The sequence below is a fragment of the Macrotis lagotis genome, chromosome 4, assembly GCF_037893015.1.
Source record: "Macrotis lagotis isolate mMagLag1 chromosome 4, bilby.v1.9.chrom.fasta, whole genome shotgun sequence".
NCBI lineage: Eukaryota > Metazoa > Chordata > Mammalia > Peramelemorphia > Peramelidae > Macrotis > Macrotis lagotis.
This window is the reverse complement of record NC_133661.1, coordinates 33,202,015-33,262,962: the sequence shown is the minus strand read 5'-3', so window position 1 is coordinate 33,262,962 and position 60,948 is coordinate 33,202,015. Positions and strand designations below refer to the sequence as shown.

The following is a 60,948-nucleotide window of genomic DNA, read 5'->3' as shown; positions in this document are numbered from 1 at the left end:
AAGGATGGGGATATAGAGGCATGTAAATGCTGCCCCCTGCTGGGTGGACGACAAGATTGTCTCAGTAGTCCCTGGTGCTCTGTTGCCCTCTTGTGGTCGGAGGTACATGGGTAACAATAGCTAACCTGGAGAATGGTTACTATGCAACAGACTCTGCTTTCCAATGAAGATCTCATTTGATACTTGGGGAATCTTAGCTCTTGTCACTCAGGAGAGCAGTCGATCCCTTCCCTATCTCCTAGCCTTCTGTGCTGTAGTTGAGGGTATCCTGGGCTCTCCCCTGGGTTAATAGCAGAGACCATCAATGCTTCAGTCACTTGCTTTCAGTCTATAGGAGCAGGTCGTGACAATCCCATTGTTCTCTGCCCAGGTTAGATTGTGTCTTGAAGGAAAACTGAGCTTGGAGCCACCATTTTGGAAGGATGTTGACAAATTGGAGAGCATCCAGAAGGGGCAAGCAGGATGGTGAAGATGGCTCATGCCATGAAGATGGGTATGAGAACCATCTTGAAATATTTTAATTTGTTCTTCTCTCTCTTCCTCCGAGAAATTAAAACTAGGAACAAATGGTGGTGGTTGCAAAGAAGCCACTTTCGGCTACTACTACCTTAGCTATTCCAAAATAGTATGGGATGCCTTTGTAGTAATGAATTTCTAATCACTAGAGATGTTCACATGATGATGACTTGTCAAAGAAATTGTGGTCAAGGGGATTCCCACTTGGTAAGGATTAGACTAGAGGTGCCCTTGGAGGGACTTCCAGCTCTGAGACTCTCAGATCTCCTTGCCAGTGCCCTCACCCCTCAGGACCAGGCTGTGAAGGTTTTAGGCCCCTATCTTTGCTCCTATCCTCATTGATTAATCAAATACTTCAAATAATTGCTACTGTGATGATTGATGGCCAAGACCCAGTTAATTACCCCAGGGATTAAAATGACTGTTTCTGTTGAAAAAGGCTGCAAATGAGTTAATTATTTCCTTTGCCCACCTCTCTAACCTTGTTACACTTCCAAATGAATAGAAATATTGATCTTGAACCTGACTGGGGTTCGCTGCAACCCTGGCCCAGCTGCCTTAATTAGGATCTGAAGCCATTTGGTGGCCTGCTCCTTGTGACCAAGGAAATTAGCTGGCATTATATTTGACTTCCTTGACTGCTAGTCCTAGTATGCATTGTAGACACTCTCTCTCCCTTGTCGCTGTATAGATGAGGACTCCGGCTCTCCAGAAGGGACAATAGAGGCAATCTAGTCTAACCCTCTAATTTTATTTTTCTTTTCATTTTAAAATAAGTCAGATGAAGCTCTTTTGTCTTTATATTGTAGGTTTTCCAAGAGAACATCTTCCTACCCCCACCCCGACACGGAACTGATGTTTGAAACAGTTTAACGGAAACAAGAACTGTAGTAATCATGTATCCGTTAGCGTCTGTAACATTCTATCGCCAACAGCGGCTTGAAGGAGGAAGGCAGCAGTCATTATCTATTCTCCGGAAAGCCAGAAACAGAGCCTCTGAAAAGGGAGGGAGACTGGCTCAAGGTCGCATGGCTAGGGAAGGACAGATACGGGACAGGGATATCGGTCTGCCCCTGGCAAGGTCAGCTTGTAGTTCATTGCACAATCCTGTCTCCATCCTGGGAGGGGTCAGGGTTCAAGAATTGAGAAAGAAATGAAGAAGATTGAGAAGCTGGACAGTGGAAAGAGCCCGAGATTGGGTCAGAAGACATGAGTTTGTATCCTGGTTCTGATATTTGCTTCCCATGTGACCCTGAGCAAGTCAAATTTCCCCAGTTCTTGACTTCTTTGTAAAATGAAGGACTGGTTAGACGATCTCAATTCTGTGATTGCTCAGTTGTCTCTTTGGTCCTCCCTTCTGATGTGCCCAACTCTTGTTTGGGACTAAGCTAAGAACTCATACCGGAGCCATAACTAGAGTGAGGTGACTGAAGTTTTGTCCCAGAGTGCTACCCTGGTGGGAATCAAACTTCTTCTTGGAGGCAGTGATCTACCCAGTGGTAGGGAAGGCTGAAGACCCCAGAGTGCTGGTGGGTCAGTTCTAGGGCAAGGACAAATTAGGGATGGGTTCAGCTGAAGAGAATATAGACTTGCAGATGAGGCCCAGTAGAGGCCAAAACAACTCCTAGCCAGAGGAGATTAACAGCAGATATGGGTATGGCTCTTTGGCTCACTTTTCATTCAAAGTATGATCAAAGTATTAATGCTCATACATAATTTGGGGTGTGACCAGGATGAGTACTTTGCTCTGGTAGTGAAGATGTCATATGGTGAGTTGCAAAGGATGCCTTTAATCGCGGTACTTAACCATGAATGACTAGGTGAACGAAAACTCATTTAAGCACTGACTATGTCACATATCTGTGTTGAACATTAAATATAAAGACAAAAGTAAAGACAAGTCCCCGGAACTTGAATACTAAGAGAGGGCAAAGGACATATTGGGCAGGGGTGGATACTGAGTTTACCCTTTGCAGCAGCAATGGCAGTATTCATTTGGGTTCGTGGAGAGAAAGATCCAGGACCAGGGACAAGGCAGCAGATGTGTGTGAATTGTTGGTAGAGCTAACCTAGATGAGGAGTTGACTTTTAAGAAGGGGAGTAGGCAGGAGTATGGAGAGAACCACAGCTAAGAGACCCAGAGAGGATAAGGGATTGAGACCTGAACCAATTTCCCTGGAGGGGAAACTGTGCTAGGGAGGCAGGCCCCTCTAAGAAAACAGAACCTTTGGTTGGCAACATTTCAAAGGCTATTGGAATGGTTGAGAGGAATTCCTTGACAAGTTGAAACTTGAAGGCCAAGCCTTCTGGAGAGAATTGGAAGAGGAACCAAGGAAGAACATGGGAGGAAGACTCTGACAATTGTTGCCAAAGAAGGCCTGAATGGGCCAAGAAAAGAGTGATTTGTGAGGCATCCTTAAGCCTTAAGGTCTAGACCAAGGGTTGCAAAGAAATAGGAAGGGGCCTGAGAAGGTAAGTGACTTCCCTATGGTCAGATCTCCTGCTTCCCAACTGAAGACTCCTCCTACTTTACTATGCTCTTTTGGGGATCTTCTTGATTGAGCTGATGCTGCCATTTGGGACAAGGGTTGTCGATCCTTCCAGACTGGGAGGCTGGGCAGTGCATTGCCTGCTTGGAAATCGATCTATTTCCTTTTGATTAACAAAGCTTGCCGCATTCCCTGGCTGCCAGGCCAAATGGCTTTGGAAAATAATGACGCCGTTTGAGCTCAATTGGTGTCAACTCCATTTCAAGCCATTTGAAGCCAATCCATTTAAGTCCTCTCTCAGCCAATGAAATCCTTGCCAGCCCTGGCTCCATTCTCCTGCTCCAATATTACTATTTTCCCACCTGACAGGAGTCCAGTCCCCTGGGGCCCCCCTGTTCTTTTTGCCAAGAGGCCTGAACTCTGCCAATCTAAAAATGGCAAGGGCAATGGAAAGGAAAGACCAAAGATGTTAAACAACTCACCTAGCAGCAACAGAAGACAGGAAGCCATTTGAGCATCCTTGTCTGTCTTCAGCTCAACAGACTGGATAAATTTCTTTACTCACTTTTCCTGGGAGGCTAGACATGTTATTTCTCTTTTTTTAGTTTCTTTCTTTGAAAAATGAATAGATTGGACTGGGAGCAAGGATTCTTAGATGGGCTTATGAACTTGTTTTAAGTAGTTTTTTTTTTGCAAGGCAATGGGGTTAAGTAGCTTGTTAAGGCAACACAGCTAGGCAATTATTAAATGATTGAGGCTGGATTTGAACTCAGATCCTCCTGACTCTGGGGCTCATTCTCTATCCACTGTACCACCTAGCTGTCCTCCAACCAATATTTTGATAATTTTTTTATATCATTGCTTTCATTTGTAATCTTATGTATTTTATTTCATGCCTTTGAAAACATTCATCTGAGAAGTGATCTCGAGACATCTTTAGGCTGCTTACAAAGGGACTCAGGACACATTAAAGCTCCAGAATTCCAGGATTAGATGATTTCCAAAGTCCTTAAAACTCTAAATCTTCAGCTTCCTAAAACTGATAACAAGATTACTAGAAAAGACTCAGCTCATAGAACATGGAGTACTTGGGGCCAACCCCATTTCATAGAAGTGAAAACTGGGGCAGAGAAAAGGAAGAATGTTTTTCAGACTCGCTAAAGTTGGCAAGTGATAAAGTTGGAAATAGAATCCTTTGATGATGCCACTTGTGTAAAATGAGGGAGTTGAGTGGAAATATTCTCTAAGGTCTCTTTTAGTTTTTGTTCTTTTTTCCTTTATCTTACCACATACTGAAAAGGGTGGGGGGGGGCACATGATAAAGGGTGGAGAAAGGCTGGTTTATTAATTATGCTGGTCAAGTGGATCAGTGGTTAGCTTATGCTGCTCAGGAGGCTGAGACCTCACCCCATACTAAGCCCTGTACTAGACCTGCTATTTCCTTAAGATCAAAATGATGAAGGGATAAGAGTATGGATAGTTCTTTGCAGTTCATTCCCACCACTGGAGAAATAACTCATCCCACTCAAGTGATCAGAGGCAGCATCTTCCTATAAGAAAGGAATACTTTTTTTTAATGGAGGGCAGGGTTGGGGCTATTGTAGTAAGGGACAGAAATGGAGTCTGTTGATTCATACGATATATGGGATAAAATTTAGCTGGATAGAAATCATTGTCTTCATTTTTATAAAGAAGGAAACTGAGGCCCAAGGAGAAGAAGAAGAAGTAACATAGCGAGGAGTGGATTGTATAAATTATTTTCCCTCAGTAGAATTGATAACGACTAGTTTGGGTTTGTTTTTGTATTTCTTAGGATCCAATATGGCAAGTAGTAGGTGTTGGTTGGATTGAATTGCTTTGAATTCAATCCACAATTCACCACAGGCTCTCCAAAAACCCATCCTTACATGACTTGAGGATGAGGAAGTCCTATTTCTTTACATTGTGAGGTTAGGCTTTGGAGTATAATCAATCAATCAATAAACATGTATTAAATTTCTACTATATGCTAAGAACTAGGAATTCAAAGAAAGGCAAAAGACAATTTATGCCCACTAGGAACTCGAATGGAGAAGAGAACATGCCAACAACTTAAGTATATATGAGCTAAATACAGAATAATCTGAAAATACTCAACAGAGGGAAGACAATAGAATTAAAGGGGAGGAGTTGGGAAAGGCTTCTTGGTAAATGTTGGGAGTTTTTTCCTTTTTTTGCAGGACAATGAGGTTAAGTGACTTGCCCAAGGTTACACAGCTAGGAAATTATTAAGTGTCTGAGTTCAAATTTGAATTTGAGTCCTCCTGAGTCCCAGACCAGCACTCCATCCACTATGCCACCTAGCTGCCCTGATGGTGAGAGTTTTAACTGGGACTTCAAGGAAGTTGGGGAACAGATGAAGTAGGGTTGAAGAGGGAGATCATTTGGAGCATGGGAGACAACCAGTGAAAAGCCTAGAGTTGGGAAATGGAACATTCTGTTTGAAAAATAGAAAGATGAGGAAACCTGACACTACCCATTTTGACCCTGATAGGCAGAGCCTAGATAAACAAAATCTTAGTCCTGGGTCATTGTCACTGTCCCACTTGGTCTGTTCTATTGTGATATCTTCTCAAATGTGTTCCTTTTCTTGAGCCTCTTCCTTCCCTAATTCATATTCCACACACAGATACAAAATGGCATCTTAAAATACAGATCTGATCATGTCACATGGAGAAAGGCTGGTTTATTAATTATGTTGGTCAAGTGGATCAGTGGTTAGCTTGTGCTGCTCAGGAGGCAACTATTCCACCCAACTATTCCAAATTTCTATTGCTTCTGTAGAATACTTAAAATTCTTTAAGACCTGGTCCCCAACTACCTTGGTTTTTTTTTTCTTTCTTGTATTTTCTTTTTTTTTTTTATTATACATTTTGTTTTCTGATTACATACAATGGTAGTTTCTTCTAGTTTTTTTGTGAGGTTTTATGTTTTTCTCCCTCCCTCCCTTTCCTTCCCCCTCCAACAGAAGACAATCTGATACAGTCTTTACATTTGCATCCATGATAAGCATAGATCAAAATTGAACTTGTGAAAGGAGCTCAGATCCAAAAGGAAGAAAGAAAACATTAGAGATAACAAAATTACATATTACTTAAGACAGCTTTTAAAAATTGAATAAGGTTTGGTCTTTGTTTAAACTCCACAGTTCCTTCTCTGGATACAGATGGTATTCTCCCTTACAAATCCCATAAAGTTGTCCCTGATTATTGCACTGATTTAGTGAGCAAGTCCAATGCGGTTGATCATTACCCCCCTTTTAATGTGTATAATGAATGTTCTTCTGGTTCTGCTCATCTCACTCAGCATCAATTCAGGCAAATCTTCCCAGGCTTTTCTGAAATCCCATACCTCATGATTTCTTGTAGAGCAACAATGCTCTATCACATACATATGTCACAATTTGTTCATACATTCCCCACTTGATGGACATCCTCTCAATTTCTAATTCTTTGCCACTACAAACAGAGCTGCTATGAATATTTTTGTACATGTGGGATATTTACACTTTTTCATGATCGCTTCAGGATTTAGCCTCAGTTGTGGTATGGCTGGAATCAAAGGGGATGCACATTTTTATTGCCCTTTGGACATAAATTCCAAATTTATTTCCAGAAAGGTTGGACCAGTTCACAACTCCACCAACAATGCACGAGTATCCCAGATTTCCCACATTCTTCCAGCATTGATTATTATCCTTTCTGGTGAAATTGGTCAATCTGAGAGATGTGAGGTAGTTCCTCAGAGGTGTTTTAATTTGTATTTCTCTAATGATTTAGAGCAAGTTTTCATATGACTAGATATGACTTTGATTTCTTCAAATGAGAATTGCTTTTGCATATCCTTTGACCATTTGTCAATTGGGGAATGACTTTTTAAAAAAATAAATTTAACTATCAGAAACACTAATTGTGAAAATGGTTTCCCAATTTATTATATCCCTTTTGATTTTGGTTACAGTGGTTTTGTTTGTGCAGAAACCTTTTTAATTTAATGTAATCAAAATTATCCAGTTTTTATAATGTTTTCTATCTCTTCTTTGGTCATAACTTGCTCCCCTTTCCATAGATCTGACAGGTAAACTATTCCTTGTTTTCCTAATTTATAGTACTGTCTTTTATGTCTAAATCCTGCACCCATTTTGACCTTATCTTGGTATGAGGTTTGAGATGCCCAACTACCTTCTAAATCTTCCTTCACATGTCTCTCCTTTGCACTACTCAAAACTTTTACAATCTAAATACACATTATTCTCTTCCATGGTTGGTTCTGTGGTTCAGCCAGTCTATTCTTAGTCCATTTCCTATTTGACCCCATGTCTGGAATACTTTTCCCAAATTCCATTTCTTGCTGAAAGAGACTCTTAGTTAAATATTACTGAAAGAGATTCAAAAATCAGTATGGGGAAAAAAAGGGTAAAAAAGCAAAGAGACAAAGGAGAAATCAGATGACATGCATCAGAAGAGAATGAGGATTCAGAAATGAGATTTCCATCAAGACTCAGTCAAGCCTTTATCTTCTAAGGTGTATCTACTCAGAACATATGTATTTTATATTGGCCTGTTTCTATAGGTGTTGCTTCCCTCATTAGAATGTAATCTCTTGGATTTGGTCTTCCTTAGGGAGGCCAGCCTGCTTTTGGGGAGCATGATTCCCGAGATAAACCTCTCCTGTCCCTATGCCTTCCTTTACTGCTTATCTCCTCATGGCAGCTACTGTAACTGTTGCTGCTAATCTCCTTTTCTCTTAGTTTCTGCTAACCACAGCAATATACTCCCAAAAAAAAAAAAGATGTAACCTCCTTGAGGAGAGGGCCTACTTTTACTTTTTCTTTTTCTTTATATTCCCAGTACCTACCTAGCCTCTAGTAAGTGCTTGTAGATTGACTAATCTGTTACCTATAGGTTAAAATATAAACTTCTTACTTAGTTTGGCATTCAAGGCCTTCCATTGTTTTGCTCCAATCTCCCTTTCCAGAATTATATTATCTCCCTTTGTGTACTTTGTATCTCAGACAAAGTGGACTTTGATTGGATATGTGGATAAGAAGTGAGGCATTACAGATCATTCTTGAGTTCTGGGGTCTGGGAGGCTGCTAGTCACCAATAGAGACAGGGAAGTCTTCAGGAAGGGAAGAGTTTGGGAGAGAAGATGATGAATTCACTTGGGGTTACATGGAGTTTAGACATCCAGGTGAGATGTATGCAGCTTATTTTTTTTTATCACTGTCCTTTGGATTCTCTTCTGTTCCAGAGGTTTTTGAGTTCTCCCTGAAATCTGGCTTGGCTTCTGATTCTCTGTGTTACTTTGGGCTACTCACTCACCTTCCTTGGGCCTCATTGTCCAAATATGTAAAATGAATGGCTAGCACTCTATGGCCCTTAAGATCCCTGTCAGCAGAAAGGCCAAATAGTCTGTGACCCTTCACCTCTGTGCATATATACAAGTCATTCCCCTTGGCTGATTGTATTTCCTTCTCATTTCCATCTTATGGAATATTCTTCTTCCAGGCTGTCACCTCCTCTAGGAAGTCTTCCAGTACCTCATCTTCCATTTATTAGTCCTTTCTACCTCCTCATTCTCTTCTGGTATATTCCATCTGATTTTTTCCCTTTATCCTCTATGCTTTTTACCCTTTTTCATACTTAAATTTTTGGACATGTTTAATTAAAGTCTCTTTCCTTTATAGCTTTATTCCCTTAAGCTATAAGTCCTTTATTCCCTTAAGACCTTGGGCAAAAAAAGTTGGAGCTTAATAAAATTTTTGAATTAACTTGAAACACCAGCTCTGCCCCCTAACCAGCTGTAGACCTTGGTCAGGTTGGCCTTGGTTTCTTCTTCTGTAAAAATGAAGAGGTCAGACTAGATGATGCCTAAGGCCTTCTTCCATTTCCATCAGTCTGCTTATAGCAGTCCTGGCTGACTTGGAATTTGACCTTCTGGAAGACCAAACCTACATTCTTTTAGGTCTTGTTATCTGGATCCTCCTCTCAGTGGATGTCCTACCAGGCAAATAAGTGTTCCCATTTCACAATACTCACTCACCTAAGAACAGTAACATAGGACACAATAGAAGCAGAGGTACCATTTATGATGGCAGAGTAGGAGATAAAGAGACTTATCTCTTCCCCCACCTATTGGCTTATAGGCATTTTGTTTGTGTGTGTGGGTGTGTGTGTGTACACACACACACACCCACACACACACACACATATATATATATATCTATACATACACATATGTATGTGAGAGAGACACAGACACAGAGAAGGGGAGCAGGGTCTTGGAATATCTTCCTATCTTCTTGCTTTGACCTACTATGCTTTTCCGGAGGATGCCAGAGAGAATCAGGTTCCTTTGGCTCATATAAGCTGCCTGAATTTGGGGCCTTGAAGAGGTGTGGGAAAGAAGGGGAAGGTGTTATGGGATTGTTTATTAAATCTTAGGGACAAAATGTGTCCACAATCTCCCACACAATAGAACAGAGAAAAGCAAGACAGGAGTGATTACTCTGGAGAGACAAAGGGTGCCCGCTGGGCTCTGGCACAGAGAGTGGGCAGGTGAGCAATGGGCCTCTGTCCAAGCACAGAAAGAAATACATTATTATTTTTAATGGAAATTCAAAGAGGGCTTTGTAACTGTGTGGAGCTGAGCTATTGCTAGCTTTATTTGTCCAAACTGGGGGGGGGGGGGTGCACGTGTTGTTGAGGACTAGATGGGTGGGGCCCTGAGGTGGTTTGGGAGTGTGTGTACTTTCTTTGACCCTGATTTACCTTTTTCTCCTGGCTTTGAGTGATAACAGGGTCCCTGCAATGGTAGGGGCCAGGATAGAAGGAAGGTCACCGAGGGCTGTGGCAGCCTTCTTACACTCAATAGGGATGACAAGTTGTTATGGCAGAAGGATTAGAAGAAAATGGGGAAGGTATAAAGGAAGGAGAGGGAAATTATTAGGAAAGAGGGAAAAGAGAAGTATAAGGGAAGGAGAGGGAGAGAAGAAATGTGAAGAGGAGGAAGAGGAGAAAGAAAAGAGGATGAGATAGCAAAGGATGAGAAAAAGTAAAAAAGGGGAAGGAAAAGCAAAATTGAGTCAGGGACTAATATCACACCAAAGAGGTAGCAAGGTAGTATCAGAGCTTGGATCTGAACTCTGATCCTCTGACTTTAAATGGAACAGTCTTGGGAGAAGGAAGAGAGAAAATGAGATGGGAAGAGGAGAAGGGAGGGGGAGGGCAAGATGTCAAGCAACATGAGACAAATTGCGGTCATAGAAGAATGGTCAATATGTCTGGAGTGGTCTGGGAGGGCTTCCTAGAGGAGGCATAGTTTTGAAAAAAGATCTCCCAGGGTCAGGTATCTTCAGTTCTCAGCCACAGAATGGGGAATAATGCCACTGATCTGAGTCTGATGATCTCCAAGGAAATGGGTCTTCTACATCATTCTCTGGAATCTCTTAAGGCTCCCTGTACTATATAGATCCCAAAGGTCAACCTGGTGTTTTGTGGGCAGTAGGCACTTACTGATAGAATTCCCACAACCTCATTTTTCTTGGTCTTGTGAAGCTAAGCTGTCTCTTCCCTCCTATACCTAACTTTCTAGAATCCAGGGATTCCTTAGAATCTTGAAGAAAGTCCCTCCTTATAAGTATACATCATTCCTACTAGGTATCACCCAGTGCAATCCAGCCAAACAATTAATACATTTCAAGTTAAATAAGGTTGAAAGTCAAGGTTGGACCTAGATTGTGGAAAGTCTTTCATGTTAGGCTGAGGATATAGCATTTTATTCAAGAGGCACTGGGGAGCCATTGAAGACTTTTGAAAAAGATTCAGAATTCGACTTCCATATTAGATAACTTAGACAATGGAATTAAGGTTGAAGTGAGGAGAGCCTGAAGCAGAGAGGTGAGTTAGAACAATTAAGAAGTCAGCACAGAGGGGAATGAGGATCTGATGCCATGTAAGTGGAGAGAAGGCAACAGATTGCTGAGACCTTGTAAAGGTTTGTGGTTGTCTGTTCTAAATTCTTGAAGAAGACCATGGCATCAAGGAGGTGATGTCATGACAATCCCATGAATTGGATTTGAGTGAAGGGTTGGGTGCTGAGCTAAGTCATCAGCCTCACTTTCTCCTCCAGAGCCAACTGGGTCCAGTGGCCAGATATGAATCAGGATGACTGGAGATGGTTCTGGATGTGGGGCAATCAGGGTTAAGTAACTTGCCCAAGGTCACACAGCTAGTAAGCGTCAAGTGTCTGAGACTGGATTCGAACTCCTGTCCCCCTGAGTCCAAGGTCAGTGCTCTTATCTACTGCCTCACCTAGCTGCCCTTTACAAAGGTAAAATTAGTAGAACTTGGCAACAGATTGGATGTGATGGGTAAGGAAAAGTCAGGAGTCAGTTTCAAGGTTCAGAACTGGGGTAACTGGAATGTTAATGGTGTTATCAACAGAGAAGGAGATGTTTGGGGGAAGAGCAGATTTTAGAGGGCAGATGAAGTTTGGGCCATGCAGAGTTTAAACTTTCTTCCTATGTCCTGTGGGTTGACTTTGGTCCTTAGAAGACAGTGTGTGTGTGTGTGTGTGTGTGTGTGTGTGTGTGTGTGTGTGTGTGTGTGTGTGATAAGGAGCAGTGAGTAGCAGTTGAAAGAGGGAAGAGGGCTGCTTTGGGGATCCAGAAAGACCCTGGATGATGTTCTGACATTTATCTGTATGACTTTGGACAAGTCACTTTACCTAGCTAGGTTTCAGATTCCTCATCCACAAAGTGGGGAGAGCAATATTTACATTGCCTTCTCACAGGGTTGGGGTGAGGACTGACTGAGATGATTGCTGTCCAGACTCTGCCAACCTTATGACAATGCAAATATCACCAAGTGTTATTTACCTTCTCCACTGGGACTTCAGAAAATCCCTTTTAGGACTTCTAGAAATGTGAACAATTCAATCACATTCTGCTTGATTCAACAAGGATTACTGAATAGGGGTCAGGTGAGAGGCAGCATGGCATGATGGTTACAGCCTCAGAATCAGGGATCACATTCTATTCTCTGACATAGACTGAATGTGTGACCTGCTCTTCTGAGGGTCTTGGCCAACTAAGACTATTGGTTGCCAAGCAGATGCTGATCTGCATTACTGGAAAGAATTTTCTCATCTGGAATGCCCTGTACCATTGACATACCAGGATTCTTCTCCCTCTCTTTCCCCATTGTGTCAGGTCCCCTGCTAAGGGCTGGGGAAATAAGGGTAATAATGAAATGGTGCCAGCACCCAAGCAGCTTCCCATTTACTGAACAGGTCAGGTTGGGAGGACCAGGAACACAGAGAACAGTATCCAAAGAATACACCAAGTAATTATTTTTGTGGTGGTGGTGGAGAGGGGAACCTTTCCAAGTTCTTATCACCACAATCAGGGTGCCAGGGCACAGGATCAGACAAAGGCTCTTGGAGGAGATGGCATCTAAGCCAGGCCTTCTATACAGCTAGAGATTCTTGAGAGTGACTATTGGGCTATGTTATAATATTGAGAGCTACTTCCTCCTTCAAGGTTTGTAAGTATCCATGGGTGCAAATGCAGGGAAGCATGGGTTTTGTCCAGGGCCTCTTTGCCAGTTCTCTTCCTTGACTCCTTGTCCTTGCTTAATGCCAGCTCCATGGTCAATGCATAGACTGTTCCTGTCCTCCTAGCTTCCCCTCATGGTCTCTCTGGAACAGAATCACAGAATCACACCTAGAATACTTCTTTGGGAAGTTGGACAATTGATCCTGACATATGACTGCCGGGGTGGGCTCTTGGCTGCCAGGAAATCACCAACCTATGTCCCATTCTTGTCTATATCTTCCTCCCCATCATAATGAAAACTCTTCTCTCTCTCTCTCTCTCTCTCTCTCTCTCTCTCTCTCTCTCTCCTGCTCTTTCCCCCTCCCATCATGTTTCAGAATATCCATTTAGGGCAGACCTGGATATCTGTAACTAATTGGAAGTAAGCTATTTCAAGCCTTGGGGACTACCTGGTGGCCGTGACCATGAAAAGGGAACATGAAGGCACTCTATCAACAAGGGCAATCAGTATGAAGAAGCTCAGCCATGGTTCCCTGGCCAGGCTGATGGGAGAAAGGAACCTGTTTCCATCCATTGGAATAATGGAAACAAGATAGGAGGAGGGAGGGAGGAAGGTGAGGAGAGAAATAGAAGAAATGAAGGAAGAGGAGCTAAGAAGAAAAACTCTTAGCTGGGTTCTGAGCTCCAGAAAGCTAATAGACCTTGACAACTCCCACCCAATGTGGAAACTATTAAGGAGAGAGGATTGATTAAAGGCCCAGTCATGGGGCTCCCCTGAGTCTTTAACCCCATGTTGGAGCCTGAGCTGATGCCTCCCTCCCCTCCACACAATTAGCATCTCTTGTTAATAATTGATTCTTCTGGTGCTCACAGGACAATTAGAATTTAAATTGCCTTTTACAAAGGTCATGAAAACATGATAAAAGACAAATCTATTAAAGAGGAATCGGTATGCTTTCTTTCTTTACTCCCTCCTTCCCATCCTCTGGACTGGATTTGACCCTTTTCACTTCATCCCTTGTTGGACCCCTTCATTGGTCCTTTAATGGATAAAGAGGGGTTTGTAGCTTGTGTCTGTTGGAATTCTGGGTATCATCCTAGTCAGAAAGGTAGCTGATGCTGCCTAATGGGGGCACCATCCTCCATCCCCCTCAGAGGTTGTTTCTGGGTGTCAGCTGACATTCAGGGAATAGAGGGCCTGTGGGCTGGAGTAGAGCTAACTGGGTCTATTGGAAGGAGAGGGAACAGGAAAAGCCAAAATCTGCTAGCTGGGTCAATGGGCATTTTTGTTGGTTATGTGCTATGGCCTGGGTACTTGTGGTGGCTTTCCCTTTGAGTCTCTGATTCTCCTCTGCTGAGATGTTCCCGGCAATGTCTTGTATGCAGAACCAAGATGTGCGTCACCTATGCTCTTTGGCCTGAAGAATTCTAACACAGGAGTATTAAATCAGGGACAACTGTGTCCTTCACCCTACCTCCTCTTGGTTGAGGCTGTGCCAGAGGTCAGGTGGCTCTGCCGAAGGGGAAGTAGCTTCTGCAAAGATACTTCCTTGGCAGGGTTAACTCTAATAATCTTTGATATTAATATAGCACTTTACAGTTAGAAAATCTTTCATGGCCCCAGGTGAAAGCATTCCTAGTTAGACCTCTATGAACACCATGCAGACCTGAACAATGCTCATCTGATCACCACTGATCTTGGCAAAACTCATCAAAGATGACTCTCTCACACACACAGACACATACCCACACAAACACACACAAAGCATTTCCTATGCAGGTCCTCTCTTCATCCAGAATGCCAAAGTGTTGTCTCTATGAAAGGAGGATTTTGGTCCTAGCTCTTGGGAAAGAATTGGGCTTTCCCCCTTGGCTAGGAATAGTGAGACCCTGGAGCTTTGGCCCTGAGTCCTATGGGCCAGGAAGACACCTGATAAAGTGCCTGATCTTTTTGCATTGATTAGACAGATGAATGGCTGCTGAAATTCATCTGTGGGCCATTTCTCCCTTTGAGTTCACAGCTGTCCTCTCCACTTGGCTATCAATACAGTCAGGATGATAGTTTGATTGAACTATGGAGGCAGCTGTTTCCAGCCATCCTAATGGGGACACCAGTTTGTCTTCCACTCTGAAACTATAGTGATGAAGTAAGGAGACCCAACTTGTGGATAGGCATTTAATGATGATGTTATCCTGTAATTTCTTACATTAAACCCCCTTGCCAGTCATTAGCACATTAGAGATAGCATAGAGATAGAGGGCAGCTAGGTGGGGCAGTGGATAGAATACTGGCCCTCAAGTCAAGAGGACATGAGTTCAAATCTGGCCTCAGACACTTGACACTTACTGGTTGTATGACCTTGGGCAAATCACTCAATCCTGATGGCCTCGAGTCCAGGGCTGTCTCCAGTTGTCCTGATTCCTATCGGGTCACTGGGCCCAGAAGGAGAAAGTAAGGCTGGTGACTTAGCTCAGCACCCCCTCACTCAAATCCAGTTCTCATGCATGTCATGGCATCACCTCTCTGATGTCCTGGTCTTTGAGAATGAAGGACAAAAAAATAAAACAGATAGCATAATGTATATAGTCTGAGGTGTAGGGTTAAAAGATTGGGATTCAGGCATGTGTTAGTTATGAACAAGTCACAGAATTGGAAACGTGGAAGTCATTTCACCTCTGTATTCTCCACTATAATGTGGAATTCTAGAGAACATGTATGGAGTCATGGATGGAGAGCCAACCTTCATAGCTGGAATATTTGGATCTGAGTGCTGCCTATGATTCATACTGGTGGGCTGACCTTGGCAATTGACGTAACCTCCCTGGGTCTCATCTGCAAACTGAGGGGTTGGATTAGGTGACTACTGAGAGGCTTTCCAGATTTATGTCTATGATCCATTGGTGCATCCTCCCCTCAATCACTGAGGAGCCAATGGGGATGACTTTTGGGTTCTCCAGTACTCTGAGACTAAACTGAACTCACACATGCTGAGGCATCAGTTTAGTAGTTATATCCTGAAAGATAAAAAAATATGACACACTTGGAGAATATTCTTCCTTCCCTTCCTCCTTTGTATTTATTCTGCTCCCAGGTCTTTGACAAGTCTGACATCCAAGGTTCTGGTTCTTTGGGCATCTGGTCAGGAGTCTTGAGGCCCTGAGCAGGCTGTCACTAGGTCTTTGACTAAGGTTCCAGTCTTTCTGGCTCAAGGTATGATGTCTAACCATCATAATCCCCCCTTCCCCTGGAGTGGGTTCATTCGAAGGCAGTCCCTTCAAAGATCCACTACAGACTTACTTGACTTTCCATCAAGTTATTAATATACCTCTCAGTCACCTTGCATTTTAAATGTTCTTTTTTATGTCCCCCCACTATAAGAATAAGTCCCCCTGAAGCCACAGAACCTTTATTTTTGTCTTTATTATCTCTGATGATTAATTGATTCTTGTTGAATCAAGTTTTTCAGAGCACTAAGAACATTCTTTTCAGGAAGATTTTACAATTAAGTTTTGGTAGGAGAGAGGCTACAGAAAGGGATTCAGAGAAGTGGATACTGCCTAGTTTTGGGATAGAATCCCTGAGGAAGAAGACGGCATAAGATGTCACTTGTCAACAAAGACACAAATACTGGGAAAAAAATAGAGGAAGCTGAAGCAGTGAGGAGGGGTGGGGATAGAAAATCCCACAAGAAGCTCTACCTCATTTCTGACTGGGAAGCATCATGGCACCAGTGTCAAAAGGGCCAGATTTGGAATTGTGTTTGAATTGATTTTGCCACCACCTAATTGTGTGACAAGTCATTTACTCATTCTGGGCCTCAGTTTTCCCATCTGTCAAATGAGGCCTTTTCATGTCCCTTCTAGCTCTAGATCTGTGATCTTTGCCAAACTATCAAATAGCAGAGGAGTCCAGGTTACAGAGACTAGAGTCCACATCAAGAGACCAAGGTAGATAAACCATCTTTGAGCCTAGGGTGAGCTTGAAGCAGCCTCCATTATTCTTACTCAAGTCTTTTTCCTGATGACATCATATCAGGTTTCTGGCTTTCCTCAACACTTCTGGAGGCTGGAAGCCTTCCTGGGTTTGGGGATGGGCCCCCTCCTCTCCTCTTCCCCTTTTCAAGGAAGGTACCCTGATTACACTTTTTTTCATTAGGCTTTTTGATTCAGCTCTACCCAGAGCCAACTTATTGAGTTACATGGAAGCAAGAGGCTGGCAGTGCCCATTTTCTTCAAACAAGAGATCACTTGGGTCTGGACACCTCTGCGTCTGGCCTCTTCTATAGTCATTGAGGGATTTTCTGTTTTATTCCCTTTATATTATCTCCTCTCTATTCCTTATTTCATTATAATTATAATCACATTATTCTCTGATTTCAGGGTATAGATATTCCTCATATCTTCTATATCCATTAGAGGATGGGACATAACTGTACCCTTATCTCTCTGAGCCTAATCTCTTGTAAAGGTTGACCTAATGAATCAGGTACTAGGTTTGGAAAGACAAACATCTGGTATCTCTCTCTCTCTCTTTTTTAGGTTTTTGCAAGGCAAATGGAGTTAAGTGGCTTGCCCAAGGCCACACAGCTTAGGTAATAAGTGTCTGAGACCAGATTTGAACCCAGGTACTCCTGACTTCAAAGCTGGTGCTTTATCCACTATGCCACCTAGCTGCCCCTTGGCATCTCTTTCTAAGAAGCTCTGTGATCTAGAAAATTCAACATGTCTGAGCCTCAGTTTCTGCATCTATAAAATGGAGATAGCACCTATACTACCTACTTCACTAAGTTATTGTCAGAGTCAAATGAGGTAATGTAATTCCAGTAGCAAATCCCAGCTGCTGTTACTATCCTGAATTACTCAATAAATGGACCTTTTGGCATGTCAGACAAAGGGGTTTATTGTCTTCCTCTTTCACCATGGCCATGGAAGTCTCCAGCCTCCTTGTCCACACCTGGAAGATAGCTTTGCCAGGGACAAGGGGGAAGTTCTTACTTTCAAGCTATGTTGCAACCCATCACCCAATGCCCATTTTTTTACCCTTGAGGAAGACAATAGTCCCACTGCCCTCTGCCTTCATTAGACTTCATTGGAGACTCGAGTAAGAAGGGCATTGATTGCCTGGAAAGTGTCCTTAGGAAGGCAGCCAGTATAGTAAACGACCTTGATTCAGTATCCCATGTGGGACATGGAAGGAATTGAGGATTTCTACCTGGAGGATCATAGATTTAAAATTCAAATTTATTTTATAGTTCAGGAAAGTGAGGCAGAGGGGATTAGTGACTTGCTTAGGGTCACACACTCAGATATAGGATTTGAATTCAGAACTTCCAGACTCCAAATGCTGTGCTCTATAGACTATGCCACTTATTGCCTTCTACAATGGCAGACTACAATGGCAGAACTCACTCCACGGGAAGGGAAGATTATGATAGACACCATACCTTGAGCCAGAAAGACTGGAACCTTAGGCAAAGACCTAGTGCCAACTTGTCCAGAGCCTCAAGACTCCTGACCAGATGCCCAAAGAACCAGAGCCTTGGATGCCAGACTTGTCAAATACCTGGGAGAAGAATACAGCTTTATAAAGTTGAATCCATCTTCTTGGAGCAAGAGATCTGTCTATAACAACAGAGGACAATGGTAAGATATATTGAGCAAGAAACAGCTAGGGATAAAAAAAAAAGAAAAATTTCAGGATTCATTTCTGAAAATTGTTTTCGTCTTATATGAATTTTCTGGAGATGCCAGTCAAGAGCTGCATTTTAGAAGCTTTGTGAGTATTAGGATGGTTGGCTTTTCAAGACTGTTCTGCTTACCCAGGCTGGGTCTGCCAAGGAGGATTAGCTGGCACCCACACTGATTTCTTATTCCTGAGAATTTGTGACTGAGTCACTCAAAATTGGTCTTGCAATCCAAGGTCCTTGTAGTTGACCTCCCTGAATATGGACCCATTTGGTCCAATCCAGTTCTCTGTCTGGCCTGTTCTCCTCATCTGATAAATGTGGTCCTGACAAGGCCAGGAAATCTAAGAACACTGGATTGGAAGGAGATGATCTAGGTTTGACTCCTATATGATCTTGGGAAAATCCCTTCCCCTTTCAAGGTTTCAATTCTTCCCTTTATAAAATTATTGGGGTCATGTCTGATGATCTCAAAACTCTTTTCAGTCTAGGAATTGTTACAAGAGAAGCATGTGATTCTCTTGGTGAATAGGAAGGAATGCTAATGTTTTATTTCCTGAACAATCTTAATCTTCTGTTACCTTCCTCCCTTTTCTGCTCCCTCCACTGCCCCTCCATGATGTCATTTTCGAGGAAGTCCACCAATTTCGAACTGGAAGGGACCTCTGGAAGCCATTTGGTCAAACCATCTCATTTTACTGATGAGGGAGGACTTGAGTTGGTGTGATTTGAACCTGAGACTTTTGAGAAGAGCTGGTGCTTTTGTCATTAACACCTGCCTGGAGGAACATTGCAGTTGCGGAAATCGAAAAGAAGGAAGGACAGTTAGATGTCACCGATCAGAAGTCCTGGGTGTAGGATGGAGATAGTGACACAGAGAGTCCTCCTGCATCTCTCTTCCTTCTTCAGAGGTCCAGTGACCTCCAGGGTCAGAGCCCTAATGAGTAGATATCTAATTATTTACCAGGAGAGGGAGAAGTAACTCCTGGAGATGATCAGGGTAATCCAATATGATTAGTTGGTTTCAGGGATCTTTATTTGGAGATACACCTGGGGAGAATCAGGCAGTTGAAGTCAATGAATATGTTGGCCCTTGACCTGGCCCAGACCTCCATGGTCCCAACTAGTTGAAATGTTTCATGAGGAAAATGGAGAACAAGGAAGGGAAGAAAGCCAACAGAAATGCAACACAGTTGGGATTATTGTGCTCCAGAAGGTTGGAATGAGAACAGAATCTTTCATGGACCTTGGAAGGAAACTGATGAGACTAACTCTGATTATTTTTTTTTCTCTTGACCTGGAAACAAAACTGGTGAGGTCAGCTTATCTATTCCCTTGATGCTGGACGGAGCTGACACTAATCTTCCTAGGAGGATTATGCAAGACTTTTCCCCACTGGAAATGGAATGGGGAATTTGTGAGATTCTATATTCTAACTCCACCCTCCCCTTTCCAATATTCCATTCAATTCAAGATGAGTAAAACTGATAATAACCATATCTCATGCTAGCTTCCCTGGATAGTCACAGAGGCTAAAAGAGAGAATTTTCCAAGGATTTCTGGTCTGATGAGGTTTCCTGCTTCTTGCTCTAAGATGAATCCTATCCCATCCTTTAAGCCCCTGATCAAATTTTTTCTCTTCTGTGGAATCATTCTAGTCTCAGGCATCAATACTGATCTTTTCTGATCATGTAGTATCTTGTAAAACTCATGTAAAACTCAAAAAAGCACAGACTTTGTGGTACCTATGGTCATCAATGGAGAGTTGGCCTCAGAGCTCATACAGAGGAGGAAACTAAGGACCAAGGAGGGGAAATGACTTGTCTAATGTCACCTTGGGAGTATGAGGTAGAATTTGAACCCCTATCCTCTTGAGTCAGTGTCCATCCCTCTGGACCTCAGGGCTTTTCACTTGTAGTATTATTCAAGAGAAGAAACCCTAGATTGAGATTAAGGAGACCTTGATTTTTTAGGCAGTTTTACCAGTAACTTGCCATGGAGCCTTGGAAAAATTACTTCCTTTCTCTGGGTCTGTTTTTTCACCTTTAAAATTAGTTCAGTCTTGTGATTCCATCAGTGTCAAAAACTCCCACCGCCTAAGCTGTTCATTAATGTAGATCACCAGTTCTTTTGTAATTTATGGAATTAGTGAGTTGTCTGGGGGCATTGAGAGTCTAAAATAAAAGACTTTGTATGGTCATGTAGCCACATGTCAGAGACAAGATTTGAACTCTAGATCGACCTGATGCTAAGAGGGACTCTATATCCCTCATGAATCTTGGGCAGCTAGGTAGCACAGTGGATTGAGTACTGGTCCTGGAGTCAGGAGGACCCAAGTTCAAATCTGAACTCAGACACTTAATATCTCACAAGTCACTTAACCCCATTGCCTTGCAACAAAGCAAAAAAAAAGTATGAATCTTGGCTCCCTCCTAGACTACATTCAATGGGGGTGAGGGGAAGGGGGAGAGAATGGAAGGTGATCTTACATCAAAGAAACAAAATACAAGTAGCAAGAGTCTCACCAAGGAAAGAAGAAAAAGCAAAGGATGGAAAGTGACTGGAAATTTGGATTTCTTCAGAAGATGTTCTAATAGAAGTCGAAGGCAGTTACTACTTGCATTAAGGCACTGACAGGAATCTGCTAATTGCAGATCAATGGCATCTTTGGGCAAGTTGGGTCAGATAATGGGAGAAAAAAACAGTCTTGATTAGGAAGTCCAGACATGGGGGATATGTGTTGTACATAGCCAGGCAGTTGGTAGAAAGAGCCCTAAAGTGCTGAGGATATCCATTTTGGCATATATAGAGGGCCAGGGGGGTAGTGTTTTAATGATCAGCACAGACTGTGTCATATCTCTGTTTCTTCCAGAGCCAATTAACAACTCCATGTGCACAAAATATAACTAGATCTCCTTGTACAAGGAGATTGGAAAGGGCTAGAAGAGATTGAGATGATCAGGAAAATAAAAGTGAAGTATTCCTTGAAAGAATGGAAGGAAGATTGCAAAAAAGAAAATAAAGAAGACAGCACTATAAAGATAAAGGAAAATCAAAATCTGGGTTGGGGGATGGAGAGTGGAAGACTGTGACATAGAAAAGGTTGGAAAGGGGGATTACTGAATCTTTGGAGCTACAGATTAGAGGCTTTTACTACAGAGAGGTAGCACTAGATCAGCTGAAAAGAAAGCATATTCCATGATCCATGGAGTGAGAATGAGAATTCATCATGACAATGATTATGATGAGGATATGTTAGTATTTACATTTACTTTAAGGTTCAAAAAACAATTGATCAAAATCTCATTTGATCCTGTCAATATTCTGCAGCCTTTCTTTTAAAGAGAACCAGTGATCTCCTGGTGATGACCTGACCCATGAGTGAAGAGTGAGGTAGAGTCGCATCAAGTTGTCAATCTCACTCTGTCAAGACTTGTGATGGTCCTGGATACAGTGAATTCAGGTCTTGCCACCATCAATGTTTGACCCAGTTTTAAGTGCTCCACAGGCACCTACTTCAATCGCTTTCATGGCCATTGGAACAAATTGTTCTCATTTGCTCATTTCACTGGGAAGTCTTCAGGTAGATACTCCCCTAAGCCACTAATAGGTTTGAGGTCTGTCAGTGACCCTCAACCTGGTTAGCCTGTTTACCAGGGTCTGGCTGCTGTTAATGCTACAACTTTTTGGAGCCACAGGTGAGAATTGGTTGGTAGGTGGACACCATGGTGGATGAATAGTCCAGAAAAGGGCTTGGTAATATATATTTCTTATATATATCTAATTTGTATATATCTATATCTATATCATCTATATATCTATTTATCTATATATCTCTGCCTCTGCCTTTCTCTCTATCTCTCTGTCTCTGTCTCTATCTCTATCATCTCTCTCTCTCTCTATCATCTCTATCTCATCTATTTCTGTATCTCTATATCTCTATCTCTTATCTCTCTCTCTATCTCTATGTCTATGTCTATGTCTCTATCTCTATCGCTATCTATCTATCTAACCTCTCTCTATCTCTATATCTAACCTCTATATCTCTATATCATCTATAGTTATATCTATAGCTATATCTCTATATCTAATCTCTCTCTCTCTCTCTCTCTCTCTCTCTATATATATATATATATATATATATATATACATGAATATTTGGCTAGAGGGTTGGACTCATGTTCCTGAATTAAACTATGGCCTCATACCCTGGCTAAGTCACTTAATTCTGTTTGCTTCAGTTTCATCTATAAAATGAGTTGGAAAAGGAAATGGCAAACCACTCCAGTATCTTTGCCAAGAAAGCCCCAAATGGGGTCACCAAGAGTCACATGACTGAAAAATGACACATCAGCAACATAGATGAGAAAACAATGTGAGAGTTTGTGTCTGAGGTTGAATTCGAACACTGGTCTTTTGAGTTCATGTCCTACAACCTATCTACTCTACCCACTAGTACAAGTTCCTAGAGGAGAGAAGGCATATATTACTAGCCATTGGAAGAACAGACAGGTCATAATGGTAGGCACTACCCTGCTGAAAGGTGCCAAGGTGTGGTCATACATCAACCTAACAAGAAGAATGGGGAATTTTGATATTTTGCTAGGATGTAATTAGGTGGTGACTGAGTGTCTCTCAGATGCATTAAATCCTCCTCATTTTGATGTTTCATATAAATATAGATGATTTAAGGAATGCTTATTGGATTGAACAGAAGACATTTTTAGGAATTTTTAAATCTTGCATAGAAAATGGACACTTTAAGGACAGGCAGTGTTTTCATCACTCCAATCTAATAAAGGCCAAGGCATCAAAAGTTAGAAGGAAGGTTGAGAAATAGACAAAATAGGTGAGAAAATGTGTGAAGACAGAATTAGAATTGCTCTACTAGCACTAAAGATAAAAGGCTACTAGGCAGTGGTGGAGTATTCCCAATGAGGACTGCAAAGAAACTATTTGTTTGGAATCTTAAAAGATAGAATAGTGGAAATATGGAAGGGAAAGCATCCAATAATTCACCTGAGACAATATTTAGGAAGAAAAATATGAATACACAAAAGATGTCCTTTTATCAAAATATGTAGAGTATGGGCAATGAAATTAACTATAGAGATGTCAATACAATTTGCACAAGGATAGAAATACGACTTCATGAGCTTCACTGATACTTGGTAATGTACGCCTCTTGGCTAGAATATGGCAAGGGAAAGATATATTTTATGTAAAAGAGGCAGGTTAGATAAAGTATGGTGGAGGAATAGCATGCTTCAAGCAGATATGTTCCCTTGTGAAAATTATGAGCTAGAAGTGGAAAACATGGTAGAGAACGTTTTGGTCAACAATGGATAGAGAAGCAGAAGCAATATTTTGGTGGGAGTAAAATCCAGATTAACCAATAAAACAGATGTTGAGAAATTTCAGCCATATCACAGTGTTAATATGAAGGCAGGATAGAGTAGTGGTGAGGGAAATCATCTGAACTTCTGTTGGGAATTTTCTGTCTGCTGGAAGTAGAGCATCTGATAATTATTTTTTGTTGTTATTGTTTGCAAGGCAACGGGCTTAAGTGACTTTGGCCCAAAGTCACACAGCTAGGTCATTGTCTGAGGTTGGATTTGAACTCAGATCCTCCTGACTGCAGGGCTGCACCACCTAGCTGCCCCAATCTGATAAGCTTTTACAAGTCTTAGTAATATCTTCCAGCTAATGATAAAATCAATGAGGGGAAATACAATTCCGGATCTTTTTGGACAAGTAAGGTACTAGATATGAAATAAAATGATTGAGGACCTTGATCATGCTTTTGGTATTTATGATAGATAATGAGGTATGATCATGTCTTAGGTTCCAGAATGTATTTTATCCCACAGGTAACTTGGGAGTCATGGCAGGTTTTTGAACAGAGAGTGATGTGGCACACCTGTGCATTTGGAAAATTTTTCTGGTGGCTGTGAGGTGAGACCAATGAGAACCAATTCAAAAAATAGTGGAAGTGATATATGACAAAAACCTGAATTATAATGGTGGGAGAATTATAATGGAATGAGAAAATGGGACAGTTTGGAGGGAAGATGGGAAGTAGAATTACTTAAGACTTGGGAAGTGATTGGTTGTAGGTGGTAAAGGAGAGGGAAGAGTTCAGGGTGATAATTCCCCCTGAGCACACACTAAATAATGGAAGAGGGCATGACTGTTGGCCTGCCTGCATTCTTTCAGCTCTGAGGAATCCCCTTAGCCTCGTTGGCTGGCAGAAGGTGGCAGAAGGCTGAAGTGACATGATATTGGGAGAGAGCAATGGGTGGAGTGGTATGTCCTGGGTGAACGATAACTATAACCTAGGGCTGCTGTTTTTAAGTTCTCTGGATGGTTTTCCTCATCCCACAGTCAACCCTATTCATATTTTTTAGATTGTCTCCAGGATAGCTCCGTCTCTAAGGTTCTCAATCCCATCATAGTGTGGCATGGTGGGCAGAGTAGACTTATAAACAAGATGGGTTTGAATCATGCCTCATAGCTGTGTGACCCAGAGCAAGTTGCTTAATCTCCATGAGACTTAGTTTCTTCATCTGTAAATGGGGGGCTAATTAGAACATTTATTTAACCATATTGTGGTGAGACATTTGGTGCTAAATTTCTATATACATTTATCCACATGGCTGATTTCCCAAGAGCTGGATTCACTACTTCTAGTTTATAGACTTTTTTAAAATTGAATTTTATTTGTTCAATCAGCAAACGTCCATTTTGTCTCCATCCCACTCACCAAATAAGAAAAATAACCCCTGTTACAGAATGTATAAGTGAAGCAAACCAAATTTCCACATTTCCCATGTATGAGTGATTTTGCCCTCTTCACTTCCCTATCACAAGTATCATGTACTATTATTATTACTACTATTACCAATGCTTTGATGATGATGTTTTGATTTAATAATATTACTGCTTCTTGGGGTCATGGTCAGTTGTATTGATCCAAGTCTTGGCACTGGATTCCAATGACTGTAGGGGAGACAGTAAGGCTGCTCTTTGCACACCTCTGCCTCTCTTAAATCTGATTTGCTTTCAACTCAAGACATCACCCTCCTGATGTCATTGGTCTTTGAGAACAAAAGGATGAACAACAACTGTTGCCTCTTATAATTGTTCTTCTGGTTCTGCTAACTTTGCATCAGTTCATACAGTCTTCCCAGGTTTCTTTTTTTTTCTCTTTTAGAGTTTTCAAGGCAATGGGGTTCAGTGGCTTGCCCAAGGCCACATGGCTAGGTAATTATTAAGTGTCTGAGGTCAGATTTGAACCCAGGCACTCCTGACTCCAGTGCTCTATCCACTGCGCCACCTAGCTGCCCCTCCCAGGTTTCTTTAAAAACTATCTCTTGCATCATTTCTTAGTGTGCACAATAAGGAATATTTCATCACATCATAACTTACTCAACCATATTCCCTAAGTTTCTAATTGTTTTTCATTACTAAAGAGATTATAAATATAGCTCCCTATCTTGATTTCAGGTAGAAAAATGACCTGCTGTGATTTTTTTTGGATTCTCTGATCAGGATTTGATCAGGCGCATTTTCAAGATCTGTTTGGACTGGGGCTTTGTATATTTCTTCCGTACTCCACCATCTTTGCCCTATGTTTATAGAATTTAGAACCAAAGTCTCATAAATATGTCAAGACATGTCTATGTCCTGTCTTATCATCCTCCTCAAGGCAGGTATCTCCATTAGATCAAGTCCTCATCTTCTACCTTCAGGGTTCTCTGGTAGAAGGCTTAGGAAACAAAGCTTACTGGTTCTATTCTGTGGTGAGAGCTTGGAGGTTAAAAGATAGCAAAGGACTTCTGGACAGGAGTAGAACCCAGAAAGGAGCCCTTCAAGTGTGAAAACATATTCTATTTTATCTGTTCCTTTCTTCAAAACCTGACTAGATCTACATATAGGAAACTCTCAATGTCTTTTGGTTTATAGCATGTTAGCTCTAATGATAGAAAAGATCCTTAGTCCTCCACCTTCTCTGTATAGGGGGAGGAAGTAGAGTCTCAGAATGAGGGGACTTGTCCAAGGTCACACAGTCAGAATTTGACTCTACGTCCCATGACAGAATTCAATTTTTCTATTTTTTTCAATTTGTTGATTTGTTGATTTGTTTATATTATTATTGCATCTTCAGATCCTCTTTCTCCTCTCTGGTATCATCTTTCCTCTCCTTTATCCCCCCTTTTTCTCTTTCCTTTTTCTTCCTCCCAGTTCCTTCTAATGCCTTTTACTGACTTTCTTCTTCTGAACTCTCTGGGCAGCTGGGTAGTACAGTGGAAGGGAGTTCAAATCCAGTCTCAGACACTTGACATTTACCAGCTGTGTGACCTTGGGCAAGTCACTTAGGTCTGATTGCCTCACATCCAGGGCCATCTCCAGTCATCCTGATTCCTACCTGGCCACTGGACCCAGATGGTTCCAGAGGAGAAAGTGAGGTTGGTGACTTAGCAAGTCCCCCCCACCCCAAGGAATCATATTCATATACTTGTCTTGGCGTCAACTCCCTGATGTCATAGACTTCTTCAAGAATGAAGGACATTATCTGGACTCCCTTCTTTGGAAATCAAGAAACTTGAGTGTTGACTTTGCCAGTCACAGACTATACAACTTCAGGCAAGTCAACCCCACTTTTCTGAAACTTGGTTTCCTCATCTGTAAGATAAAGGAATTCTAAGGTAGTTTTTTAAAGTTCCTCCTAGTTTTGTTTACATGTTCTAAGACCCTTTCAGGTTAGATGTTTTGTCCTAAGGGTCACTTTTAGTTCCATGCTTCTATGACTATTTCTGGACCACCTTCCTTCCTCAATGTCTTTCCTTTCCCTTCTCCCTTACTCTCATTTCTGCCCCTCTGTCCCTCTCCACCCCTCACCCCTTCCATGCTCCAATTTAGGTCCCCTTTACCAGCAGAGGGAGCAATTGGGCATCAGATGGTCCCCAACTGAGATACTGGAGCTAGAAATATTGAAAGGAAATGTGGATTCTTTTAAAAGGGGAGAGATGTGTCTTCATGGAGATGAAATGAGCTAGGAAAGCCCCAAATTCTAAGGGTTCTGGAAAAACTTAGTCTAGGTCTTCTATTCAGCATCTCCAGATTCACTGAGGATGGGGAGGAATGGTAATAAGTAAGGGAGGGAGAGAAGCCACTTTCACCATCAACCCTAAACTGAGGTTTCTCTTCCCAAGGCCTATAAGATTGGGAAAATGAGACTTGGGGTGGGTGGGTAGACACATTGCTTATCCAGCAAAGTTTCTTTCTACTTTTTATATAATAAACTGCTATGGAACTGGGGATTAAGAGTTTCAAAGTATTTTTCTCATAACTTTCTCATGAGAGTAAATACTACAGTTTTTTATTATTCCTTTTTATAGATAAGGAAACTGAGGCTCATAGAGATGAATTTTTTGACCACAAAACTAGTTGCAATTGATATAAATTGTAAGACCTTTTAATTTTTATACCAGGGTTCTTTTCATCATGATACTCTGCCCTTGAAGTATCTCAGATTTCTCTCCCTCTTATACTAACTGCCTTTATTTTTTATTTTTATTTATTTTTTTTTAGAATTTTGAAAGGCAAATGGGGTTAAGTGACTTGCCCAAGGCCACACAGCTAGGTAATTATTAAGTGTCTGAGCCTGGATTTGCACCCAGGTACTCCTGACTCCAGGGCCAGTGCTTTATCCACTGCGCCACCTAGGCGCCCCATACAAACTGCCTTTAGATGAAGCCATGCTAATCATTGCTTTATTTGTCCATTCAAAGACCTCCAGTGGTTCTCTAATGCTTCTGGGATCAAACATCAAACTCCTTAGTCTGGTACTCAAGTCTTCCATCATCTGAGACCAGTCTGTGTCCTCTCTGTCATTAGCTGCTGGGTCACCTTAGATGAGGCACTCCCTCCATTCATGAAATGAAGGCTAGGGAATCTCTAGGCATCATCTAGGTCGAAACTTCTGAGGCTATGATTACAACTTTTTCCTCTATTAATAGAACACACATCATTAGAATGCAAGCTCATGGAGGGCAAGGACTTATTTCCCTTTTGTCTTCATATTTCTATATCCAATATGGCACCTGACCCATGGACCTCCAGAAACTGCTCATTGACTTTGGGACTACAATTCTTACATAGTACTTTCAAATGTGCCCTCACAACAATAATACATATAGAACAGAGGACAAAAGATGAGCAGCCTCTTCTGACCATACAAATTACCTATGGGATAAAGTAGAAAGAACACTAGCTTTGAGATCAGAGGCTTTGCATTCATATCTTGACCCTGTAATTAGTTTTTTTAACCCATAAAATGAGGATGTTGGATGAATGATCTCCAAGGTCTCTTACAGCTCTCTTATCCTTGAGTTTATCTTGCTTTCCCGTCTCCAACTATTTGTGTTGTTTCCTCTTTAAAGTCCTCTTCCTCATCCCCATAAACAATCAGTTGCCAAGTCTCATCGATTTGACTTCCACAGAATCTCTCAAATCTGTCTCCTTGCTCTCCTCTCGCACAGCCATGAATGCCATTCAGGCCCTCATCATCCCTCCTAATAGGTCTCTCTGCCTCCAGTCCCTCCCTTGTCAGCCTTGCTGCCAAAATGATCTTCCTAAGGCACAGGACTGACCTCATCCCTCCCCATTGCCTCTAGAATAGAATAGAGACTGCTCAGTCTGACATTTAGAGCCCTCTGCAGACTTGGTTCCAGCTACCTTTCCGGACCAATTTTGCATAATTTTCCTCCCAAAATGGACATTCTCTCAACTCCATTTTATTTGGACAAGCTGTCTCTCCTGCCTGGAATGTTCTTTTTTCTCATCTCTGACTCACAAAATGCTTATCTCCCTTCAACCTTAGGTGTTCTTACTCCTTCTTCTTCAAAGTCTTTCCAGATCCCTGGATCCCATCCTCTTCCAACTGTTAGAATTTGTTCCCTCCTCAAGATATCTTATATAAATTTATTTTCCTGTTTTATCTCCTCAGGAGAATGAAATTTGCTTGAGGGGAGGGGTTAGTTTGTTTTTGTCCTTGTACCTAATTATTTATACTTTGTTCTCAAAGAAGACCAAGACATCAGGGAAGTGATGCCATGGCAGGCACATAAATTGGAGTTGAGTGGGGGGGGGGCGGCTCTGCTAAGTCTAGTGACCAGAGATGAATCAGGACTGGATCTGAGTCAATAAAGGTCAAGTGACTTAACCAAGGTCACACAGCTATGAAGTGTCAAATGTCTGAGACTGGGTTTGAACTGAATTCAGGGCCCACACTAGCACCTAGCATTCCTAGTAGGAGCCCAGTAAATAATTAGATAAGAATCTGAAATTCAAAGCCATCTCCTCAAGTCAGCTTCCTTGATCTCCCTGATGGTAAATGCCCTTCCTCCAGGACTTCCCACTACACTGTTTTACCTCTCTTTCGTTCACTTTTTTGGGAGGAGAATGAAAGGAAAAAAGTGAGGAAATTCCCTATATTTTGAATCAACTAAATAATAAACATTCTTTGAGCAGCTAATCTGTTCTGCACCCAGTGCTAAGTACTGGGGGATACAAAAAAAGAGTCCAAAGACTGTCCCTGTCCTCAAGGAGCTTACAATCTAAATCTTGCCTGGAGAACTGAGAAGTTAAATGAACTGATCAGAGACAAAAAGAGTATGTGAAAGATAGTACATTTGAACCCAGATCTTCCTACTTCCAAAGTGAGTTTCCATCTACTCTACACCAAATAGATTAATTCACTTATCAAATATTCTTGAGTATCATATTTCATAAGAGCATATATTTAGGGTTGAAAGGGACCTTAGAGGTAATTGAATCCAGCCCCCTCATCTTACAGATGAAGAAACTGAGGCATAGCTATTATAGTCTTGTCTTATTTTCTGAACTTGAGTCTTAGCCCCTGATTAGACTGGGAGTTCCAGAAAGAGCAGGCACCATTTCTTATTTGAATTTGCTAACTCCCTCAGGAACTAGCACAGAGCTTTGCATTTATCCATTCATTTGATAAATATTTATTAAATGCTTAGAATTTAAAGATGCCAATCCTGCTCCCTATCACCAGAGAGGCTGTCAAGTAAGGGCTGAACAGATACTTGTCACGGTCTCTTAGAGGGGATTTGTGCTCAGGAACAAGTTGGATTGTGGCTGGTCATAGCAGGTGGGCACATTAACAAATATGAATATTATTATTATTATAAACATAAGTAAATACTAATGTTTTAATGAATTTAAGTCTCAGGTGTGCAGAGGATATGAAGGTGGATGGAAAGGAGGAGGAGAAATGAGACTACAAAGATACAGTGGGGTGGGGTACAAAGAGATCTGCCAGAGGGCACTGGATGGACTCCCAGTTCTTCTGTTTCCTGCCTCTATGACCTTGGGCAAATGATTTCACTTCTCTAAGTTTTAGTATTCTCATTTGAACTGGACTGGATAGACTCTTGAAGTCCCTTTTGACTGTTGACCCTCAGAGACTTTGGGCTGGGCCAGCCAGGGGGCCTCTGGTGTCCAGCCAAGAGATCTGGACTCTTGGCTCAACTTGCCATGTTCTTAGACTATCCTCCCCACTCCCAGGGACAGCATGCCCCTTGGCAGAGCGGGCATTGGCACGTCCCTGAGCACACGGCTCTCTGCTAATGTTGTAAATCCCCATCCTCACTCCAGTCTTTGCAGTCACATAAAGCTGTTTTGACAGCAGCGTTTAATAGCTTGACTGTCTGCAAACGGCTGGGGCCGCAGGCTCCCTGGCAGGGGCCGTGTGTGTTCACAGAGCAGGAATTTACAGCCTTCCCTCTAGATTTACTGTCCCAGCCAGCCCCAGGCCATCCCCTGGCACCCGATAGCAAAGGGGGCAATGTCACCTCAAGTCCAGTCTCGCCTCTCCCAGAGTGAAGGGCGCAGGAGGGGAGATGGCCCTGCCTGGAAAAGCCACTGGGAGTTGGGCCCTGTTAGCTGGAGACAGCAGAATGTTATTCCCTCCTCTACAGCATAGCTGGCTTGGGCAGGAGTGGGCCTCCTAATCTGTCCTTCTGGTCATGGTTGAGTGGGACTGGGAGGGTGAGCCTGCCTTTGGGAGGAGAGAGCAAAGCAACTTCCTGTCTGGGGCTAGTTGTCACTGCCAAGAGAGTCTTCAAGCAACTTTGAGCCTGAACATGCATTATCAAGAGCTGGGAGGGATCCATAGGTTCCTTCAACTTGAAGACCCTTAATTTATAGAAGAGACCGTGAAGGCAAAGAGAAGACTTGGCACCTTGCCCAAGCTTACAAGGTCAGTCAATGAGTCTTCTGGCTTAGTAGACACAACTTGTCTTTCCAGACTCATTGAACACAGCTCTCCTGTCCCATCCAACCCCCAGGCTCCAATTGTGCCAAATTGGTCTTCTCTCTGTTCCTCCTACATGAAACCTTGGCAGACATGGTAGTCATCCATGGTGGTCATCTATGGCTCTTCATCTCTTCCCTCTGGGCCTTTATCCTGGCTGTTTCACATGCCTTCTGTGTACTCATTCCTTATCTCAGGAAGGAAGGAAGGGAAAAGAAATATTCATTAAGGACTTACTAAGGAGCCAGGTACTGTGGTAGTATATCTCATTGGATCCTGACAATCAGATTGGGAGGAAGGTGCTACTATTTTTCTCATTGGGCTGATCATAGTAAGTGTCTAAGGCAGGATTTGAACACAGGTCTGTCTGTCTAACTTCAGGTCCAGCACCCTGTCTACTGTGCCACCTGACTGTTTTGCCCCCACTCTAGTCCTTCTCTTCTTCTAAAATGTAGCTCAGGAACCATCTTCTGCATGAAACCTTTCTTGATCTCTCCCCTTGGCTTCCAGAGGCTATTGCTCTTTTCCCTTACTAATTTCCGTTTAATTGCTTTGTATATGTTTGTATTTATTTTCTTTATATTTATAAATACATCTATCCTCATATCCCCAGTACAGGGCCAAGTAGGTGGCATAGTGGATAGAGCACTGATTTTGGAGTCAGAGGGACTGAATTTAGCCTCAGACCCTTACTAGTTGTGTGACCTTGGGCAAGTCACTTAATCCTCATTGCCTCACATCTAAGGTTATTTCTAGTCATCCTGATTCATGTGTGACAGCTGGACCTAGATGACTCTGGAGGAGAAAGGGAAGTTGATGACTTACAGCCCCCACCTCACTCAAATCCAGTTCGTCTTTGTCATGGTCTTCAAGAATAAAGGACAAACATCATCATCATCATCATCATCATCATCCCCAGGACCTAGACCGGTAGCTACTAGTTTGCATATGATAGATCTTTGCTGGGGATCTATTGTTCAGTTGTGATCAACTCTTCATGACTGCATCTGGGATTTTCTTGGCAGAGATGCTGAGTGGTTTTCCATTTCCTCCTCTAGTACTGGATGATTTAAAGGGTGCTTGGAATGACTGCCCCTAAATAGCTCCCCTGTTGATTGTACCAATTGGCTCATCTTGTGGTTTAGGTTGTGTCAGGTTCATGGGAACTAGCCAGAAATTCTGGGTTGGGGGTTCTACCTCTGGTACTTAAAAGTTATGTGACTTTGGGCAAGTCACCTCAGTGAGCCTTGCCTGCCTGTAATGGACATGCCCAAGGTAGAAGAAGATTATATTTCCATCAGAAGAATGATTCAATTTCCCATGAAGCACTATAACATAGGGGACATTGGGGATGAGAAGTGTGCTGGAAAATGAAAACTAAATGGTGGTTTTCTGTAGTGAGTAATGACCACACACAGAGACCCAAGAGTCATCTGAGTCTGTGGTCCCTGTGGTCCCTCTATTCCCATCTAACAATGGAAGGAAAACATCTAAGCTATGGAGACCAGCTGATCTCAGAAGAGAGATAGGCAGCATGTGGGTGTCATTCCCTGTTATTCATTTAATCTTTAGAAGGACTTGGCACCCATTTCTTCTAGCTACAGAGGGAGCTTGGAGAGACTTGCTTTCCAAAGTACTCAAGGGGGAAAGGGAGTGCGATTGCATTTGTTTGGAAATGTGCATCATATTGTTTCCCTGCTACTTTATTATTCATTTCAGTCCCAATTAAATGTTTTATTGTTTCAGTGCTATTCTTTGCCTGTTATTCTGGTAAGCAACTGAATAACCCAACCAAGGTTGGCATAGTAACTTAAGAAATGGTGGGGACAAGATAAGTCCAATGATATAAATTACCATCAAGGGTCCACATGTTTGGAACTTGAGGTTGATGGGTGGAACTCTGGAGATAAAATAGGGAAAATAATATTAATAATATTTAAATCCCCAGAGTCTTAGAGTAGGAAGATTCCCCAAAGGGCATCCGGTTGAAACCACAGTTAAACAAAGTTGCCCTCTTGAATAAATTCCACTAATTGGCCATTCACTCTTTGCCCAAAGACCACATACAACGTGCGGGCAGGCCATTCCATCTGTTACGTTAAATATGTTAGATTGTCAGGTTTTCTCTTTACATCAGTCCTAAGTGCCCAACAGTTACTTCCATTCCTTCCTAGTTCTGTCTTCTGATGTCAAGTAGTACAAATAGAATGGTTCTTTTATATATTAGCTAAAGAGAGCCTTTCTCTTCCTCCCCCTATATATTTTCTCTGGGCTCTTAATTCCTTCAATTGATTGTCCTACGTTATTCTGGTCACCCTTATTGACATGCTATCCAGCTTATCAATACCTTTCTAAAATGTAGCCCTCCCAACTGAACTAGTGGCTGTGGTTCTACCAGGACAGAGTATTAGTGGGACTATCAACATCACTTTCCTACAACCTAAGATAGAAATAGCGTTCTTGATTGTCATACTCATATTGAAACCCCCAGATCCTATGCCCCCAAATAAAATCTCCCATATATATTTAGAGTGCAAACTCCTTAATAATAAGGATTTCCTTGCTTTTCTGTCAAATCTCTAGAAATTAGACCTGTACTTGACACTTTTTGTCCATCCATCTATTCTTCCATTCATCCATCCCTCCCATTCTACACTGGCAAAATTTCCTTTTTACCCCAACCCACATGTGTAAGACATTTTTCTAGACTGAACCTTTTCTTACTAGACTTGTGCCACATTCTGCCTGTAGGGATCTTTTGGAATCTTGACTGTCCTCAAACTTGCTACTTGTTCCTCTTAGCTTAGTGTCATCTGTGACCTTGTCTTTTCATCGATCTATGCCTTTATCCAAGTCATGATAGAAAATATTCAACAGCACAAGGCCAAGCATAAAACCCCAGGACATTCCACTGATGGTCTTCTATCAACTCTGAATAATTCTAATACTTCTATTAATAAATAGTAGTGGTAGTGATAGTAGTGGTAGTGGTGGTAATGGTAGTAGTACTGGCAGTGGTGGTAGTAGTAGTAGCACTAATGGTAGTAGTAGTAGTGGTAGTAGTAGTAGTAGTAGTAGTGGTGGTGGTGGTGGTGGTGGTGGTGGTGATAATGGTGGTGACATTTATATAGCACTCAAAAGTTTGTGAAGTTCTTTGCAAATACTCTCATCTCATTTGATCCCCAGGACAATCCTATGAGGGTGGACCTTGATTATTCATTTAGTCTTTAGAAGGACTTGGCACCTACTTCTTGTATTGTACGTATTATTCTTTTTGAGACTGGATCTGTGATTTTATTGATGGAGGGAACCACCTGGGTGAAGAAATACCCTCCATGAGTACAGACCTTATCTGCTCCCTGTGTTCTTCTGCTTCTAGTTTTAGGGACCTACCTTGGGCTATTGAGAGGTTTAGTGACTTGTCACAAAGGAAGGACTTAAATCCAGGTCTCCCTGACTCTGTGGCCAAGTATCTATTCACGAGGCCATGATGCTTATGAAGACTGTTGTTATTATGTCAGGATTACAAGAGAGGAAAACTAAGTTTTTTTTTTTTTTGCTTTAAGATTCTATTTGTTTTGCAATTCTCCCCAATCTTCCTTCCCTCCCACCCCAGAAGTCAGTCTGTCAGTCTTTACATTGTTTCCATGTTGTACATTGATCTAAGTTGAATGTGATGAGAGAGAAATCATATCCTTAAGGAGGAAACATATAGTATAAAAGATAGCAAAATTACATAATAAGATCATTTCCCCCCTTCCCTCCCCCAAATTGAAGGTCTTTGTTCAAACTCCATTATTCTTTCTCTGGATACAGATGGTATTCTCCATCACAGATACCCCAAATTGTCCCTGATTGTTGCACTGATGATGGAACCAGCAAGTCCATCAGGGTTGATCATCACCCCCATGTTGCTGTTAGGGTATACAGTGTTCTTCTGGTTCTGCTCATCTCACTCAGCGTCAGTTCATGCACAGCCCTCCAGGCTTCCTTGAAACCCCATCCCTCCTGGTTTCTAATAGAACAAAAGTGTTCCATAACATACATATACCACAGTTTGCTAAGCCATTCCCCAACTGAAGGACATTTACCTAATTTCCAATTCTTGGCCACCATAAACAGGGCTGCTATGAATATTTTTGTACAAGTGATGTTTTTAACCTTTTTCATGATCTCTTCAGGGTATAGACCCAGTAGTGGTATTGCTGGATATTTTTGTTGCCCTTTGGGTGTAAGAGGGAAACTAAGATTAAAGAAGAGTGACTTGCCCATCATTTCAAAGTCAGTGAATGGCAGAAACAAGAAATATTTCTAAATCCAGGTCTAACTCCACTGTTTTGTGTTGAACTATCAGTCTAATGATCCTTAAAATAGGACATTAGTCTGTCTGATGAGGCCTGTGGCTGGTCAAACCCATCTTTAGCATTCCTGACAAGCGGTCAGCTGGCTTTCACTTAATGCCCTACAGAGAGTGGGTGGATCCCTGCTCCCAATGTCCCAGGCAAGCCATTCTAATTTTGGGATGTCCCTACCCTACAGAGCACATGTCAGGTTCATTGGAAACCTTATTCATACTATAGAAATAGCAAGTTCTGATCACTTCCCACTCCAGGGATCCCCTCTTTCTTCCTCTGGTGGGTCACAAACCCTATCTTTTAGGGGCTTTGCTTCAGTCACACTTCTTCCAGGAAGCCCTCTTGCACTGTCCCAGCCTTCATTGAATGCTCCTCTTTCTAAGAAGCCACTTCAACCTTTTTTGCCAAGTTGTCCTCCTCAGATATGGGGCAGCTACAGCCCACCCCAAGCTGTCCAGGGAGCTCTTTGCCCAGATCATCTTCCTAGGATCCTGTGACTCCATGGAACTATTTCCCTTCCTGTTTGTCATCCTGGGTTACTCAGAAATGTTGCTTTTCTCACTTGACACCGGCTGCCCCCGTGGTTGGCACGGATACCAGAGGCTTAGGGATCAGATGCTACCCTCCACCTACTGATCCTTGTTCTGTCTTCCGGGTGAGGGGGCTGAGGCAAAAAGGGCAGCTGTTGGTGACACTTTCCTCTCCTTGCTATTCATGGGTCTCTTTCCCCATGCCTTTCCCTCTAAGGCTATCTTCCATCTACTCTGTACTTATCTTCTCAGTGACTATCTCTATTTGCTCTTGCCACTGGACTCCAATGACTTTGCACAACCCTTAAATCCAATTCACTTGCAAGTCAAGTCATCATCCTTCTGATATCAGTGGTCCTTTTTGAGAACAAGGATGAAAAACTACTTATCTTCTAAACCAGTTTATGTTCTTACTATCTGTCCCTTTCCCTGCCCTGCCCCCAAATCTGAGATCCTGTGCTGGGCACAGTGACTGATTGTTGTAATGAAAATACAGAGACGAGTTTGAATCTCAGTTCTGATACTTAACAACTGTGTAACCCAAAGAAAACTGATTTCATGCATGTTTGCTTCAGTTTTCTCATCTATAAAATGGGGACACTTAAATTATTTGTATTGCCTACTTCATAGAACCATTGTGGGGAAAGTGCTTGGCTACCTAAATGTGTTACAGAAATAGGTTGTTATTATTGCCTTAATTTCCTCATTTGTCAAATGGGAATAGTACTAGCACCTACTTCATAGAGTTATTGAGGATCAAATGAGATAATAATCTCATAAATGAGATGTTAATCTGTGAAGGACTTTGCAAATTTTAAATTAGACATTAACTCTTGATGAAGAAAATGATTGCCCTTTGCCTGGTCCAGACTGCATCTAGAATATTGTATTCAGTTTGGGACCCCATAATTGAGGAAGGATATGGAAAAACTGGAGGGTGTCCCAAGGAGGGGAGCTAAGATGATAAAGGTTGTTGAGCTCATGCTTTCAGGGCAGAGGATTGGTGAGGTGCCAAGGCAGAGAGAACCTTGATAGCTGTTTTAGAGAGAACCATGTTAACTGGAAAGGTGACCTTGTGAGAGAGGGATTAGCTTTGTTCTTGGTGATCCCAGAGGACAAGCCTGGAGACAATGGTTGGAGGTTTCAAAAAAGAGAAATTTGGATTGGATGTCAGGAAAATTGTCTTAAGCACTTTATCCAAAGTGGAAGGCAGGGCCACAGGATGTGGGGATGTCCACCTCATGGAAAATCTTCAAGCAAAGTCCAAGCACTCACTTCTTGGGAACTGACTGCATTGTAGAGAGGGTTTTTTTTTTTTAAAAAACAGGTTTATTAAACTGCTTGGCCTTCCTACTCTGAAATTCTTTAATTTTAAGAGAATGGCAGAGCCATGCCTGAACCCTAACCTTTGACCCACTTCACACCCACTCCTTCACACTGCCTTCCAAGTCCCAATTGTCTTTGTTCTGTTTTGCTTCTTGGTAAACCTGGATCTGTCCTGGGGCTATTTCCCCTCTCCTTTTCCTCCTTCTCCTCTCCCCTCCCTACTCTCCCCTGTAATCAGGATGCAAAAAGTACTTGGGAGTTAAGCATAATCAGTTGGTTAATTATGCAAATGAAAGGCTTTAGGGAGAGAACAACTCAGAGTCTGGCATCTTGGCTCCTTTTGCCCAGTGGTTGCTTCTGTCCTCGACTTCTTCCTGTTTGCCATTGGATATTCCCAGCCCTTTGTCCTCTGGGTCAGGTTCCCCTAGACCAGTTTCCCATCCTGGCTCTTTTCTTTCCCTCTTGGGTTTACTTAAGATCTTTCTCAATCTTTCTCAGTGGACTAAAGTCCTAGTTAATGAAAGAAAAGGTCCCCAGCTGGGCAGGAAAAGAGGGGGTGGTTGGTGACAGGGCTCCTGACTGGGGATAAATTACATAGGCAGGAACTGTAGACAACCAGTAATTTTTTTGGAACAGGGAGCAGGGAAGGCCCTAGGCATGAGCAGAATCAGTGACTGCCTAGGTATGGGTAATTTGAGGAGATCTGAAGGGCTCCCCAACTATTGACCTACCACAGACCTGAAAGTCTATCTTCAGAAATTGTTTCCATTAGTATGAAACATGTTTATGCATCTCCATCCATGGACATCATCATTATTCACTGCCTCTTCTAAACTAGAATGATCAGCCATTTATTAAGCTCCAGTGATATGCCAGTGATGTCGACAAATGGAAACAAGTACAGACAGTTAAACTGTGGCTTGATGGTGCTGGCCTTGGAGGCAGATTTGACCTTAGGTATTTACTAGCTAGATAAGTTACTCAACCCTGTTTGCCTCAGTTCCTCACTATAAAATGAATGGTAGAAGACAATGGCTAAACCTTCCAATATCTTTGCCAAGAAAGCCCCAGATAAGGTTACCAAGATTGAGACAACTGAAAGGGCTGAAGGAGAACAAAAACAACAAAGCCAACCCCTTCCCTCTAGATGCTTCCATTCTAATGGGGAAGATAATAAAAGAAGTTCAGGAAAGCTACAACAGAACTCTCTCCAATCTTCCATATAGGAGTGACTAAACTATTCTTTTCCCTTTTGGGGAAAAAGAAGGGATGGGGGGAGGATCATAGGATTATTCCTTGCTCAGTGTACACTCTGTCACCCCCCTCCCCCCAGTTGAATGTAATCAAAATCTCTGAAGGCAAGATGGCTTCATTTTTGCTTTTGCATTTCCTGCCCAGTGCTTAGAATTTGCTAGATATTGCATTGGATTGAATTCAGCTGCTGCCGTCCCATCTCTCTTTAAAGAGGCACAGTGAACATGCCCTCCCATACTATGGGTCAGGGGAGGTGGGGGGCCCATGAGCAGCTTTGGGAGTTGACAGTGGAGCGGTCGGCATGTTTCTAGCTACCTGTTGTTTGATGCTTCTTGACTTTACAATGATTTCTATTTTAAGAAAATTGTTCTCTTTCCTCCAGATGTCAAATCAAGTGATTTAATAACAATTGGTCCAGGAAGGAGAAAACAACAGGGGGTGGGAGTAGGGAGAGGGCTCATGATCATTAATGGTATTAGATTAAATCCAAACCAAGCTTTGGGAACTCGGAAGTAGTTTAGAGAGTGGCTACCTAAGGAAAAAAAAAATCCCTAACAGTCAAGGTGGAATGCTTCCAGAGGTAATGAGCTCCTCCTCATTGGGGGACTTCTAGCAGAAGCTGCAGAGTAGCAGATTAGACTTCATGTAATAATAATAGCTACCATTTATATAGTACTTTCAGCTCTGCAAAGAACTCTACATACGTGCATTATCTCATTTGATCATTGCAACAACCTTGTGAGGTGAAGACTAATATTATTTCCATGATTCAGAACGGGAAATCAAGGCTGAAGTTAAGTGGCGTGGCTAGAGTCACATAGCTACTAAGTATTTTGGGGAGGATTTGGACTCGGGTCCATCTAGCTACAATTAGAGTCATAGCTCCCCTCCCAGGCTGAAGGACTAATAACGAATAATAACAATTAAAGTTATATACAAATGAAAATACAAACTGCTTGGGGAATATTCTGGAAGGCTTTGAGGGAATGGTAGACCATTATGGCGGAGCAGTATATTATAGTGGGGATGGATTTTAGGGTGGATTTGAACTAGATGATTCCTGAATTTCCTAATTATTTAGAAATTAGATAATAACCTTGATTCTATTTCATCTTAATCCCATGTCTTCAGTTTGCTCCTTACTCATTAGAGAGAATAGAGGGGAGTCCTGCTAATTTGTAGATGATTAATAGGTATTAGAGGACATGGATTTGGGATCCATCTGATGCTGGGGACCAGGAAAGACAAGGGCGGGAACCTGAGAAAGAGAGCACCAGTCATTGATGCAATGGTGGTTTGTGCTGTGAATCAAGATAGTCAATTATGGGCAGTAGATTGCTGGTCAACCTTCCTAACTCTCAGATCCTTGTCTTGAAATTGCTTCAGGGTCAGACCCTGGATGTCCGCTGCCTGTCAGCATGATTTGGATGGGCTCAATTTCCCTTCTTTTATCTGCTCTGAGTGTGTGCTGCCAGGGATGAAGCTCTGGGACCTTTCTGATCTGTTTGGCCTTGGATTTCAATGGTCGAAGAGAAGATTTTCGCTTGGGAGAACTGTCTTTCCAGCCATGATCTGGGAAGGGGCCCTCAAGACAGGAGTCCAAATTGAAGCTAATCCTCTTGAAAGCCCCCCCAAAGGGAAGCACTCAATTCAGTTCAGAGCTACTTCCAGCTCTCCCACTTTAACCAGGTTCTGGGACCTTTGCAGGACTGAGGGGGCAAGGGGAATGGAAAAGGAGGAAGGGAGAGAGAGAGAGAGAGAGAGAGAGAGAGAGAGAGAGAGAGAGAGAGAGAGAGAGAGGGAGGGAGGGAAGTCTTTCGGAGAGGTTGAGTGGAGTCACTGACATTGCAGGTAAAGTAATTTCCTGAGAGGTAATGGATTTCTATGTTAGTGTCTCATTTGCATATTATTAGGCTGCCTGGAGTCCTGGGGGTGGGGTGATGGGTCTAGCCCTGCTCAGGTTTCGTCTCTTTTGATTTAAGGCTGGAGGCAGGACCACAAAATCGGAGACAACCTGTCTGAGGGGCTCTCTGTCTGTTTCCATTTCCTTGCCTTTGCACCCCCTAACACTAATCCAAACATACTTCCTCCCAATGGAGATCAGTTGCAAAATCCACCTTCTTTCCTGTCACTTGACTACCACTATAGTCCAAGCCTTCATCACCTCTTGCTTACCTGAACTGTTGCAATTTTTCTCATTTTCAGTCTCTTCTCTTCTCTTCCAAATAGCTGCTGTCAAAATGATTTTGCTTATGCCACTCCCTTGCTCAAGATGTCCCCATAGCTCCCTATCACTTCTAGGATGAACCACTCTGTGTACATTGGTCTCCATTGGTGCTCTTCATTCTAGCAAAAGTGACTCTTGATTTCTTGCCCTCTCTTTGAAATGTACTTTTTTTTCCTTCTTTACTGTTGCCTTGTTTTTTTAAAAATTCACCTCATAATTACTTACCATCTCCAACAAGAGTTTTTCCTGTTAGCTAGTGCCTCACCACAGATTATCTGGTGTTGAGTTGACATGGATTTTCTATTTATCAATGTGAAATCTTCTCCTTCTCCTTTAATGGAATGTCAGATGCTTGAGGGTAGGAACTGTCTTATTTTTGTCTTTGTCTAAAACACTGTCGGATACCTAGTAGGTGCTTGGGCAGATAGGTGGTGCTGACCTCGAGTTAGGAGTTTACCTTCCCAAGTTCAAATCTAGCCTCAGGTACATTAGCTGTGTGACCCTGGGCAAGTCATTTCACCCTTTGTGTTTGAGTTTTCTCAGCTATAAAATGAACTGAGAAGGAAATGGTAAACTATCTAAACACTACTCTACCCTGAATAGGGTTACAAAGTCAGACATCTGAACGACAAGTGCATCCTCTTGGATTGGTTAGTTGACAGAAAAAAGATCTGAATATTAGAATTTAAGGAGTTAAAAAAACCCCTTAGAAATGACCTAATTCAACTCTTGAACACATCCAGTGACAAGGGACTCACTACCTATTAAGGCATCTCCTTCCCCTTATGTTGAAATAGGTTTCTACATCTTCCTTCAGCTCTTGGTTCTGTCTCTGGGTCAAGCAAACCATGTCTGATTCCTCTTTCATATGATAGTTTCAAATATCTGAAGACAACTGTCATGTAATCCACCTCCTCCCAGCCAAGGCCTCTCTTCTCCAGGTTAAAACACTTTTGGAACCTTCAATTGATCTTTTTTTTTTTTTTTTTTGGCAAGGCAATGGGGTTAAGTGGCTTGCCCAAGGCCACACAGCTAGGTAATTATTAAGTGTCTGAGACCGAATTTGAACCCAGGTCCTCCTGACTCCAGGGCCGGTGCTTTATCCACTGCGCCACCTAGCTGCCCCTCAATTGATCTTGAAATGAAATAGTCTCCATTCCCCTCTTCATCTTTATGGATTATATGGTCAAAATCTCTTGTTAGGGAAAGCTATGAAGAAACTAAACTCCAGGTCAGAACATCAGAGATGGAAGAGACCAGTGAGGCTAACTCCCAATTTTTTTACAAATTTACAAAATGGAAGACCCCACAAACAACTTGTCCAAGGCCATTAAAAGAAAGTTCTATACATGTATTTTTCTGGCTATTCCTTAAATTTCTTTGCTAATGCCAGGAAAGGAAAGGTCATATAAGGGAGAACAGTATATGAGCTTTGGAGACATCTGTGGCCTCAGCTGCCATCCTGGCTCATCACCTCTCATCTGGTTGATTGCAACAGCCTCCTTACTGACCTCCCGCCCTCAGGGTTCTCCCCATTCCAGTCCATCCTATTCACCAAGATGGAAGCACATGTGTGAGCCCTGACTTCCCCACTCAATCAACTCTGGTGGTTTCCTACTATCTCTCAAAAACAATTCTCTGTTGAACTTTTAGAATTCAACGCAGCCTCTTGCAAGACTTGTTGGTCATTATCACTCCCTCTCACACTATTCTTTATGGCAGGGAGCTAAGGTGGTACAATGGATAGAGCACTGACTTTGGAGGCAGGAGGACAGGAACTTCAGACACTTGAACTCTTACTGGGCAAGTCACTTAACCAGGATTGCCTAGCATCCGGGGCCATTTCCAGCCCTCCAGACGACTCTGGAGGAGAAAGTGAGGCTGGTGACTTAGCACAACACCCCCTACTCAAATCCAATTTCACATGCTTGTCATGGCATCCCTTTTCCTGATGTTGTGGTCTTCAACAGAAATGAAGGGCAGGAGCAGCTAGGTGGCGCAGTGGATACAGCACCGGCCCTGGAGTCAGGAGTACCTGGAGTTCAAATCTGGTCTCAGACACATAATAATGACCTAGCGATGTGGCCTTGGGCAAGCCACTTAACCCCATTGCCTTGCAAAAACTAAAAAAAAAAAAAAAAAAAAAAATGAAGGGCAAACATTATTATGACTCTTTTTGGCAGGAAAAATGACTTTATCTTTGTTGCTTACACATTTCATTCCATCTTCCACTGCTATCCAATCTGCCATTCCCTTATTTTTAGGATCCACTCTGTTCTGTTCTTCTTCTCCACGAGTCCTTCTCTTCTTTAAAGGTTCAGTTCAAATACCACCTCCTACATGAAATCTTTCCTCATCTCCTATCTATGAGTGCCCTCCCTCCCAACCTACTTTGCATTTAATGTCACTGTATCTAATAGTTTGTTGCTCCCTCCATACTCTCCTTGGGAGTAGGGATCAGATTGTTCTCTATTTTGGTAGCCTGAAGAGTCAAACTCAAGGCCTGGCAAGTAACAGTCAATTAATAAATACTTATTAATTGATGGAGTTACTAGGGGTTGGGTGGTGGTTTGGTAAACAGAGATAATATATGGCCAAGGAAATGACTGAACAAGCCCTCTACTCGCATTCAAAAAGGTCCTTATTTTCCCAAATAGGTAGAATGACTCCTTCCAGGGTCCTCAGAGAGGAAATACAGTAACCTTGTGGGAGAGATGGGACATCTGCCCTCAGAGTGCCCCTAGTTTGGTGGAGGAGGCACAGTCTCTGCCTTTGAAGAGAACCTGACCTGAGAAGGAAAGAGATTGCTCCCAGAGGGAGCCCCAGGCTGAGCAGGGAGGACCAGATCCCGCTCATGGGGAGATGTCTCCACCTCTACCTTCTACATATGTGAGTGTCATGAAAATAACCACAAATGGAACACTTCCTGTCAGACCTCCATGAACTGGAGACATGGAATGAGTCTGCTTGGCAAAAGCAAGTAGCGAAAGTCAGTTCTATGGGCCCTGTGCCCAGCTCTGATCTCCTGGGTGACTCATTTTTTGGCTGATAATGGTCTGTGGGTGGTTTGTACAAAGGTTAGTATTGGGGGCAAATTAGGCTAATGAGTCAACTTACTTCAATGGATTTATTGGCTACAGACTAGTCCTGCCCTCTGGCTAGACATTTTAGTCAGTTTCAAGGACTTTGATGAAGACTGATTTTGGGGGTCAGTGCTACATCTGTGACCAGACTCAGGGCCCAGTTCAGGACCATGGTTAGGGTTCAGGACTCAGAATGGAGAAGGTGTTAGGAGCCCATCTCTGATGAGTAGCAGGGCTCAGTTTGTGACTTAGTGTTAAAATTTAGAGCTCAGTCTATGGCCAGGAGCAGGACTCATATTAATGGCTTAGAGAACTTTCTCAGCCAAACTTAGGTGGTTTGAGAATTGAAGCCTGGTCTATGCTCTGTTAATTGTACCCAAATAGGGTTTTAGGTTCATTTGCCTGAACCCTCTTCTCTCTTGAAGGCTAATCTTGACCATAGAGTCTGCATCTCTCTCTCTCTCTATGGCTTTATTCTATCTCATATCCTCATTCTTCTGGTTAGTCTCCTTGAGATTCTCATCTCACTTTTTCAGAATAAACTATGTACAGGAAGAATATGTCTTGGGTTCCCTTACTAATGTGATTTTTTTTCCTACACCTTGGTCCTCAGTGATTCCATATGTGAAATGGGAAGAAATATACTGATCACCTTTTTACCTCTAAAAGCTGAATTAAGGGCCTTGAATACCTTTTGATCTCCAACCTAGGGAACACTATCTTGAAGGACATGGGGAAGGAGAAGTGAGTAGGGAGGAATTTAGCAGGAGAAACTGGTGTGGCCTCAGATCTAAGTCAGATCACGACCATGGAGATAGAAATCAGATGGGGTGATGCAGAATGAGGGGTTGGTTTAGATTAAATCAGAGAAATAAGACCGGAGGAGGGAGTGCCATCTTCTCTGCTTTAATAAATTTACAGCTGATGTGCCGGAAGGAGGAATAGATTTTATGGTTTTAAGGAAATAAATAATAATGCAGTAATAAAACAGATCAGAAAAAGTCTGTGTGAGAGGAGGGAGGGAAGATGAAGGAAGAAGGGCACCACGGAGCTTTTGGGAATTCTTTTTCCATTGCTGGGATCCTTTTCCCTGCCTCTTAGCATTCAGGGTCAGAGGATACCACCATAGGGAATCAACAGGATAGGGAGAGGTCTGAAGCTTGATCACTGGAAAAAGGAGTGAGGAGACAGGAAGAAAGTCAGTCACTGAGAGATGTAGGTCCTGCCCTAGAGAATACCTGAGGGCAGCTTCCATGGCTACCAAGGTTCTGGATAGAATCTGTTCATCACCAATCAAAAGTAAACTGAAGAGATGGGAAAGACCTCAGGCAGAAAAAAAACCTCCAGCTCCAAGTTTTTAATTACCTTTTTCTAAAAGGTTTGTTTTGTTTTATTTATTTATTTTTTTGGTAAGGCAATGGGGTCACAGAGTTTAGGTAATTACAGAGTTAGGTAATTAAGTGTCTGAGGTTGGATTTGACCTCAGGTCCTCCTGACTCCAGAGCCAGTATTTTATCCACTGTGTCACCTAAGTTCCCCCAAACACTTTGTTTTTAAAAGTCTTATTAATACTTGTAAAAAACATTACTGCCACTCTCTTTTCTCTATGACACATTGTTCAACTAAAATGCTTGAAATGTGTTAGGGTAATGGAGATGAGGCTATGGAGAATTAAATCACGTATGTAATTGTGGGATTCTAGAGAAAATTCCAGATTTACAAAGACTGTTTCTTCCGTATATACCACACTGCTTCATGTTATCACAACACTTTGTGAATTGATGCTGTCTTTAATGGGTATCCTAATAAGGAATATTTATTTTTCAAGTCACTTACCTATTACCTCATTTGGTTCCCAGAATGCCCTCCATGAATTTATCCAGGCAAGTGATATTCTCTTCATTTGACAGAGAAGGAGAACTGAGGCTTGAATTGGTTAAAGGACCAAGGTCATAGGTTAGTAAGTGATAGTGAGGTTAGGACCCCATCTCTTCTTCTTGCATATGTGTAGTGGTCTACAATAGAGAGCATAATTCATCAGAGTAGAAGGAAACTCTAGAACACAGAACCTGGGATGTCAGAGTTGTAAGAGGACTTTGGAGATGATCTGATTCAGGGATTCTTCATAGAACTTTGTTTCCTGGACCAAGCTGACAATTTGGCAAAATCCATGCATCCCTTTTCAGAATCATTTTTTTTAATTGCATAAAATAAAATCTTAGGCGTGAAATGCATATAATAAAAATTACAAAGAAATGAAAAGGGAAACTAATTATAGTGAAATGTAATTCAATTATATTGAAACCAATTATATCAAAAAATTAAAACATGCTTACAAATTCACAGATCCCAGATTAAGAATAATTGTTTCTAATTCTTTCATTTTACAGATGAGGAAATTGAGGCCTAGAAACAGTGGTGTAAACTGGTGCTTAAATAAAACTTTAACAGGCAGCTCATTGGACCATTCCCTAAAATCAAACCCATTTTATTGCCCCTATTTTACAGGTGATAAAACGGAGGCCCAAAAGGTTTAAACAACTTGTTTAGGATCATATAGTAAATGCCAGAGATGTCGACTTTTTTGAACTGAAACAGTCTGCTTCTCTGAAGCAACATACCTGTTGACTGATTGATTGACTTATATAGTTAAAAGACTTCTGGTAGTGGGAAACTCAGCTACCTTCCTTGAAAGGTACAAGAAATCCTGAAAGAAGCACTGGACTTACTTGTAATTTAGATTAGGGACCATATCCTACCTTTGTGGCTGACTTATTCTAGAAAATTTCTCTAGATAGTACTCAAACTTGGATCGAATTTCTGCTCCTTCTATGAATCTGTTTTCACCTCTGTAAAACGGGGGTCATTTTACTTGGGCCTGCTGGGGATTGTGTGGATAGTTGTTAGGGATCAGATGAGATATACATGCAAATTCCCTTGTAACATAAAAGTTCTGTGTAAATATCAGCTAGTGGTAATACCCCACGGCTCCTGACTTTAGCCTCTGAGGTCAAACAAAGCAAGTCTATATGTCCTAATTTGCTATTTGTCCTTCATTCTCAAAGAAGACCATGACATCAGGAAAGTGATGCCTTGACCTGCACATGAACTGGTTTTTGATGCTGTACAAAGTCACCAGTCTCACTTTTTGCTCCAGGAGCCCTCATGGTCCAGTGGCCAGATATGAAGCAAGACTAGAGATTGTCTGGGAAGTGATGCAATCAGGGCTGAGTGACTTGCCCAAGGTCACACAACTTGTAAGTGTCAAGTGTTTTGAGGCTAAATTTGAACTCGGGGCCCTCTTGACTCTAGGGCCAGTGCTCTATCCATAATGCTACCCAGTTGCCTCTAGCAGAACAAGTCTAAACCCTGGGCCACAAGGGTTTCAGATCTTTGAAAGGTCATATTTCCATAAATCTTAGAGCTTTTCAAAACACTCTGTTCCCAACAATCCCATGAGGGAAGAAATTTCAATCATTTTTATTTCCTAGATGAAGAAATTGAAGAAAATGAAGAATCACTGAGACATGGTGGAAAGAAGACTGAATTTGAAGTCAGAGGATTTTGAGAAAGTCTCTTCACTTCTTCAGCATTATTTTTCTGGCTCAAAATTGGAGGTATTGATCTAGGTAAGGTCCCTTCATGCTCTGTATTTATAACTCTATGATATGAAGTGACTTGCCCAGGATAACGTAGCTAGCACCTATCAGAGGCAGGATGCATATCTAGTTCTTGTTCCCAAGTCAGTGGGCTTCCTATTGATATAATACTTTTGGACACAACCAGAGACTCTTTAAAAAAATCTTTTCAAAAATGTGTATACTCTTCCTCTTCCCCAACCTAGGTAGCCATGGTTTATAGCAAAGATTTAAAAGGGAAAGAGGAAAAAAAGTTTTGCAAAATCAAATCATCTATCACTAGTCTGACAAGAAATGCCATAATGTATACCCTTAACAACAATCCTTCCCCCCACCAGTTTCCATCCCCTTGCTAAAGGAGGGAGATGGGTGCATTTGTCAGCTCTAACCTGGGGCCAAGCTTGATGACCCCTATCTTTTGCAGATGTAATCCCTGTCCTCTCACTAGGACATTCTCCTCCATCCGTAAGGAGAGAGTCCCGTACTAATGGATGATTGGACTATGCAGATAATCATATGCACACAGTTTCTACCTCACTGGACACATCAATCACCTCCTTTTGAGCCCATGCCAGCAGGAGATTGTCTCTGTCCTTCCTAAAGTGTGACAGCTGATAGATAACTCAACCTTTTAAATGTAGAGTTGTGATAGAGAACAGGACCACCCAGATTTGGAGTTATTGGACCCTGGTTCAAATCCTGGCTTGGTTCCTTACTACCTGGATAATCCTGATATCAAATCCTGCCTTAGACACTAGCTGAATGGTTTTGGGCAAGCCATCTATCTCATTGGACCTCAGTTTCCTTTTCTGTAAAATGAAGTGGTTGGACATAAAGACCTTTAATGGAGGTCCTTTTCATCTCTATGATTCTAAGGTACTTCCTTCTGTGGACCTTAGGTTCTTCATCTGCAAATGAAGAATTTGATTAGGTCCCTTTTAGGTCTTAATCTAATGACCAGGGCAGAGGAAAAGGGTGATTTCAGTCATTCTGGACCCTGGATTTTTGTTAATGCTCCCTTAGGTTGCCTATCTTGGATTGGGGAGAGGGAGATTTAGAATTTACCTGCTGCCACCAGCTTCTATTCTGTTTTAAGGAAATCTGGCCTCCTCTCTTACCTACTCCTCCCCTCTCCTTGCTCCTAGTCTCTGTCTGTTTATCTGATTTCCAATTAAATGCTGTCCCCAGAAGGGGAGGGAGAAGAATCTATCAGCCCTAATCATCATGCAAACACTGGAGGGCCTCGCCTGTCTGTCTATCTCTGCCCTTAATTGCTACTCTTGAGTTAGGAGCTTAGGAATTCTTCCTTGATTTTGGTGGGTTGGGGCGAGGAGAAGGAGGGTTGTGGGAAAGGGAGAAGTCACCCATTTCCTCTAAGTATGCATCAGGTCTTGTAGGTTATGGGTGAGGCTACAAGGAGGAGACCCCCAGGGCAGTTGACTGGCTCAGTGTTGGGGGATCCCTTCTTACCTCTTCCCCCAAGCTGTAACTCAGATGACAGCTGCTGTTCACTCCCCTATTCTTTTCTTTGGGATGATGCTGGTCTCCAGCCCTGAGCTCTCTGATGTTGAGAGGTGGCAAGGAATCAATAGAGGAATCATGATGCCATGAGGTCAAGGAACGCAAGTGAAGGAAGATAGAGATTTGTGCTTCATAGAATGTTGAGGAATCACCTTAGACTTGTTTTATGCATTTTATAGACAGATGAAGTGACACAGTTTAGAGAGAAGAGCCAGGATTAAAATTTCACCATCCTGACTTCTGAGGATTGGGAGCAATTTGGAGAGGTTACTCTTGTCTCTGAGAGGGACTGATTCCAAACCTCATCCTGATCGTGGCAAGGACTAGATTTACATGGCTTGCAAATCTGATTCTCTGTTGGTTACTACATTTGCTAGTTGAAATTACCATAATCAAGGAGAATGGGCCATTAGGATTAAAAAGCCTAGAGCTGAGAGAGAAACCTCAGAGGCCATCGAATCCAACCATCTCATTTTGCACGGGGAAACTGAGGCCTAGAAAAGTTGAGTGATTTGTTCAAAGTACTCCAGATATAGGGATCAGGGTAGGGATTTGAACTCATGTCCTCTGACTGCAGTTAGGGGGTGCCATAGTACAGAGTACCAGGCCTGGAGTCAGAATATTCATCTTCATGAGTTCAAATCTAGCTTCAGCCACTTACTAGCTGTGTGACTCTGGACAAGTCAGTTAACTCTGTTTGCCTCATTTTCTTCATCTGTACAATGAGCTGGAGAGGAAATGGCAAGAAAACCTCAGATGGGATCACAAAAGCAACCTCTAACTACAAAACTCTTTCCACTGAGACCAATTAGTAACCAAGTCATCCCTTTTAATGGCAATGGGGGGAATCATGGAATTTAGAGAAAAAAGGGATTATCTTGGATTATTTTATTCAAGCACCTCATTTTATAGAAGAGGAAACAGACCCACAGAGGGAACATCATTTGCCCAAGGTCTTAGGCAGTAAATCCAAGGCCTTTTACTCTCTTTCTACTATGCTACCTCACCAAGAGGGCTCCCTATGCTTAGATTGGGACTTGTCTGTCTAGATTTTTTACTATTTTGAATTCTGATTTAAAATTAAAAAAAATCATCCAATATTTAAAGTGCCTACTGTGTACCAGCAAGCATTATGCTTAGTGCTTTCAAATAATATCTAATTTTATCCCCACCACAGCCTGGGAAATTAGATTATCAGCACCCCCATTTTACTGATGAGGAAACTCAAGGTTCCAGTTACATGACTTATCCAAGGGTCACTGAGTTGTGTTGTAAGGGTCTGTGGTCAGATTTTTACTCATCTCTTCCTAACTTTTATGTCCAAAGCTCTATCCACTGTTAATTGCCAAGTGCTTCATGTGACCAGTCTTATGGGAAGTGATATGGGAGAGACAGAAAGAGGTCAGTGCAGGGACACAGGGATGCGTGTCAATAGAAAGAAGTAGGTATAGACAGAAGTAGGCATGGTTAGAGGTGAATGTAGGCATAAGTAGATTCAGACAGGTAGAATTGGGCATAAACAGATGAGAGGTGGATTAGACAGAGAGAGGGGATCAGACAGACTAGGTAGTCATAAAGAAGTGGGTCCTCTTAGATGAGCACAGACATTCAGACTGACAGTCATGGTGGGCACAGATGAGAATGGGGGCAAACTTTTCTTCTTTTTGGAATGAGAATGGGGAATTATAAGAGTGATGTCCTACCATGATTCTCTTAATCTGGAAAAACAGTCTTTTTTTCTGAATGTGAGTGTGTATGTGTGATTTATAAATATATGAAAAATGTGGGCTCATAAGTGATCTTATATGAAGTGAGTGCATCATGAGTATAAGCCAATGGGTGAATGTGACTGTGTATTCTAGACTGTGTGGCAGTTGTGTATGGACATAGTCTGGAGAAAAGATTCCTGGCTGAGGGGATTGGAAGACCCCCAAATTCTGAGCTACTGACATACTGTGTGGCATTGGGCAAATCGCTTTATCTCTATGAATTTTGATTTTGGGGGTGGGGTGAATGGAGATAATAAGCCTGTCTCCTACTTCACAGTTGTGTTGTGAGGTTAAATGAAAGAACAGATGTGGCAGCACCTTGAAAATGATCAAGTTTAAAAGATTCTGTACATTGAAGGCTGGGAGGATGTGATGATATTTGTGATGGGGGTTAGCATGAACTGTGGGTGATGGGGAAGGAGAGCGAGATGGAGGAACTGCCTGGCTGAGTGAAGGGAGGAAGAAGGGGAACAGGAAACTACTGAAGTTCCAGGTTAAATCCAACATCAAAGCTGGGAGCTCTAAGACCTGCCTCAGTTCAAAGTATGCATGCAGTTCCCTCCCTGGGAGAGACAGATTGTCACTTTGATGAAGAGATTCTGAGCTGGGAGAAGGAGGGGGCCAGGAATGATGGTGGGGAATGTGGGGGTGGTAGAGGGAGGTGTTTCTTTTACTGATTCTCCACTCTTCTGTCGACCTGAGAATGTTGAGCAATTTAGGGGGAGAAAATCCATGAAGGTCTGTGTTTTAAAAAAATTTTTTAAAAAAGAAATGGGAAGGGGGATGGGAGAGCTTTTGTGAAATGGTGAATTAGAATTCAGTGGAAATGGAAATTCAGGGAATTGGGGAAGCGAATTGACCTGGTAAACTTTGGGTTGCAATAGAATGGTGAGTGAGTCTTGGGATTGTGAAGGAATCTTGGGAATCTCATCACTCAACCCCTTTCTTGCTTGCATTATTTCACCATCATCCCACCTGCCTCATCACAGGATGATGGAACATTAGAGCCAAAAGCAACCAGAGAGCTCATCTAGGCCAGCCTCCTCATTTTCCTGATGAGAAACCAGAGGCTTAGGGGAGATATAATGGTTGCCCAGGGTCACATGTTTCTTTTATTCCAGTCCTCCCAAATTTAAAAGCACTTTCCCACCTTGTCTTCCTTCTACAGCTTTGAGATTCTCCATGTAACCAATCCAGAGCCTCAGTCTAAAAATTGTAATGCATAGATTAATGGAAGAAGTGCCCTGGTTCATAAGAATACCAACTAATAAAGCGGAAAGAGTACGGGGTTTGAAGTCAGGAAGATGAGAATTCAAGTTTTGCCCAGATACTTGTTACTAGGAGGGACAGTGGACCTGGAATCAGGAAGACCTAAGGTCAAAACCAGATTGAGACAATAGCTGTATGACTGTAAAGCAGGGATAATAACACCTTCTACTAGGGCTGTTGCATGTATAAAATGCAGTATCTGTAAAGTATTTTACAAACCTTAAAGCACTATATAAATGCTAGTTCCTATTATGTGTGACCTTAAGTAAGTCATTTAATTTCTCTGAGTTTTAGTTTCCCCATTAATAAAATGTGTTGGGACTCAATGGCTTTTAGCTCTAAATCTTTGATTCTATGAGGCCTGAGGTTCAAACCTGCCCTCTGGCCTTTACTCCCTGTGTGACCAGGGGCAAGTTATTTCTTTGTCCTGTGTTTCCTTAGGATAGGAAAGCTAGAGGTTAGGCAAGCTAGCCTTGAAGGCCCATACTCATTCTGGAGATATGATCCTATATAGCCTGAAAGGGTCCTTGGAGATCAATGACTCCAACTCCAAAGCTGGAAACAGATCCCCAAATCTGGCCTCAGAGACTTATCAACTGTGTGACCTAGGGCAAGTCACTTAACCCTGTTCACCTCGATTATTTCACCTGTAAAATGAAGTGGAGGAGTGTTAAATTCCAGTTAGACTAGCTGCTCAGGAAGTGTTAGGTTACTGCTGGTTAGCTTATCCTTACCCAGGTGAAAGTTGAAGGGGCAGGAGACAAGGATGGGAAGTTTTTCAAGATCTCTCTTTATTAGACCAAATACAAGTGCTTAAATATCCTCCCCAGTCCCTGGTCCACTCCCACTCCCATGGCACTCTCCAATCAACCAGTAAAATGGTGCTCTGGTGTTCAAAGACACCAGGTGATGAAGCTTTACAGTACTCCCACATACAACAGTCCCTTACAGAGGAGGAAATGGCAAAGCATTCTAATATCTTTGTCAATAAATGGGATCATGACTGAAGAATCTAATTAGATAGATAGATGGATAGATGGATAGATAGATGGACAGATGGATGGCTAGATGGATGGCTAGATAGATGATAGATAAATAATAAATAAATAAAGAACTCTGGATTTGGAGTTGGATGACCTGAGTTTGAATACTTGTTCAATTAATACCTTTATCATTTGGTCAGGTAATTTTCCCCCTGAGTCTCAGATTTCAGTCTGGGAGGAAGAGATATCAGGGAAGACAGTAGAGGGGAATGAATAGTAGAAGGAGAAACAAAGCAGGAGCAAAACTAAACAGGGTTGTAGTTTAGTTGAATACTGAATGACAACCCCACTAAGATTCTATAGTCCCTTCCCCTCAGATATCTTCAAGAGAGACATAGAATTACAGGACTAGAAAGGAACTGAGCTAGAAAAGAACTGAGAAGTCGTGTAACCCATTTTACAGATGATGAACTTGCCCAAGATGACAGGGGCAGAGTTGAGATTTTAACTCGGACTCAATAATCCACAGCTGAAACAAGGGATTGATTGGTGACAGAAGGCAATTGAGGAAAGTTTGGCATAGAGTCTGGGGAGGGAGAAGTGAGTGTGGGCCAGATGGCTCATTTGCAGAAGAGCAAATGGAGCTGAGCCTTGAATGCCAGGCAAGTCAGGAACTGGAGGATAAGAGGACTGTGGGGGTAGCAGGTCCTAGCCGGATTTGGTAGGGGAATGGGGGTATAATATTTGTAAGACGAGGTGGCTTATTGGGTGTTTTCCATGATCTTCTATGATCCCATAGGTGAATTGACTCCAAGTCTAGAACTCTATGAACTACAAGACCTAGATGCCCTAAAGCTAGTTAACTTCTCTGGGCCTCAGTTTCTTGCTCTAGACAATTTTGAAAAATCCTATAATGCTATGACTTCTGCAATCAATGACTTATCTTCCTCCTTCCTACTCCCATTCAACTCCCATGGACTTCTCTGTATCTTAGAAGGGTCCTTCTGTCCAAGATGTGCCTTGGGTTTGATCTCTGGGCCCTACCCCCCACTGCCTGCCATATGAAAAACAGGACCATAGAGGCATGATTTATTTCAGATAAACAATGGTACTTCAGCAACACTGTCTCACCTAGAACTGGGAAAGGCAAGAGCCTGCAGGCCTCCTATAGCCCTGGACTAGTTGAATGAAAGTGGTACCTTGGGCAGAGGCAGGGAGGGGCTCCCACCTGGCTTAGCAGGACACAGAGAAGCCAGCCACTTGCAGGGGAATAGATGGCAGTCAGGGGAGCCCAGGGCCACCCCCTCCCTTGAAATTCATGCATCAGTTAAATGGTACATATATTAAAGCGACCAAGACAAGCGCTATTGATGGAGTTCTGTTTTCAGGAGTCCCAGGTGTGGCCACCTGGAGGCCCATACAGCAGAGAGGGATGATAAAAGGATATGAGTGTTTGAAAAGACACCAAGGACTGGCCATAAATTCTAATAATCCATATTTCTCACAAGGAATAGCTATTGACTCCAAAACAAAGAAGCCGGCATCATAATGTAACAAGCTTCAGGTGGGAGTAAGGGCAGCAGGAATTCAATTTGTTCTTGCTGTAGATCAACGGACCATGGATAGGGTGAGCAGTGATGGTGAGGGAGGTGCATGCTCTCTTTTCCTGGCTAAGCCTGGCCATTCCAGATGACCTGGATGGGAGGGAGCATAGTAGAGATCGACTCAGACTACCTACCCCACTGCTTGCTATTGAAGAGTGTGGACTGAGAAGGTTGCCAAGAGCAGAAGGGGCCCAGGCCATAGGCTAGCCAGATGCCCCCCTAAACCCCAAAGAAAGCAAGATGGTCTGTCTTCCTCGGATGCCTGTGTACTTTTCATCCTTTCTGGGACATTTCATTCTAGATAAATAGGGAGATCCAAAAAGCAGTGGGACAACTCTAGGGTCATCATAGTTTTTACTCCCATGACACTCCCAATTAGAGGTGTATGAAGCTAGAGATTCCCAAGTGGAAGGGTCTCAGCAGGAATTTACAAAGTGCTTTAGGGACTGCAAAAAAGATGGTCTTTTAAGGTTTTTTTGCAAGGCAAATCGGGTTAAGTGGCTTGCCCAAGGCCACATAGCTAGGTAATTATTAAATGTCTGAGACCGGATTTGAACCCAGGTACTCCTGACTCCAGGCCCAGTGCTTTATCCACTGTGCCACCTAGCTGCCCCTAAAAAGACTTTTTAAAATTTGATTCTCACAACCACCTTGTTAGATGATTTTATTATTCTCTTTTACAGATGGAGAAACTGAGGCTGAGAGATATTTTTTTTAAGTGACTTGCCCAGAGTCACACAGCTAGCAAGTATCTGTGAGGCGGGATTTGGACTCAGATATTTCTGACGCTTTAAGAGGGTGCGTACATTTCTGTTCCATTCAGGATCTCTTCTACATCCCCAACAGGTGTTTATTCAGGTTCTTCTGAAAGAGTACCGTGATGGGGAGCTCACTACCTTCATGGTCATCCATACTACTCTGACTACTCTGACTGTGAGGCAATTAAAAAAAAAAAAACTTTTGCATATTCTCAGAAGAAAAATTTCTGTTTCCTTAGGAGAAAGAGATTAGACTCCCATAGCCTGTACTCTACTCTTGATTATTAGGAAGGTTCTTTTTTTCCCTTCCCTCTGATAAGTCAAACCGGCTTCTCTGGTATTGACTTTGCCACTCGTGACCTGTGTCCTCTCTAGGTTTTGGATTCTTCTCTTGTAAAAGTAGGGGGATTAGACAAGATGACCCCTCCAGCTCTCAGTTTATGATTGAGATTGGCATTAGATGTTGCATTGCTGCCTCTTACCTCACTGCACGCCTTACTAGACCCTAAACATTTAAGAAATATTGGTGAGCCCTAGGCCATAAGGATGTCCACAGCATTGACAGATGTAGTTTTTTAAAAAAATATTTTATTTTTTGGTGATCATTTTGAGGGCTTGCAGAAATCCTGTGCCCTCTTCACCAGCCCTCCAATTCCTGGGTGTGGCTCAGCCACTTGAAGACATAAGTAGAGCCCACCAACAAAGTTTTCTGCTTTTATTCATTGGAGACCACATAACATGAATGAATCAGGGGCAAGAAAATTTGAATTTGAAACCAGTAGATTCTGGTCTTTATCTCTGCTCTGTAGCTAATCACCTGGATGAGTCTCTGATCTGTAATTTCCTCATTTGACAAATAAAGGGCTTGGAGTGACCGGTCTTTAAGCTGCCAATTAGTTCCTATACCATGTTCTGAAATCCCAAGTCATTCTCACCTCTGCTTAACAGTCTTTTCTTGGCTCCCTTCTAGCTCTGACACGCTTCACTTGAAGAACCTTTCTGGCTCTGATAGTTTAGGTTCCAAATTCCTTTGAAACTTTAATATCCAAATTTTAAGGCCTAAGTTCCTATTTCTGGCTCTCAATTTGCTACTCTGTGCTTCCTGTTAGTTGGAGTGTATGGGGCTGTAAGGGAGGATTAGCACCTCTGGGTTCATTCACCTTTGGTGTTCACCTGTCAACTCTCCCCTGTGACTCCAAGAAGCTACAGCATGTGACCAGCCACATTCTGGGAAACCACCTTGACCAACTGATTAGACCATGAGAAATGTCTATCCCAAGCATGTGAAGACTTCCCCAGTGGAATGGGGCGGGGGAGAGAACAAGGCACTATGGATTGCTTAGAGCTTGGTCAGACATTGAAGATGCCAAGGTCATCCACTACCTCTCAGACCACTTTCATTCTGCCCCTGGACTTTCCTGACTCTGTTAGAGAGAGTGGGGCTATGACTTGATGCAACTCTGCTTCACTTGAATCCAATTCATTCAGAGTAAAGACATCAACCTGTGGTATCATCAGTCCTGTTCAAAAGCTTGAAGAATGGACAATAATATATGTTCTAAAATAGAAATCTTTCAGCTCTCAAATTCTATGTGATGAGTTCCAGGGTCCCTGACATCTCTGCCATCCCAAGTCCTCTGCTCCAAGGGCCCTCCCAGCTTTGACATTCTCTAATTCAGTCTCCATTGTTGACATCTTCACAGCTGTTCCTGAAACTGAAAAATAAAAGTTATTGGGATTTCATCCCTCTCCTTTAAATGATTTGGCGTTTTATTTCCCCCCATCAAACTCTCTCTTCCCCACTAATGGCAGAATAATAAAAAAATTATCCAGTCCAACATGTGAGTGAAAGCCTGAAACAAGAGCCCCCAAGGGAAAGGAAGGGGAGGGAGAAAAGGTTATTAGGAATGTGTCAGCCTTGTTTATGGGCCTTTATCAGCAAGGAAAGAGCCAGGGAGAGGGAGAGTCCTGCCGTTAGCTTGCAGTTAAAAACTGTTTGGCAGCTTCACTGGGGAATGTAAATAATTTTTATATTCAAGTTGCATTTATTTTTTTTTTTAAATATACACACATCACCCCCGATGCTGAACTGGGAACAGCCTGATGGAGTAGGTTTGCCTTTTGGCTCTCCATAATTGGACCATGTATAGTAATTAGGTCTTCCTTAAGCAATATTTACTGATAGAGACTTTTGCAAGGGAGCAAGGAAATAGAGCCTAGTGCATCTTGGTTTCCACCAAACCATCGGCGGCAGCAGCAGAGAAATGTTCACTGGCCAGGTCGGGCCACCAGCTCCCTGGCTCTCTGTAGGGCTAATGGAATGGAGTGGCATCCAGGAATTGGACAGTTCATCATCTCCCCAGCTGAGACCTAGCCCTCCTATAGACATGCAGCCACATGCACATGGGCCCACATATGCCGCTTGCCCAGGCTGTGCGGCTGCTACCCTGGGTGGATTGTGCTTTTGATTTACTAAATTAGCTTGGAGGAGGGTAGGATGGGTGAAAAAGCTTGAGAAGGAACTGGTATGATGCTACTGGATGCTAAGGAGATAGACTGATGGGAGGGGAGGATGCTTAAGGTATCTTGGGATAGCCCCTAAAACAGGGCATGGTTTTAATATGTTTATAGGGTAGCTAGGTGGTGCAGTGGATAGATCACTGGCCTTGGATTCAGGAAGATGGGATTTTGAATCTAGCCTTGGACTTTTGGCAAGTCACTTTACCCTGATTGCCTTGCATCCAGGGTCATCTCCAGTTCTGATTCATATTTGGCCACTGGACCCAGATGGCTCTGGAAGAGAAAGTGAAGCCAGTGACTTAGCACAACCCCCCCCCCCCCACCTCAAATCCACTTTACCTGCTTTGAAAATAGACAAACATTACTCCCACTTATCTTAAGGAAGGCATCTACGGATGGGTCTTCAGTCATTCAGTTTTAGATACAGAACTGGATATCTAGTTCCTCCCCCCCCCAAAAAAAAATCAACTACCCAGGAAATCTCATCTCTCAAGAGAAATCCCAGTCCATGGACAGGGAGCTAATCCCAATGCAGGCAGGCAGAGCGGCCCTACATTTGCCTGCCTTGTTCTGTGAACAGCCATAGGCATTGTTTTGAAGGTCTGCATTTTAGTCTGACAAGAACATGAGACTAACACTATGGGGATTATTAGCTGGATTTGAAAGATGAAGAAATGGAGCTTCAGAGACTGTGTTTTCCCCGAGATCACAGAGCCTTATTTGGGAGCTAGATTGGTCCTCTAACCAATGTGGTATGTGGGTCAGGGAATAAGTTGAAAAAGTCCTCAAGAGTTAGACTACTTGTATCTAAGTAAGGGGAGAGAGATCCAGTATAGGGCAGCCCAGAGGTGCCCCAGATGCTGATATCCCAAAAGGCAAGATGCGATTCCCTGGGGATACTCTTCTGGACATCATCCCCTCTGACCTATTCTCTTCCTCCCCCCAAGGGAGAGGATGGGAGATGGCACTCCTCACAAACTCCCCCACTCCCTCAGCTTTAACCCCCTCATCCCCTCTCTTCATTCATTACTATCCCCTAGGTTGCAAAATAGACTGCTGCCCTTGGAGTCAGAAAGCTCCAAGTTTGAATCCTGCCTCAGATAAGAGGGAAACAAAGAGGTGATCTCAATTTTTGAAAGGTTTTTCTAAAGGGAACTTAGAATTGTTTTGTTTGATTTCTGGAATACAAGTTTAGAATTTTTCATTTATTTCTTGATTTCAATTCAATAAACATTTATTGAGAGCCCCTCTGTGCTGAAGACAGGAAACTGGGTCAGTATTGTGAGCACCCTTTAAACTCCAGTACCCTGAGGCAAAAGTCCAATCTTCTTGCCCTATTCATAGCTCTATTTAGATTAGATAGCCTCTAAGGTCCCCTTTCACTTTTGAAATTCAGTTATACTTAATGTTTCAAGAAAATGAGTTCTAGGGGCCACTATTTCCTACAGAAGGATTGTAGGTTCTGAGAAGAGAATAGCAAGGAACTGGGAAAGTTTCTTGGTGATAAATACTCCTTTTAGCTAACATGAATATTACATATATATATGAATATTACATATATATATATATATATATATATATATATAATTTTTTTTTAGATTTTTCAAGGCAATGGGGTTAAGTGGCTTGCCCCAGGCCACACAGCTAGGTAATTATTAAGTGTCCGAGACTGGATTTGGACTCAGGTACTCCTGACTCCAAGGCCAGTGCTCGCTCTACTTGCGCCACCTAGCCACTCCATGAGTATATCTTAACAAGCTTAGTAATGATGCCAGGGAAGCTATGTGGCACAGTGGTAGAGTACTGGCTTTGGATTCAGGAGGATGGGAGTTTGAATCCAGCCTCAGATATTTGTCACTTACTAGCTGTGTGACCTTGGCTTACATCCAGGACCATCTCCTGTCATCCTGATTCATATTTGGCCATTGGACCCAGATGACTCTGGAGGAGAAAATGAGGTTGGTGACTTAGCACAGCAACTCCCCCCCCCATTCAAAACCAATTCACGTGCTTATGATGGCATTACCTCCCTGATGTCATGGTCTTCTTCAAAAATGGACAAACATTATTATTAATATTATTATTATTGTGTCAGAGAAGGATCATATAGACTTTGGTTCTTATGATTCTACTTCCAGAGTTAGAAGGGGTCTCCAAAAGTCATCCAATGCACCCCTTCACTTTGCAGATGAAAAAATTGAGACCCATGGTCTCACAAATGGCAAATGTCAGAAACAGGATTTGAACTTTTGGTCTTCTGACTTTTAAAATCAGAGCTCTTGCCATGGTACCACATGATGATGACCCTAGACAACAAGCCTTGTGAAACCTCCTTGAGGAGTTAAAGATTGCAATCAAGAAAAAACCATTGGGGCAGCTAGGTGGTGCAGTGGATAAAGCATCGGCCTTGGAGTAAGGAGTACCTGGGTTCAAATCCGGTCTCAGACACTTAATAATTACCTAGCTGTGTGGCCTTGGG

General features: G+C 42.4%; 1 long non-coding RNA gene across 4 annotated transcripts; it reads left to right on the top strand.

Annotated features, from left to right (window-relative positions):
• Window positions 1–1,289: 1,289 nt before the first annotated feature.
• LOC141520704 (uncharacterized) lies at window positions 1,290–57,707 on the top strand. 4 transcript variants are annotated; one of them, XR_012477702.1, is made up of 4 exons: window positions 1,290–1,414; window positions 2,813–2,988; window positions 47,899–48,036; window positions 55,875–57,707. It is a non-coding gene; the product is annotated as an uncharacterized LOC141520704 (long non-coding RNA). The 4 variants fall into 4 exon arrangements; XR_012477701.1 differs by lacking the exon at window positions 1,290–1,414 and adding an exon at window positions 1,604–1,733; XR_012477700.1 differs by lacking the exon at window positions 2,813–2,988 and having other exon boundaries at window positions 1,316–1,597.
• Window positions 57,708–60,948: the final 3,241 nt, after the last annotated feature.